The following is a 72,089-nucleotide window of genomic DNA, read 5'->3' on the forward strand; positions in this document are numbered from 1 at the left end:
CCTGTAATCCCAGCTACTCGGGAGGCTGAGGCAGGAGAATTGCTTGAGCCCCAGAGGCGGAGGTTGCAGTGAGCCAAGATCGTGCCACTGCACTCTAGTCTGGGCAACAGAGCAAGACTCTGTCAAAAAAAAGAAAGAACTACTTGAGATTGGGTAGTTTATAAAGAAAAGAGGTTTAATTGACTCACAGTTCCACAGGCTATGCATATGCAGGAGGCATGGCTGGGGAGGCCTCAGGAAACACAATCATAACAGAAGAGGAAGCAAGTACACCTGCACATGACAGCAGGAGAGAGAGAGAGAGAGTAAAGGGGGACGTGCTACATGCTTTCAAATAACCAGATAGCCTGAGGACTCATTCACTATCATGAGAACAGCAAGCAGGAAATCCACCCCCATGATCCAATCACCTCCCACCAGGTCCCTCCTCCAACACTGGGAATTACAATTCAACATGAAATTTGGGTGGGCATACAGAGCCAAACCATATCAAGATATCACATACAAACCCAAGTGAAACAGTCAAGAGGCAGTTGGATAGATGACTCTAGAGCCCAAGAAATAGGTCTATGCTGGAGACGTAGCTCTATTTACATATAAAAATATTTAGAAATATAGCTTTACCAACTTCATGTATTCATCTAAGTACTTCTGGTTATAATCAGAAATCCAACTCCAGCTAGTTTAAGGAACAGCAGGAAATTTATTGGACCACAGATCTGAACACCCAGATGCAATGGTTTCAGATATAGGCAGATCCTGGGGCTCAAACATTGTCAAATGTCTCTCTCCATCTCTCAATTCTGCTTTTCCTCGTTGTTGGCTCCATATGCAAACAAGCCCACCTGCTGTGATTGGAGACATAGCTACAAAAAGTACTAATACATTCTTTTTTACTGAGACAAAATTAGCATAACATAATCTAATCATTTTAAACTGTACCATTCAGTGGCATTTAGTACATTCACAGTGTTGTGCAACCATCACATCTATCTGGTCTCAAAACATTTTCATCACTTCAAAAAGGGAAACCATACCCACGAACCGATCCCTCCCTTTCCTCCCTTCCCTCAGTCCCTGTTTTCTGTGTCTGCAGATTTGCTTATTCTGCATATTGAATATAAGTGGGATCATATAATCTATGGCCTGCTGTCTCTAGATCAGTGCACTTAGCAGAATGTTTTCCAGGTTCATCCATGTCGTTGCCTGTATCAGTACTTCATTCCTTTTCATCATCGAATAATATTCTATTATATGGAGATATTACATTTTCTTCATCCATTCATCAGTTAATGGACATTTGAATTATTTCCCATTTGAGCTATTGTGAATTTCACTGCTATGAAATTCATTAACAAGTTTTGTTTGAATGCCTGTTTTCAATTACTTTTGGTATATACCTAGGAGTGAAATTGCTGGGTTATATGATAATTCTATGTTTAACTTTTTGAAGAACTATCTTATATGGTCCTAGCAACCACCAAAGGAATAGAGTTTCTCCCTCCACAAAGATCCAGCAAAGTACTTTTGAGTCTCATTAGCCTATCTTTGGTCACACGTCCATCCCTGAACCAATCATTGTGAACAGGAAGATGAAACACTCTTTGATGAAAATATGTCCACATCTACAGTGAAGAAAGCTCTCTACCCAAACCATATGAACTGAGGAAGTGGGATAGGTGGTCCATTCAAAGGAAGGTCAAAGTGGTGTTAGCAGAAGAGGAGAGAAGAGATAACTGGAAGACCAAAACAAGAGATGTTCACCTCACCAAGGAAGCGATAAATAACTGCTTTAGATCATCATGTGAGAATGTGTGATGGGCACTTAATACATGTCAAGCACCATAATACTCTGCAGAGAGTATTAGTATCCCCATTGCACAGATGAGAAAAATGAAGCTCAGAGAATTTAAGTAACTTGTCCAAGGTCACACTCTTAGAAAGTGATTGAGCTGGGACATGAACCCATGTCTGTCCAATGCCAAAGCTCCTATCCATGCTGGTGCTTTGCTGAGTGGAAGGCACTGGGCATGAAATAATCTGGATGACTGCTTGGTGAAGGGTCAATGTCCTAAATTCTCCATGCTAGGTACCAAAGTTTCCATTTCTTTTTTTTTTTTTTTTTTTTTTGAGACAAGGTCTCGCTCTGTCACCCAGGCTAGAGTACAGTTGTGCAATCATAGCTCACTGCAGCTTTGACCTCCTGGGCTCAAGCGATCCTCTCACCTTAGCCTCCTGAGTAGCTGGGACCATAGGCATGCTCCACTACTCCCAGCTAATTTTTAAATTTTAAGTAAAGACAGGGTCTCGCGATGTTGCCCAGGTTGGTCTCCAATTCCTAGGCACAAGTGATCCTCCCACCTCAGCATCCCAAAGTGCTGAGATTACAGGCATGAGCCTGAGTGCTTGGCCCAAAAATCTGCATATATTCATTCACAGATACACACACGTATTTCCTAGAGGCATGAACAGAATATACATAACCCTCTGTCTCCCATCACATGACACATAGAGCCAACGTAAAAGATATTCTTTTTTCTCTTTATTAAAATCATGACTAAATCCCTTACCAGTCAATGGATCTCCCAAAGTAGTCAGAACTCCAGAAGTCCACTTGGGCAGCTTCTCCCCTACACAATGAAATCTGTTGTCTCTTCAAAGAGTGTGAAAATCAAACGTCATTTGCAAGGCTTCTCAGGTCCATCAGAAGTGGAACTTCAGTTGTTAAGCCACATTATTTCTCTTGAATATCAAAACTTTTTTTCCTAAAGCATTTAATTTGATTCAACCCCAGAGGATTGTTTTTCAGAAATGCCAGGAATCTGCTGAGCTCTCTGTACTCTGGGCGAAATTTCAGTCCTGTTGTTAACGTGGTACCTTGTCTCCCTCCTCTGTCTGAGCTGGGAACGGGAAGAAACCTTACATCACCATAGTAATCTCATAATAAGATTGTACTTTTTTCTGCACATTACATCTCAAGGGATCATTGTCATTTGTTTCCCGCAAATGACAATCCAGCTTCTCCGGGCCCCCTAGTTGCTCGGTGAGAAATGTTACTGAACAGCTTGTCTCTGATGATGTTTTATAATTGTAGCAGAAATCCAACGTTAGTAGAGCTGTCTGACTGAAGAGGTGCATGAGCTCTTGTGTATCCACAACTCTACCCCAATGGCTCAAAAATATGCCTGATGTTTATTCATTCTGATATTTCGTATATGTACATAAAAATAAGTATCGATTTTGATGATGCATAAATATGAGACTATCACAGTCTCCATGGAAAAAGCTCATCCTGTTTATTCTCCAATAGACATTCTATAGCTCTATGCTGTCATAATTTTTAAGTACTCTTTCCTTTTTTTCTGAAATATCCCTCCCCTTGTCTCCACTTATCCAAATACACCCTTCAGTTGCCTTCTGAGACCACTCCAGCTTACAATGATTTCACCCTCCAATGGCATTTGACTTTACCTTCCATTTGGCAATCACTCATGAGCTTTCTTGTGACACTGCCTGTGTTCTTCAACGAAGCTGTTTAAACTGTTCACATTTTTTGTCAAGGTCCTAACCCTAGCTTTAACTTTATCCTGAGTTAGAGGAAAATGGACTCTTAGAGGAAAAAATCCAAATGATTAAGAGGGCTGAGAATTCTCCCTTCTTCCCCTCCACTCCCTTTATCCACCACTCATCCCCAACCACACTGTTGTATGTTATTTATCTCTGTGGAAGCCCCAAACAATGGCTTACATTAACTACAGAGTTCTTAAGGGTATTGAAAAATATTCCATGAATTATCAGGGGCTAAGCAAAGCAGGAAAGGGATGGTGGTCAATTAATGACAAAGATAGTGAGTAGAAGACATTAACCTGTTTCACGATCATAGCTTTACCTGACTTAGATAAACCATAAAAATAACTCCCTGTGTGACTGTCCATGGTTCCTGAAAGCTCTGCCGCCATAGACAATTTATCACCTGATTGACTTGGCCTTTAACTCTCTAACTGCAGCTACCATTGATTCTATTCATGTGGTTTGACCCCTAATTTAGCTTGACTTCAACTAAAATGTCTTCTGAACAATCTGTTTCCCAGATCAGCAGTCTTGGGAAGCAACAGTGAATAAAAGTATGGACTGTGGATCAGACTGCCTGGGTTGGAAGCCCAGCTTTACCATACGAAGAAAGCTACTTAATGCCATCTGTCATCTGGGAATAGTAGTACTATGTACTTCATGGGGTTGTTTAAGGAATTAAATAAGAAAGTCTATATAAAGAGCTTAGCGCAGTCCCCGACACATAGTTAAGTTCCCAATAAATTTAGCTTTTTATCATAATGATGGTATCTTGGATCCTTAACTACATGGAAGGTATTTAAAGAACGATACTGAATCTTATTCTTCATTACCCTCTATATGCATACAGAATATAAGGATGGGTGAAAGCTTTGAAGTAATTCAGAATGGATCCAAATTTTGGCTTCACAGCATAGTAGCTGTGTGATATTAAGCTATTTACTTAACCCTCCTGAACCTCCCTTTCCCAATTTATAAAGTGGATTAAATTATATCCATTTGTTAGAGCTTTAAATATTCTAGAAGATACATGTAGACACCTGGATTAAAATAGGTGTGCAATAAATAGTGATCATTGTGTTTATGGCTATGAATTTGAAATGAATGCAAAAAGTTATTATTTCTGATCACCTATCACAATCTGTGAGAGTCAGGAGTGCATATTAAGGATGAGCAGTGCAGATTCGATGCTTCCTTTTGGGAGGTCCATTTCTCTGGAAGAGCTTGATGACATTGCTTTGTATGGTGGATCAATTGTTTAAGTCTGCTAGGGCCTTATTTATCAACTCAATTTCTTTACAGAGAATAATAATTTCATGTGGAGGAATTGTGATCATACCTCTGCACACATTAATATGGCTGTGTAACCTGGGTAACAGGTCAAAATGGGACTCAGTAATGACTATACATTATTCTGCATGGGAAAAAAATATTTCTAATTGTGAATCTGGTGCTATCATTCAATGTATTCAGTGTATACAATGCCCAGATTGTTGAATGTAAGTACTTGAGTCAGATTCCTGTTAACTGACATAGTTTTAGAGAAATGTGGAGACTGTCAAAAATGCATTCGTAGATTATATCTCTGGAAATCATTCCCATACTAATAATTCCCTTCTGAGGCACCTCCACTAGCAGACAGTTCTTTGGAGGTTAAAGGAAGAATTGTCCATTACACTTCATTGTTCCAACTGTGTGTTAATTAGGACCAGATGGGAAATGGCAAAATAAATGAGGACAGCAAGACATGTCTTCTAGGTACACTATATGCCAAGTAAAAATCCTCTTAAAAATGCCTCCTTTAGCATGCAGTGTTATTTTCCCATCTAGGGCACACCCCTCCATTTATCAAGCATGATCTAAAGGATAGACTTCACATGTGTCTTCAAAGGAGGAAAGCCTCAGACAGAGTCCCTGCTAGTCACTCTGCTCCCATGAAAATAATTAATCTGTGGGAAACATGGCACAACTCTATGCTCTGCTTCTAGGATCCTTACCCAAGCATGAGTAGGACTTGCAAACCTAAGGTTCCAAATGCCTAAGATACAGAGAGTTAAAAGTGACCATATTGAAAAGTTGTTCCCCCCCAACCCAAATACCTTCTTCTGCTTCCACCACCCTGAGAGTATCTGTAAAGGTCTCAGACATGTTCTCAGAAGAAAATGCTGGCCAGGTACAATGGCTCACGCCTATAGTCCCAGCACTTTGGGAGGCCAAGGCAGGCAGATCACTTGAGCCAGGAGTCCAAGACTAGCCTGAGTGACATGATGAAATCTCGTCTCTATAAAAAATTTAAAAATTAGCCAGGTCTAGTAGTGTACACCAGTTGCAGCTACTTGGGAGGCTGAAGTGAAGGGAGTGCTTGAACTTGGGAGGCAGAGGTTGCAGTGAGCTATGATCACACCGCTCCACTGTATCCTGGGCCACACAGTAAGATGAAGACGAAGTAGAAGGCGAAGACAGAGAAGGAGAAGGAGAAGGAGAGGGAGAGGGAGAGGAGGAAGAGGAAGAGGGAGAGGAAGAAGAAGAGGAAGAACAAGAGGAAGAGGAAGAGGAGGAAGAGGAAGAGGAGGAAGAAGAGGAAGGAGAGGAAGGAGAGGGAGGAGGAGGAAAAGGAGAAGAAGGAGGAGGAGGAGAAGGAAGAGGAGGAGGAGGAGGAGGAAGAGGACAAGAACAAGAGGAAGGACAAGGAGGAGGAGGAGGAAATATTGGGCATGCAATCAACCAATATGTCACCAAATACCAAAATTTATTTCTAAGTTCCATGGTGGTTTGAGGAGATGCAGGAATTAAAGAAAATAGAAAGGATCACAGGAATATGGTTAAGAGCATTAACCTGCATTTAGACAAATGTAGGTTTATATCCTATCACCACCACAACCTGTCCATGTTGAGTTACTTATTTCTCTATAGCTCAGCCTCTTCCTCTGTAAAGTGGGGATGATAATAATAGCACCTATGTTATAGAGTTGTAATGGACATTCAACTATACAATCCATATCAGGCACCTGGCTCAGAACCAGTAGATGTTAAGTAGTCAATAAGTTGTTTATATAAGCATTTTTTCAGTACATAATATTCATGATCTCATTTCATATCACAACACTATGAAGTAGGTATTATCTCTGTCATCTATTTTGATGGCAAGAAAACTGAGGTAAAAAGAAAAGGATTTTTTGGGTTTAACAGCTAGGATGTGGCCACGATTCAAGCCTAGGTCAGTCTGACTCAGACAACTTTAACTAATTTAATCAACCTTTAATGCAAAAAGCTAAAGCCCTTGGTATTCCCTGACCCCAGTTACACAACCCTCACTGATGGATATATTTGGCCACACCAACAAGCCAAGGGGAACACTGCTCTGCCCTCCAAGTTGCAAAATGGAACAATTATTAAAAATTTTTAAATTATACCCTATACAACTATATCACCTTAGGGCACAAGTACAAAATTCAACCTATTTAACAGAAACACTTTCAGGTTCCTAAGATTGCAAATGTAAAATTTTCTCTTTTCATAAAGTCAAGCTCCTAAAGGATACAGTTTGTGGACTGGAAACTTTGCAACCCCTTCACTGTACAGCTCTGAAAAGGGGGAAAAAGGGAGTTGCACTGACTGGGCATTTACTGTCAGGTGATGTGCCAAGTGCTTTATAAACCTTACCACTTCATCCATCAACTAATACTAAGGGATAAAGATGATAGTCGTGCACCGCAAAATGACATTTCCATCAACAACAGATTGCATAAATGACAGTGGTCCTATAAGATTACAAAACCACATTTTATTATTATTATTATTATTATTATTATACTTTAAGTTCTGGGATACATGTGCACAACGTGCAGGTTTGTTACATATGTATACATGTTCCATGTTGGTGTGCTGCACCCATTAACTCGTCATTTACATTAGGTATATCTCCTAATGCTATCCCTCCCCCCTCCCCCCACCCCACGACAGTCCCCGGGGTGTGATGTTCCCTGCCCTGTGTCCAAGTGTTCTCATTGTTCAATTCCCACCTATGAGTGAAAACATGCTGTGTTTGGTTTTCTGTCCTTGTGACAGCAAAACCACATTTTTACTGTACCTTTTCTATGTTTAGATACAAACATACTTACCATTGTGCTACAATTGCCTAGAATATTGAGTACAGTAACATGCTGTACACCTTTGTAGCCCAGGAGCCATAGGCTATGGCGTACAGCCTAGGTGTGTAGAAGGCTACACCATCTAGGTTTGTGTAAGTGCACTCTAGGATGTTCCCACAACAAAATCACCTAGGGACACATTTCTTAGAATGTATCCCCATTCTTAGATGACACATGACTGTATTTGCCTGTTTCACTGGGAGTAAACTGGGAGGATCAGAGAGTTTAGGTAGCTTGCCAAAGGTCACTCAGAGGAAAATGGGCATTAAAATGCAGGTTTTTCTAAACCCAGTAGCACCTCAGGGCACCATTCATATAGCCTGTGATGAGATTTGTGCCGCTGGAGATGTCCCAAAAGCTTTTTTCAATATACCATGCTCAACACTCCCGGAGCTCGCATGCCTTAAAAAAAATTAAATTAACGAATCAATGGCATTGGTGCCAGCATGGAGACTTGGGTGTGCATGAAGTCCCAGAAAAAGAAATTCCTTCTCAGAAACACTGTCTTTCCTCCATGTCTCCTGCTCTCGTTAACAATTCTGGGTAAAGGAGAAGTTTCTTTCTTCTCTTACTAAGCAATCTACTCTTCTCTGTAACTCCTATGTCCTCACCCTTCCTGAGCCTTGATAGAGTGCAAAATTCTCTTCCCCTGTGATCTTTATGTCCTAAGGTTGAATTATTGAAAAAAGGTGTGCTGTGTGAAAAGTTATACTTAAGGCTTTGCCAATGCAAAGGGCCAACAGAGCCCACCTGGTAGGACGATATCTTTTGCTAGAGCTATGGACCTGTGGCAAAATTGCCATCAAACAAATTACACCATACCATAGAAAGATATATCAGCACTTTTTGAATAAAACTACTTTCTTGTAGCTTGGTAACTTAGCTCTAAAAATTTGTTCTGGAATACAACCTGACTTGCAAATACTGTTTTTAAATTATACATCCTTTAAGAGCACTAATCTGTCTTTCCTACCATTTGCCAAACTAAAACACTTTCCATTTTTAATTAAAGCAATTGTACTTTTTATATAATGCGGAGCTGACCTCTCCTATATTGGAAATTTGTAAGAACACTTTTAGGAAAAAAAAAAATTAAACTATCAGTTATATAGAGTTCCATTTCCACCTGGGAAGTAGAAAGCTGGAAAAAGCTTTACTCTACTCCCAACCTAACAAAAAAAAAAGGCAGATAAACTTCAAAATCATAACTTTCAAAAGTCGAGGTCACAGAGAAACCTCAACTCCTGAACTCCAAAGAAACTTCAAAGAAAGGCTCCTCCAAGGAAAGACAGATTTAGGCACTGGATCACATGTGCAAAGCACAGGAGGAAGAGACATTGGGCACCATGTAAGTGGACAAGAAGAAGTTAGTTAAAACTTTTAACAAATTGCTAACAGCCAAGTATGGGCTAGCATGAGCAAGGTCAAGTATGGGCTAGCATGAGCAAGTATGGACTAGCATGAAATTATAGAAATGTTATGATTAACAGACACAAGGAGAGCTTGCACATATACACAGCCTCTTCTCCACAGACCTCCCAAAGTGGGTGTTTGGGAGAAAGATCAGAAGCAGGGGAAGGTACTGGAGAGAGCATCCCTGGGTGGTGCAGTCCTAGAGCATTACTGGAGTCAGTGCAAGAACTCCCATCCAGAACCTTCTCCCCAACAGAACAAAAACCTTAAGACTATTAGAGTAGGGCAGCAAATTCAGGCCATGGGTGAAGATCCACTGAAGCTGGGGAAAGGAAAAAAAAAAAAAATACCCTCTACTCCTGGGTGAGGGGCATGAAACAGTTACATAACAATAAAGGGGGCCGGGCGCGGTGGCTCACGCCTGTAATTGCAGCACTTTGGGAGGTGGGCAGATCACGAGATCAGGAGTTCGAGACCAGCCTGACTAACATGGTGAAACCTCGTCTCTACTAAAACTACAAAAATTAGCTGGGCGTGGTGGCATGTGCCGGTATTCCCAGCTACTCAGGAGGCTGAGGCAGGAGAATCGTTTCAACCCAGGAGGCAGAGCTTGCAGTGAGCCGGGATCACACCACTGCACTCCAGCCTGGGCGACAGAGCGAGACTCCATCTCAAAAGTAAAAAATAAAAAAAGAAAGAAATTATAGTCATGAGTTGAAACTGACCCTGTCAGGCTCTAAAGCCACACTCTTTATTACAATGAATAATAGCACAGTGGTAATGTACCCAGCCTCTGAGGTCAAACTGTCTTCAAACCTCAGCTATGCCACTTATTGGCTGTGCAACTCTATTAGTTTATTAGGGTTTCTGCAACCAAGTACTGTAAACTGGGTGACTTTAAACAACAGAAATTTCTTACCACACAGTTCTGGAAGCCAGAAGTCCAAAATCAATGTGCGATGGCAGGGTTGGTTCCTTCTGAGAGCTACGAGACAGAATCTGTTCCATGCATCTTGCCTGGTTTCTGGTGGTTTGCTGGCCACCTTTGGCATTCCTTGGCTTAATGAAGCATCTCTGCCTTCACCTTCACATAGAGTTCTCCCCGCATGCATCTCTGTGACCAAATTTCCATTTCCATTGTATTTTATTTATTTTTATTTTTTGAGATAGAGCCTCTGTCTGTCACCCAGGCTGGAGGTTGCAGTGGCATGATCTCGACTCACTGCAATCTCCGCCTCCTGAGTTCGAGCGATTCTCCTGCCTCAACCCCCCGAATAGCTGGGACTACAGGAGTGTGCCACCATGCCCAGCTAATTTTTGTATTTTCAGTAGATATGGGGTTTCACTATGGTGGCCAGGCTAGTCTCGAACTCCTGACCTGAGGTGATCCGCCCACCTCAGCCTCCCACTGTGCCTGGCCAAATTTTCATCTTTTTTAATAAGGACACAAGTCGTACTGAATTAGGGCCAACCCTAATGACCTCATCATAACTAGTTATAGCTGCAATTGATATAGGGGTTAAGAAAAAATTATTCAGACAGATAGTGAGGGCATAGGAGTCCTCAGTAAGGTTTTCGTTTTAATGAAAAGCAGCCCCCAAATCACTTTCTTTTCCAACAAAAGCAGCCTTTAAAATCGAGCTGCAGACATAGACAAGTGAGCTAGTAGCTTGCACGGGTGAATGCTGGAAGTTCTGCCAATAAGAAAAGGCTACCTGCGACTAGGCATGTTCAAAATGTCAGCTTCATGCTCCCTTCTCTTTGCCAGCCACGTGCATAGTAAGGAGCAGACAACATGGCGCCGCCCAAGTGGAAAGTCCATTTGCATAATAAGATTACGGTGGGGTGGCCAGCCTTCCCCAAGCGCTATGTAAATTTCACACCTGATCCAACCATCTGTGGGCCCTACGTAAATCAGACACCACTTCCTCAAGCGTGTCTATAAAATCCAGTGAACACCACAGCGGTTTTCTCTTTCCAGCACCCCTCTCTCTCGCGAGAGAGAGAGCTGTTCTCCTTTCCGTTTCTTTTGCCTATCAACCTTCCACTCCTAAACTCACTCCTTGTGTGTGTGTCTGTATGTTTAATTTTGGCGTGAGAAGACTAACCTTGGGTATTACCCCAGACAGTGATGCTGCTTCACAATGATCCTGTTTCCAAATCGAGTCTCATTTGAAGGTATTGGAGGTCAGGACTTCAACATACGAATTCATTGCAGGGTTTTGGAGGAAAGGGGCACATAATTCAATCTATACTAGTGAGCAATTACTTTTTCTCCCTATGTCTCATCGTATTCATCTGTCAAGTAGGACTGTAATAGGATTGTGAGGGTTAAAGGAATTAACATGCATAAAGCGCCTAGAACACGGGCTCAACAAACTTAACACCCAAGGGCCAAATACAACCTGCCACCTCTTTTTGTACAGCAAGCAAGTGCTTTTATAAGTGGTTTCTATATTTTTAAAGGGTTAAGGAAAAAATAAAAAGAATAATATTTCATGACACATGAAAAACGAGATTTAAATTTCAATGTCCATAAAGTCTTATTAGCACTCAGCCACGCCCACTCATTTACATACTGCCTGCGGCTGCTTTTACACTATAATGGCAGAGTTGAGGAGCTGCAGCCTCTACAGAGACTGCATGGGCCACAGATCCTAAATTATCTACTGTCTGACTCTTTATGGAAAATGTTTGCCCACCATTGACCTAGGAGGTTACCCAGCCTGTAGTAAGCACTGTCTTAATATTGCTTATGACTCTATTTTTCCCTTTTCTTTCACCATAAGAGGAATTACCTGCCTCTGCATTTCCTTCTGTAGCAAAGATAATTTTCAACTCCTATGATGGGGGACAGAGGATGTTCCTATCCAGAGCCAGTCCCCATGTGTCCTGAGGGGGGGGGGGCGGTCCCCGGGGGGGGGGGCGGTCCCCGGGGGGGGGGGCGGTCCCCGGGGGGGGGGCGGTCCCCAGCCCTCCCAAACTCCTCCCCTGAATTGGCTGGTTTCCCCCACCACGCTCAACAGCTGTTCCCCTAGCTGTGTCAGGTCCAGGCCAGTGAGCTTGCTACTCTCTGGCTTGTCTCAGCAATTTTGTTTCCCCCCACTGCACAAGTTCCTAACAGCTCCAACGAGTCCAAAGGTGAGCACTTCCAAACCTTTAATTATTTACATCTGAGAAATTCTAAGGGCTTTTTCTCCCCGTCAGTCACGTCAGCAGTTGGCGTCCCAAGCACAACAATCCTCCCTCCTGTCGGAAGCTTCTGCCTCCTTCCTACAAATTGTAACAAATTTGCATTTTTTGTTCCATTTTTCACTGGCCAAAAAAAGACGTGAAGCGCCATGTTAGTTGGATGGTTCATCTGGGCTACTCAGGAGGAAGGGAGCAGAGGAAGGTGGCGTGGACAAGACAGCAGTGTGCGGGGGTGTTTGCAGAGAGGGAAAAAGAATATTTCCATGCGGAGTCAGCAAAACTGGCAAACATGGAGAAAAAAAATTCACAGTTCAGATGGGGAGAAGAAACACTTGTTCTTGCAATGATTTGAAGCGTGGAGGGTTTAATTACCAGAGACCACAATTGTTTGGCTCCACATGTTCATGGCTGTGTATTGGATGGTATGTGGTGTCCTCTCAATGATTTTTTTTCTTTCAGAATTATAGGATCTAGGAATAAAACCAAGTTATAGTCAGATTAAAGTCCTTAACTCTTAATGAAAGGTTTTTATTCAGCCATATGCATTCAGCCTCAGAATTTCTCATCCAGACCTCCCAGTTGCCATTGAGGAGGAATGAGAGCTTCTAAAAATAAGTCAGCTACGTGCAGAGTCCCTCTGAGGTCAGACCATTGTCCCCAAGGAGGACACAGCTGTTGTTATTGCTGTTTTTATGCCAATGTGGCTCGAGTCACACTAGGATGGGGATGCCTCTGTGATGGGAACACGGAGGAAGAAAACTCTCCCCAAAAAGAACCCCAGCATGGTTCCCAAACGACCCCATGTTCTAGAAAAGTCTCTTCCTATGCAAATCTTTCTTTCCCCTAGTCTTGCACCCTTCAGTTTTTCTCACTTCACTCAATGGCAACCCCAGATTCAATTAACTGAAACCAAAAATCTTGGCGTTGTCTTTGATACCTCCCTTTCTCCTACACCCCACATCCAATCTGCTGACAGATCCTGCTAGTTCTATCCAGGACTGGTTACATAACTGGTGTAGCCAAGCTCAAAATAAAAATGCAGAGCCACCGTCCACAGGTCACATGCCCATAAAGTCAGCCCTGGTTCTACCTACAAAAACACATCTGAAATCTGACCACTTGTAACCTTCTCCCCTGCCAACAACCTGGTCTGAGCTGCCACCTGGGAACCTTCAGAGTCTCGTAACCAGCCTCCCGTCTTCTATGTTGAGGCCTTCTGTCTTTTTGCAGCACAGCAGCCAGAGTAATTCACATGACATCTCTCTTCTGCTCAAAACCCTCTGCTGGCTCTTCATGTCACCCAGAGTAAAAGCCAAAGTCCTCACAATGGCCTGGAAGCCTGTTCCCATCCCCAGGACCTCTCTACCCTCACTTTTGACTCTCCCCCTTGCACACTTTGTTTCAATCACAACAGGATCCATGACTGTCCTCAAACCAGCCGGGCATGCTCCTTCCTTCTGTCATTTCACCTTGTTCCTTCTGCCTGGAAGCTCATACGACACCTGTGCACACTATATATGTATCCTCTCCCTCACATTCTTTTATTCATTCAACAAATATTTATTGAAGTGTTATTCATTCAACAAATATTTATTGAGCACCAGTGGTGTGCCAGACACTATTATCCTTGGCACAGACGGTTGAATCCAGCATCTCTCTAATCACTGATGAGGTACAGCATCATTTCCTAGATGTGTTGGCCATTTTATAGTTATTTTTTCTGTAAATTGTCGATTTGCCTTATGTAACACTTACATAGTACTTCCTCTGTGCCAGACACCACTCTAACAACTTCATAAAGAGGCACTGTTGTTATCCCAATTTTACAAATGGGGAACCTGGTTAAGCTACTTACCTGAGATCATACACCTGTTTTTCCACTGGGTAGTTAATTTTTATCATACTGATTTGTAGGAACTCTTTATATATAATGGCTATTATCCATTTGAGTGTTATGATGAATTCTACTGGCTGCATAATAGGGGAAAGACCATGTTGCCTCCAACTATCCTTGTACCATGTTTTTCATCCACCAAGCTGTACATGCTAACCAGTGAGAACATTTCATTTTACCTTGTATATTAGTTATCTATTGCCGTGTAACAAATTATCTCCCCCCTCCAAAAAAAAAAAAGCAGTTCAAAATCACAAATATTTATTTTGTTACACATATTTCAAAGGACAGGGATGTAAGAATAGCTTAGCTGGATGGTTCTATCAAGCACTGTCAAATGGTTCTGGTGGTTTGCAGTCAAGCTCTCAGCCAGGGTTGCAGCCATCTCAAGATTCAACTGGGGTAGAACTTCATGTGTTTTCTGGCAGACCTCAGTTTTTCTTTGGCTTTTGACGAGAGGCCTCATTTCCTCCACCACGGGCCTCTCCACACAGCTTCTCACAATATTGCAGCCAGCTTGCCCTCAAGGGAGAGGAGGAGTGAGAGAGTGGAAGCCTCAGCCTTTTATAACCTATCATTAGAAGTGACATTCCATCATTTCTTCCACTTCCTATTCGTCACACAGACCAACCCTCGTACAACGTGGGAGGAGGTCATCTTTGAGTGTGAATACCAGGAGGCCAGGGTCACTGGTTCCATCTTCGAGAATGGCTACCACATGTTGGGTCCATTATTATTCTCTAGTACTCACTTGTTTTGGAAACACACACATGCTGAGTGACACTTTTGAAAAGGAGAAACTCAGAGTCCTATACCTCAGAGATGGATTCCCAAAACTAAGGGGCTGCTGTGACAAAACACCATAGACTGAGTGGCTTATAAACAACAGAAATTTATTTCTCACAGTTCTGGAGCCTGGAAGTCCAAGATCAGGATGCCACCATGATGAAGTTCCAGTGAAGACCCTCTTCTCCAGGTTCCAAATGGCAGACTTCTCATTATGTTTCCACGTGGCAGGGAGCAGAGGGAAAAGAAGCAAACTCATTTTTTGATTTTGGTTTTTTTTTTAACTTGCTATGTTGCCCAGGCTGGTCTTAAAACCTTGATCTCAAGCAATCCTCTCATACCTTAGCCTCTCAAAATGCTGGGATGACAGGCATGAGCCACCATGCCCAGACTCTCTCATGTCTTTTTATAAGGGCACTAATCTCATTCAGAGGGCTCCATCCTCATGACCTAATTACCTCCCAAAGGCCTTGCTTCCTAATGCCATCCTACTGGGAGTTAAACACATAATCAGTCCATAGCAAGATTTATACCTTCCACTATCCCCTAAGCCCAAGACTCCTACTGCAACCAACGAAAGCCCTCTGCTTATTTTAAGCAGGAAGAAGGGTTATTTAAAGGATGTTGGATAATTTACAGAATTTACAGAAGGGCTGGAAGATTACAGATTTGAAGGCTACACAACCAGGCACAAGGTGGAAAATTCATCCTTGGAGTAAATCCAGTGAAGACATCATAGCTTGCACGCCCGACACTACCAACAGTGGACACCCATGTTGCTACTACAATCTAGAGCTGCAACTAGCTTGAGGAAGTGACTGCTTCTGTTTGTCAGAAATGACTTTGCATGGTTCTCCTTCTTTGCAAGGTTTTGATTGAAAGACTTGACCAGGGCCATTTGACTGGCAGCACCCTTTGATGAGTCATTTAATGGGCCTGTGCCCTAGCTGCAAAGGATGCTGAGAAAGCAGTTGTCCATCCTTTTCAGCTTATATGCAAGGAGGCAGACCATCCTTATATTCTATGCTTCATCATTTGGAAGATTCCTTCAAACATAAAAACTTCAGATGCTGAGCGGACAACAATAACAAAAAAAACTGGAAATAAATATCTACTACACCTACAAAATTTGGTCAGAGAACAGAGAACATTTATCTAACTTGGAAAAGATCTTAAACACAGAACATCTAGGAAGTTCAATGCCCTCACTTTACTAATGAGGAAATTGGGGCCCTGAAAAGTGAAAGGAATTGCCTAATGTAACATAGGAAGTAAATGACAAGAGGCAAGACTTTTCCTCTTGGATCCAGACTCCAGGAGGAGGGAGTTCTTAATCTCTATCATGGTATAGATCTCTGTTTAATAATTTGGTGAAGACTGTGGATTCTTTCTCAGTATAACATTTAAAAAAAAAAATTAAAAGAATACATTAGAAACAAATTAGAAAGAATACAAAGGAAACAAATTACATTGAAATGTAATTATAGAAATATTAAAACAAAGTTGTGATACAGCAATATATGCAATACATATTTTTCTTTATTAATATATTAAGAACAAAATCTAGTAGCAGATCTAACAACCACTATAATTTCAAAGAAATGATATTCATTAAGGATATTTGAAGATTCCATAACAATTGTAATGAGATATTAAAATAACTATGACTTCCAATGATGACAAACTCACAAGAATTGTAGATTCCACCATGGTTTTATTGCCTACATTCATAATAGAAAAAAATGCTAAAAGTCAGAGGTCAGTGGAAAAAGTTTTTTTCTATCCAAGTTGACTAATTCTTTATATCTTATCTTCAGAACTGCAGGGACTAGGGGTGGTCATTCCGGGATAAGAACTGCCCGGCCTGTTGATTATAGGATGGAAAAGCAGGGCACACAAATAGGCCAATAAAATCAGTTGAAATTGATCATGAATGAAGGGTTTGCAAAGTATTCCTTTCTTATGGGTATTGTGGGAGGCGAGGGTGTGCACGTGGGGTACATACATGTCATGCATGTGTGTATGTGTATTTTCCTATTACAAGAGAGTCCTATATTTACAGACATGGAAAGACAGCAGGGTAAACTATTAATATTAAATGAAAAACACATTACAGAACATGTAACAACAATAGATAATATTTACTGAGCACTTGCTAGAGCACTTACAGATGTCACCTCATTGAATCCTCTAACCAACACTTTGACATAGCTTTTAAAATTTTATTTTATTCATTTATTTATTGAGATGGAGTTTTGCTCTGTTACCCAGGCTGGAGTGCAGTGGCTCAATCTCAGCTCACTGCAACCTCCTTCCGGGTTCAAGCGATTCTGCTGCCTCAGCCTCCCGAGTAGCTGGGACTGCAGGCACCTGCCACCACACTCGTCTTATTTTTGCATTTTTAATAGAGATAGGGTCTCACCATGTTGGCCAGGCTGGTCTCGAACTCCTGGCCTCAGGTGATCCTCCTGCCTTGGCCTCCCAAAGTGCTGGAATTACAAGCGTGAGCCACCATACCCAGCCATCATAGCTATTTTTTATTATCTCATTTTGTAGGTGAGTAAACCAAAATGTGGAGAGAGAAAGTAAGTTGCCCAAAATTGCAGAGCTGCTAAGTGAGGGAGCAGCCATTCAGGGCCAGACTATCTGACTCTAGGGCTTGAGCTCATGTCTGTTCTGCTTATCCACTTGTTATAATTAAATGTTTAACATTCTGCACGTATGTGTGTACATATGGATACATACATGCATTTTTAAAAGCTGGCACATTACATATGCCAAACCACTAACTGTGTTTACCTCTGGTGAGAGTGATTGGGGAAAGGGCAGAGATGGGATAAATCATCTCCTTTTTAAAAACCCAAAGAGGCTCAAGTGTTTTTAAATAAGTGAGCAAGAGCCCCATGTATCAACCTGAGTGAATCTCACAAGTAAGGTTGAGCAAAAAATATATGGCCAATATAATACGGTGCCTTAATATGTAAGACAAAATTACGTATGAGGTAGGGTCACAAACATAGATAGTAAAAATATAATGATATGCATGGACTCAATAAATATCAAACTTGGGGGAGGTAAAATGGGTGAGGAAAAGAAACAGATGAGGCGTCAATCATATTGATTATGTTTTACTTCTTTTTCTTTTCTTTTCTTTTCTTTTTTTTTTTTTGAGACAGAGTCTGGCTCTGTCGCCCAGGCTGGAGTACAATGGCGCGATCTTGGCTCACTGCAAGCTCCGCCTCCCGGGTTCACGCCATTCTCCTGCCTCAGCCTCCCAAGTAGCTGGGACTACAGGCGCCCGCCACCACGCCTGGCTGATTTTTTGCATTTTTAGTAGAGATGGGGTTTCACCATGTTAGCCAGGATGGTCTCGATATCCTGAGCTAGTGATCCGCCCACCTCGGCCTCCCAAAGTGCTGGGATTACAGGCGTGAGCCACCGCGCCCGGCCAATTATGTTTTACTTCTTAAGCAGCCTGGTGGGCAGTAGCCGCCTCTTATATTATCATATACACTATTATTTTTTATTTGTTTCATAATAAATTTAACAGAGAGAGAAATTACTAATGAGAAATACCCACACACGGTCAATCCTTCATTTTAGCTTTGATATTGTTTGAATTCTCACTTGGGAAATGTATAAAAGAAAAAGGGGGATGTAACAGGGCGGGTTAGTGGTTACCTTTGGGAAGGAGGGAAGGAGTAGTTACTGGGAGTCCACACGGGGGGCTTCTGGAGACCAACAATGTTCTGTTTCATGAGCTGGAGTGACAGTTTCACACGTGTTTGCTTTGTGATATTTGATTGATCTGTATGTATAGGATTACGTTCACTTTTCTGAATATATGTTATATATCAAAATGTTAAAATGTAGAGAATCTTACCTGAAGAATATACAAAAAAAGAGGAAGACATCTAAGGCACTTACAAAAGAACTTTAACCCCCTAGTTTTCAGCTGGTTCTATGCCATCCCAGACTCAAGGCCACTCAGCAGGTTACACTCCCCTCCATAGGCTGCAGGCACGAGGCGAAGCTGTAGTGCTCGTTCAAGACCTTTCAAAACAGATCTCTGGGCACACCCCAGCCTCCAGCATCTTCAGTGGGGTGGCTTTTGTCAAAAGGCTGTCTACATCACAGAAGTCCAGAAAAATAGTGTCATGTGGCCAGGCTCTTAAGTGGGGAAGCCTGGCACACTGAGAAAGAAAACATGAGATTCCAAATGCCAGTTGAGACGCCATCCATTATTTGTTGTGTTGGTAAGTTTTTGTTTTGTTTTGTTTTGTTTTGTTTTGTTTTGTGACGGAGTTTCCCTCTTTCACCCAGGCTGGAATGCAATGGCACGATCTCAGCTCACTGCAGCCTCCGCCTACCGGGGTCAAGCAATTCTCCTACCTCAGCCTCCTGAGTAGCTGAGATTACAGGTGCACGCCACCATGCCCTGCTAATTTTTGTATTTTTAGTAGAGACGGGGTTTCACCATGCTGGCCAGGCTGGTTTAAACTCCTGACCTCATGATCTGCCCACCTCGGCCTCCCAAAGTGCTGGGATTATAGGCATGAGCCACCGCACCCGGCCCTGTTGCTAAGTTTTTTAAGGAGCCACAGCAAGATTGTTTTCTGGCTTCTTTAGTGATAAATCCACCAGTCTCTTCTCAGGAATGGAGAGGACTTCCAAAGATCAAAACAATGCTCTTACAAGTAGAAAAGAGAGAGGTAACTGAAATGCAGAGGGAAGAACCATGATCTGGAAATCAGATCTGTTGCATCAGCTAGCTCATGCTGCATAACAAACCACTCCAAAATTCAATAGCTTGAAACAACAAGCATTTATTATTTATTAGTCAGCTAGGTGGATGAAGCTCATCTGGTCTTGGCTGGGCTTGCTCAAGTGTTACCCATAAGTTTGGCTGGGTTTGGCTTTGACCTAACTCGTGTGTCATGACTGACTGGCTGTGAGCTAACAGCTAGGGGTGACTAGGCAGTGTGTTGCTCATCATCCAGCATGGTAGCCCAGGCTTGTTAGTATAATGCTTAGGTGGGTTTCCAAGACAGAAAGGAAGTGTGCAAGGCATCTTGAGCTGTTGACTTAGAACTATCACATCATCATTTCTGCCAAACTCTATTGGCTAAAGCAAGTCACCAGGCAAGCTCAGATTCAAGAACTGGGAAAAGAGACCCTACTTCTTGGTGGAAGCCACTGCAAAGCCACATTGCGAGATAATTGGGTGTGGGGGTGGGGGTGAAGAATTGGTGACATTTTTACAGTTAGTCCACCCTACTTGGTTCTAGTCCAGACTTTGCTTATAACTCACAATACGGTTTGCGGAAAGGTACCTCTCCTTTCTGAATCTCAGTTTCCATATCTGTAAAATTAGAGGCTTGAACTAGATCAAGGGCTGACAAACTATGACCTGCTGCCTGTTTTACTCAATAAAGTTTTATTGAAACACAGCCATGCCTATTTGTTTCTGCCTGGTCTTTGGCTGCTTTTGTGCTAGAACAGCAGAAGTGAGTAGTTGCAATAGAGACCCTGTGACCTGCAAAACTAAAAATATTTACTATATCGCCCTTTACAGACAAAGTTTCAGACCTGGGAAGTAAATGAGCTTTCAATTTCCTTTGATTCTAATATTGTCTGTTTCCAAGCCTCCTCCACAGAGCTTAGTAATCATAAGAGCACTACCACTTGTTGCACACCTACTGAGTGCAGTAGGCACTGTGCTAAGAGAGGCACCAAAAAAAAAATATTATCCAGCCTCCATACATTTAGAAACCTAAAAACACCATCTGGGCTTGGTGGCTCATGCCTGTAATCCCAGCACTTTGGGAGGCTGAGGCGAGTGTATCACCTGAGGTCAGGAGTTTGAGACCAGCCTGGCCAACATAGCAAAACCCCGCTTCTACTAAGAATACAAAAAAAAAAAAATAGCCAGGCATGGTGGTGCACTGCTGTAGTCCCAACTACTCAGGAGGCTGAGGAAGGAGAGTTGCTTAAACTCAGAGATGGAGGTTGCAATGAGCCAAATTGTGCCTCTGCACTCCAGCCTGGACAACAGAGAAGACGCCATCTCAAAAGAAAAAAAAAAGAGAAAAGCACTATTGCAGGGTGGTCTTGAGAGTGGATCCTGGATCCAGGATGCCTGGTTTGAATACCAGCTCCATCACTATTGTGAGTTTTGACAAGTTGTACCTCATTTCCTCATCTGTGAAATGCGAATAATGTCACAACCTCATAGAGTTGTCATAAAAATTCTTGAGTTAATAGATGTTAAAGCTTTGGAGAGTTCTGCCTAAACATTCCATAAATGCTAAATATTATTCTTTACTTGTCTTGTTTCAGAAGAATTCTCAGATCATCCTTTAGAATAAGGAAACAGAGACTCAGAAAAGTGAAAGGGCCTGCTGAAAGTCCCACAGCTACCAAGTAGCAGAGCTGAGATTTGAAGTCAGGTCACAGAGACTTCCTCCCTGTCCAGTCTGACCACACTCTGGCATCCTCCTAACACCCAGCCAGCAGGATGCTGTGCGCAGGGCTGTTCTTACATCTTTACATTACAGTAGCCGCCCTCATCCATGGAGGATGCATTGAAAATCCCCCCAATGGGTGCCTGAAACCATGGATAGCACTAACTCCTGTATACACTGTGTTTCTTCCTGTACATACAGATCTATGATAAAGTTTAACTTATAAATTGAGCACAGTAAGAGATTAGTAACAATAACTAATAATGAAATAGAACAATTATAACAGAATACTATTCAGAATGTGACAGATACAAGATTTGTTTTTACTGTAGATCTTAGCAACATCAGTGTATTAGTCTTTTCTTGCACTGCTTATAAAGACATACCCAACACTGGGTAATTTATAAAGAAAAAGAGGTTTAATTGACTCACAGTTCCATGAGGCTGGGAAGGCTTCACAGTCATGGGAAGGTAAAAGGCACATCTTACACGGTGGCAGGCAAGAGAGAACTTGTACAGGGAAACTCCTCTTTATAAAACCATCAGATCTCATGAGACTTACTCACTATCATGAGAACATAATGGGAAAGACCTACCCCCATTATTCAATTACCTCTCACCAGGTCCCTCCCATGACACCTGGGAATTGTGAGAGCTATAATTCAAGATGAGATTTGGGTGCAAACACCGCCAAACCGTATCACTCAGCAGACATTTTTCTTTTCTCATTAAGTCAAGAACTTTCACCTTTTTCATTTAAAATAAGCACTTTTTAGCTTCTCTTTGGAGTATCCAAATTGCCAGCATCACTACTTTTGCACTTTGGGGCCATTATTAAGTAAAATAAAGATTACTTGAACATCACATAAGATTCCATCATGCTACTTAGAATGGTGGGCAATTTAAAACTTATGAATTGTTTATTTCTAGAATTTTCCATTTCATATTTTCAGACTGCTGTTGCCCATGGGTGACTGAAACCACAGAAAGTGAAATTGCAGATAAAGGAGGAACTACTGTGTACCTAAAGGTCATATCACCACCTGGAGAAAATGAGACGCTGTCTAGCCACTCCTCTCTGAAATGCTGTTTGATCAAATGCTACTCTCCCAATTGCTCTGCCCATGGGAGAGTTGTAATTATTCAACTTGATGCTTGACTGGTTTTATCTCGGGGAGAGACAATGACCCGAGGGATTTTATTTCAGTAAAGGCAAGCAACTTAGAAAACTCTCATGCTTGAAATAGACATACTTCTGAATAACTTAGCAAACGAGTCTTCTGAGGGGGCAGGACACACACACACACACACACACACACACACACACACACCCCAAGGTCATCAAATCTGTGCCCTTGGCTCTGGTAGGAACCCAATCAAGGCATCACAGATAGGCACTGCTCCTATATGCAGAATCCTACTGTATGAGTTTCCTATTGCCAATATAACAAATTACCACAAACTTAGTGGTTTAAATCAACACAAATTTATTATCTTACAATTCTGGAGGTCAGAAGTCTAACATGTGTGTCACTGGGATAAAATCAAGGTGCTGTGCTCCTTTCTATGGTTACTTGAGGAGAAGCCATCTTGTCTTTTCCAGTTTTTAGAGGTCACCTGTACCCCTGGCTCTCAGTTCCCTTCTATCTTCAAAGCCAGTAGTGACTGGTCGAATACATCTCACAGGACCATTTCTCTGACCCTCATGCTTCTTCCTTCCTCTTCCACAGTTAAGTGCCCTGTGCTCCCTTTGGGTTCAACTGGGTAACCCTCTCACTACCCTAAGTCTTCTGATTAGCCACCTTAATTCCATCTGCTACCTTAATTCCTCTTTGCTATGTAACATCATGTAATCACAGGTTCTGGTAATGAGGACACCCCGTGTTTCCCCATTGGTCCCAGCAATGCTAATTGTTTTAGGTGGGACACAAGCAAAGCGCTAAAACACAGATACACAAAATGGGAAAATCCTCTCCCTTTCAATTGTCTGCAATCTTTCTCATTATGTAAAACGAAGTCTCAAATTGGTGTTACTCAGTCTTTGACACTCTCACTACCTCACATTATGTATTTGCACATTCTTAGAGTCATCTGATTAGCCACCTTAATTCTATCTGCTACCTTAGTTCCTCTTTGCTATGTAACATCATGTAATCACAGGTTCTGTTGATGAGGACATGGACATCTTGGGGAGTCTTTCTTCTGCCCTCACACTAATGATTTTTGCTGTCTGTCTCCCCTTCAGTTTGCCTCACTGCTCATTCCCTGGCATCTAGAGCAATAATGTTCTCAAAGTCAGTGCCCAAAAAACATTTTTTTGATATTTTGAACATCTGCATATCCATTCATCTTCTAGTCTAAAAGCAATTAAACTCCAGAATTATTTTCCTATAGCATACAATCACTTGTGTTTTGTTGTTGTTGTTGTTATTGTTGTTGTTGTTGTTGTTGTTGAGATGGAGTCTGGCTGTTGTCACCAAGCTGGAGTGCAATGGCATGATCTTGGCTCACTGCAACCTCCGCCTCCTGGGGTCCAGCAATTCTCCTGCCTCAGCCTCCCGAGTAGCTGAGATTACAGGCACCTGCCACCACGCCCAGTTAATTTTTGTACTTTTAGTAGAGACAGAGTTTCACCATGTTGGCCAGGCTGGTCTCGAACTCCTGACCTCAGGTAATGCACTCGCCTGGGCCTCCCAAAGTGCTGGGGTTACAGGCATGAGCCACCGCATCCAGCCAATTGCTTGTATTTTAATGCACAGGGACTTAGGATCAGATAGAAGTCAGAGGCACAAGAGTCACCAGGAGGGCGACCCAGAAATCTCACGTGGAAACATCAGCGCCTTTCAGCAACCACTTCTCAAGTTCGTTTGGCGTTCATGGTCCATCACTGACCTGGAAAGGACACAATGATAAGCAAGATAAGGAGGATTTAAATGACTTGGAAGAAATACAGAGCAAAGACATTAAATAAATACAGACCTTTAGAACTTAAAAAGGTGTCCGAGGGTCTCCATCCCCACGTTTCCCCTTTGGTCCCAATGTTGCTAATCGTTTTAGGTGGGACACAAACAAAGCACTAAAACACAGATTCACAAAATGGGAAAGTCCTCTCCCTTTCAATTGTCTGCAATCTTTCTCATTCTGTACAACGAAGTCTCAGGTTGGTGTCACTCAGTCTTTGACACCTGTCTAACACTGGCTCACCTCCTTTTTAACAAAGAGAGAGCAAGTCTCCAGCTACAGCCTGAATCAGGCTTCATCTCCCTGGGGTAGTGTCCCAGCAGTGCAGGTGGCAAAAAACAGCTGGTTTGAGAGGCACTAGGGCCAACTCCCCCCCTTCACTATTAAGAAAACGGTGGCCCAGAGAGGAGAGATAACTTTCTCAATGTCACAGAGCTGGTCTCCTGCACCCCGTCTCCTCCATTCTGATCCAATGTCTGCCTCCTGTGTGTGAAAGTACATAAGAAACAACAGGAAAGGAAACAAGCCATCTATACCTAAAGGAATGAAAGAAGAGAATGGGAAGGGTTGGAAGATTAATGCTTCCCTCTCTGGCCAGGCTGCTGAGTGCCAGGACTTGGAGAGAAGACGGGAGAATGCCGAGGAGCAGAATGAAAAATGAAGCAGTCAAACTCCCTGCTGTCAGGGAAGCCTGCTCCCTTCTGGCTGCAGCCACTGTCAGAAGGAATACTCAGGGTTTGCAGAGGGAGAAGGAAGGATGATGCCAAGAAGCAGCTGGGAGTTGGGCCAGAAGCTGGGGTTCAGGACTCCCCACGACCTATGAGGGTGGACTTCAGATGGAAGGTTCTGAGGTGATCTTGTGAGCCAGGCAGACCACCCAAAAGCTCTACCCTGCACCACTTAACCCCCCAGACCTCAAGGAAGCCAGCCCCTGCCCCTCCTCCAGCCAAGCCAGCCTCTTGGCAGACACACAGATGGCTCTGAATTAACAAGAGCCAAAATTAACTTTCCAGGAAAATGCTTCCACCTTCCGAAAAGGACACTGAGAAAATATTGCATATAGCAAAGGGTTTCAAACTTTTTTAAAGCAGGTGATTCTGTCACTGAACAAACATGCTCATCATTTAATGATTTGGCAATCAGAGTTTCAAAAAAAGTATTTGACTAGAGCATAGTGAGTGCACAAAGATGCATTTTTAGATTAATGTATATGTAAAAAAATAAAGTCCTGCTGCTCATGAAAATTGGAGAGAGAATAGGTTTTGGGGCTCCAGCTCCTTGCCCCAACTCCATCACCTCTTGTGAGCAGCTAATTATAGATTGAAAAGCACTGAGAATCCTCCCTGCCCCCTTCTTTGCCATGCTAAAGGAAGCATGGGTCTGAGTTTTCATTGGGTTTAAAGCCACCCATGTTTGAAAACCAGTGACAACATGAGTCTAAAATTAAAATGACCCTTATTCAGCAAAAGTTGACTAGATATTGGAGCTGCAAAATCAAAACTTTTACAATTAAGCCTTGGATTCTCCTGGCTGTTTTGGCTGGTTGGGCTTTACCTCTCATCCCTGCATAGTTCAAGTATCTGTAATGTGTTGCTGCGTAACAAATCACTCCAAAACTTCAGGTTGGTTCAAAACTATCATCATTTATTTCCATCACCATTCTGATCCACAGGGGTCAGCAATTTGGATTGGGTTCTCAAGGAGATTCTTCTGGCCTGGGATGGATTTGCTGGTCTCGAATGAGGTTTATGCATGTGTCTGAGATCAACGGTCAATTAGCCATCAGATTGATGGTCACTGGTCAATTGATGGTCAGTTAGGGCAGTCTGGGGATGGTTTTCCTCCTGGGGTTGGCTGATGGTTGGCTGGCTGCAGCAGGGGCAGTGGCGGGGGGTCTCTGACCATATGTCTCCCATCATCCATTATGCTAGGCTGGGCTTGTTCACATAGTGGTGGAGGATTCCAAAAATATCAAGGGAGAACCCTGCAAGGACTGGGCTCAGAACTGGTACTTATACTTCTACTACCAATAGCATCTCTTTCTGAATGAGAGGCACATGATAGCGAGTTTTGCAATGTACTGCAAATAGACACAGAGGTACTTGCCCAGAAGTGACGGGAAGGGAATAGTTTATTTTGGAAGCCCCATTTGCCTAGTGGTTAAATGATTCACTTATAATCCATTGACTTGTACCCATAAGGAATGATGGGAAATTGGATTCCCAAATGTCTCTTACTTCCCAACACACCCCATAATGAAGCACAGCATAAACCCTAACCCATCTGCTGCCCTCAAGAATCAAAGGCAAACCCACTCTTTCATCAAAGGCCAGACTCCTGAGTCTCCATGTCTTCTCTCTATCTCCTCCACTCACAACACATGCCACCCATTCAACCCCACATTCTGCTTCTTTGGCAGTGCCCCTCATCTCCATGTCAGCCCAACACACACACTGCTGGATATGCAAGGAAAACTGACCACAATGGGATTCATAATGCAGATTGTCACAAAGAATAGCAGTAATGCTCCCCACACCTGCATTCAAATCCCCAGCTCCACCACTTCCCACCTGAATGACCTTGGGCAAGCTACTCCACCTCTCTGAACCTCAGTTTCTTTATCTGTCACATGAAGCTGCCTTACTCAACTGTATCCATAATATAAACATGCTGAGAATATGTACTGTGTGCCAGGAACTGTCCTAAGACCTGTGCATATATAAACCTATTTTATCATTATAACAACTCTATCAGGTAAGGTACTATTTTTATTCTTATTTTGTGTAGGAGAGAATTGAGGTTCCTAGAGGTCAGCGACTTGGCCATGGCCACATAGCTACTAAGTGTCAAAGACAGGATTCAAACCTAGACAGTCTGGCTCCCAAATGCTGGCTTTAGCCACTATACTTAAGTCTCTTGTGGCAGATAGATTTTCATTGCAAAAGGCAATTCCATTTACCCTATGGTAGAGATCAGAAGGGCTATATTAGGGTAAATCATGAGGCTGAATCCTTGCTCAGTGGAGTATATGTGCTGTAATTGATTGGCAAGTTCTGCCATAGACACGGGACTGAGGAGCAGTGGTATGGTCCAGCACATAGTTTGCATCTCTGACTTATCCTCACCATACTGCTTCCAGACATTGCCTGACTCTAAAGAGTCCCCTCTGGGTTGGATAAAACACAGGACTTTACAGAATTTCTGTCCAATAACTGATATTATGTATTTGCACACTGAAGGCACTCCTCCACTCCCTCCAATCCTCTTGACTTCCATACCTGATACCTCTGGACCCCTTAGTCTGGTCTCAAGGTGGATTTACAATCCACAGTAGCCTTTGGGATGGGCACACACACACTCCACTGGTTTTTGGAAGGTGGTACCATGAAGTGCCCATGACATTTGCTAATCACAAAGAACAAATGCTCAGAGGCTATGGGGAAAGGATTGTGAAACAAACAAGGAATTTCTCTGACATCCCCAAGTTTTTCTTAAAAGCTCATGTGAAGTTTTTCTTAAAAACTCACGTGACTTCTACATTCGATTTCATATCACACCTATAGAAGTTAATTTTGTATTACCTTTCATCATAAATAATTGATGCTCTAGGAAGATGTGTCTCATTTATCTCTTTGCTTGCCATAATGCCCAGGAGCTGGCCCCACCTCTTCTACTCCAGACAAACCTTAACAGGCAAATCAAAATGTAGTGGAAAGATCACAAGATTGATGAGCCATACAGACCCGGGCTTGAATCCTAGCTCTCCTGCTTACTAGCTGGATGACATTGGACAAATCCCCTTATCCTTTTAAGCCTTGAAGTTTCCTCATATCCAAAATGGGGGTCTTCAGTAATCCCATTACTGGGTATGTATCCAAAAGAAAATAAATCATTCTACCAAAAAGACACATGCACTTTCATGTTCATTGTAACACTATTTACAAGAGCAAAGACATGGAATCAACCTAGGTGCCCATCAATGGTGGATAGGATAAAGAAAATGTGGTACCTATATGCCATAGAATAATATGCAGCCATAAAAAAAGAACAATATCATGTCCTTTGCAGCAACATGGATGCACCTGGAGGCCATTATCTTAAGTGAATTAATGCTGGAACAGAAAACCAAATACCGCATGTTTTCAGTTATTAGTGGGAGCTAAACACTGGGTAATCATGGACATAAAGATGGCAACAAGAGACACTGGGGACTACCTGGAGGGTATGGATGGAGCGGTGAAAGGATTGAAAAACTATTGGGGTGACTGGGTGTGGTGGCTCTTGCCTGTAATCCCAGCACTTTGGGAGGACAAGGTGGGCAGATCATTGAGGTCAGGGGTTCGAGACCAGCCTGGCCAACATGGTGAAGCCCCATCTCTACTAAATATTCAAAAACTAGCCAGGTGTGGTAGAGCACGCGCCTGTAATCCCAGCCTCTCAGGAGACTGAGGCAGGAGAATCACTTGAACCAGGGAGGCAGAGGTTGCAGTGAGCAAAGAACGAGCCACTGCACTCCAGCGTGGGAGACAGAGCAAGACTCTGTCAAAAAAAAAAAAGAAAGAAAAAGAAAGAGAGAGAGAAGGAAGGAAGGAAGGGGAAAAAGAAAGAAAAACAAAGAAAGAAAGAGAGAGAAAGAAAGAAAGAAAAAAGAGAAAGAAAGAGAGAGAAAGAGGAAAGAAAGGAATGAGGGAAGGAAGGAAGGAGAAAGAAAGGAAGGAAGAAGAAAGAAAAAAGAAAGAGAAAAAGGAAAGAGAAGGAAGGAAGGAAAGAGAGAGACACTATTGGGTACTATGCTCACTACCTGGGTGGTAGGATCAATTGTACCTCACACCTCAGCATCACACAATATACCGATGTAGCAAAGCTATGCATGTACCCTCTGAATCTAAAGTAAAAGTTGAAATTATTTTTAAAAAACAAAAGGAGGTCTCGTAAGAATGAAGAAAACCACCTTTGTGAAAAGTTCCTGAAACCAAAAATTACTTCAGAAATGCTGCTTCCTTTTCCCTGTTTTTCTGCCCTCCAGGTTTTTTCAAGCTTTCTCAGCAAGCCTTGGTGTACATCACCAGAAAGTGCTTGGGTGCTGAATTAATGAGACAAAAGGATCAGAAGCCTCTCCCCGCCCCCTCATGGACTTCCCTCCCCTTCATTTTGATTCGGCCCAAAATAACTGAACTTGGATTAAAGTTGGGTTCTCTCTTTATGTCTGGCAGCTTAGAAAGAAGATTACAACCTTAAACCCTACAGCTGCAGTTTAGTAAAAACCAGATTCTACCTGGTTAATTGATTTTAACTTTCAACCCCAGGTGCCATGTGTCTGCATATGGCTGGCTTTTTTTGTATTATCTTGAAAATACATATTTTAATCCAATGATTTCTAATCTGAAAATTTTTTAAGTAATTCATGCAAATAATTTTTTAAATCAAATGGAATGAATGGATTTCAAATAAAGAGTAATTTTCCTTCTGTGTCTAATTCCCTAACCTCCACCCAGTTCTTCTCCATAAAGGCAGCAAAGAGTACCAGATTCTGATAAATCTTGACAAAAATATTCTATTTATTAAAAATAAACACAATAGCTATAAACATGGTTTTAGACGTGTATAGGTATAGATGTAGGTATATGTATAGACACAGATACAGATATAAATATAGATACAGATGTAAATATAGATATATAGCTATAGGCTCATTTATATACTAATGGAAGCATACTATACACAGAATTCTTCATAATATATCTTAAAGATTGTTTCATTTCAGTATGCATAGATCTGTTTCATCCTTTTAATAGCTGTTTTGTTATTACTCTATGTTTTATTATTCCATTATTTGGATGAACCATCATTTTTTCACCAGTTTTCTACTAATGGACAAGTAGGTTGTATTTAATATTTTCCCATTACAAAAAATTTTATATCAATATGCTTGCACGTGGTCTTTGTGTAAAGATGATTTTACAGTTTGTAGTTAGAGTGTAGGATAATTTAATATTAAATACAAGTGGGTTGTATCTAATATTTTCCCACTACAACCAATTTTATATCAATATGCTTGCACATAGGTCTTTGTGTAAAGATGTTTTTAGAGTTTGTAGTCAGAATGTAGGATAATTTGTCAGTGTCCCATGCATTAATATGTTCAGTAAGCATTTAGTAGAGCGAAACAACATACTAGACACTTATGCGTCCCACTTCAAATCTGTCATCCTTATCCAAACAGAAAAACAAGATAGTTTATTCCAGAAGTTTGGTGAATTCGGATGCAACCTATAGAAATATCTCTAGCAGGCCAGGCACAGAGGCTCAGGCCTGTAATCCCAGCACTTTGGGGAACCAAGGTGGGCAGATCACTTGAGGTCACAAGTTCGAAACCAGCCTGGCCAACATGGTGAAACCCCATCTCTAGTAAAACTACAAAATTAGCCAAGCATGGCAATGTGTGCCTGTAATCCCAGCTACTTGGGAGGCTGAGGCAGGAGAATTGCTTGAACCTGGGAGATGGAGGCTACACTGAGCCAAGATTGTGCTTCTGCACTCCAGCCTTGGAGACAAAGCAAAACTCCGTCTAAAAAACAAACAAACAAGAAAACAAAAACAACAACAACAAAAACTCTATCAATTATCAATGGTAGATGAAAATAAAGTTTGTTTCCCATTCTTCTTCCCATTACCCTACGAAGGAAACAAGCTTTATTTTCACAGCCTCAACAGGCCTATTGCTATTTATGACAAGCCAAAAATCTTGCTTGTGCTTTCTGGGAGCTTGAAGGCTCTTCAATTTTTGAGGTTCTATAGCTATCAGATACCCTAAGAGTTGAAGAATCTCTTTGCTCCTCAATTCTCTCCCCGCCAAAAAAAATGAGTATACAAATGATTTGGGATTTTAAGTTCACACACATTACTCCTCGGACATGAAAAAACATATAGTTTATTTTATTACAGATCTGGTCTTTCCCCTGAGCCCCCACCTACTAGGTAGCAAGAAAAAAAATTAAATTAAGTCCAATTCCATGCAACAATTCAAACTATTCCTTTGGGTAATATTCAGCATCTCTGATTACTCATCTTAACCTCAAAGACCCCTGTGAGTCTCTATCTGAGCAGCCAATATCCTACTTCCATTTAGGGATTATCTTAACCCTAGACATGACCAGTAGGGTTAAGTGGACATAGCCTTGGCTATATAGCACTGGTCCTGAGTCATGGGCAACCCATCAGATGGTGTCACCAGGTATTTCAAACAAAAGCCTTCTATTGAAAGGACTTTAGAGGCAATAAAGTCTAGTCTCTTCTTAATGAGTATGGAGGCAACTGCAGAATCATAGAATGAGCTTATACCAGACCTAATTGATGCATCTCCCCAAATCTGCTCAGCCCCTCCTGGCTCCTGGTCCTTGGTTGCTTGTTATATGGTGGATTAAGGCATATAGCAAAAATCACCCACATTCTTGGCTCTTTCCTGTGTCCTAGGCCTGTGCTATATAACTTTGTAATGTCCTACTCCTAAAGGTGGAGCGTTTGCACCATCGCACGGCTCTGAGCTCAACCATGTGACTTGCTTTGCTGAAGGGATGTTAGCCAATGTGATAGCAGCAGAAGCTTGATAAACACTGGCTCAGCTGAGCTTCCTCTTTCTCATGCCCCTCACCAATTGACTTGAGAACACGCCTAGGCTCATCTCATGGGTGATAAGAGACATCTGAAGAACATACGTCTGATGGGCTACCCATGACTCAGGACCAGTGCTATATAAGGTGCTCTGGTTGCCCAAACCAAGACAAGCCTAGATCTTCCAATCAAGACCAGCCTACATCTTCCAACCAAGTCCAGCCTAGATCTTTCAATCAAGACCAGCCTACATCTTCCAACCAAGACCAGCCTAGATCTTCCAACCAAGACCAGCCTAGGTCTTCAACAGTCAGTCTACTAACCACCTGCAATGATGCCTGGGATAGAGGCAATGCATGGACCCAACAGCCTGTGTTCCTCTCCCCAAGGCTAATTAGATACTACTACTGCTCAGTGGCCAATCTTGCGTCAGTAGAGACTGATTGATTCTCTGAGGCTTCAGGTTGGCCCAATTATTTAAGCAGGCCATACAGCCACCTGGTAGAAAGTTTGTTGCATCAAACCTCTAACATGCTGAAGAAGACAGGAATTCATTCTTAACAGAATTAACACACACCCATGATATGAGTGTGCTTTCCTACTCTAAACAGGAATACAGACTCTGTTTTCCAAAGAACCTACACTAAAGACAGTCTCTGATGGCCTGTCTTAACTTCTCATGACTCTACCACTGTTTCGTTCCCTTGATCTGACTCTCAGCTCCTCATCTTTAGAAGGAGAACAATATCACCTCTCTGACAAGGCTATTGAGTTTTGAGAGCATGCTTTTCAGCTTGCAAATGCCCAATAAGAACAAAAATAAGAGCGAAAGAGCAGCAAGATTTTGTTGTGCTAACTGCTTTACATACACTTTCACACTAGCCCTATGCAGTAGGTATTATTGTAATCTCCGTTTTACACATGAGGAAACAATCTTATTGAGCAGTAGTTTTCCATAAGGGCTGATTCTTCTCCCTGCAGAGGACATTTGACAATGTCTAGAGACATTTTCGGTTGTTGTACTAGTGGGAGGGGGAGTGCTGCTGGCATCGAGTGGATGGAAACCAAAGATACCACTCAATATCCTACAATGTGCAGGACAACCCCAGCAAAGAGAATGATCCAGCCCCAAATGTCAATAGGGTCAAGTCTGAGAAACTGTTATAGAGGGAGGACAAGTGATTTCTTAAGATGATGAAACCAATAAATGGCAAAGCCAAAATTTAAACCTGAGAAATCTGATACCAGACACCTAACATCATGCATAGGCTTTGTTTAATTATTATTACAAGCCCCTTGAATCAAAGGAACAAATAAAGGAATAGAGAGAACTTGGCAGTTCCTAAGTAAGTCAAGGATCTTTGAAAATTTGCACTCTTCCTGAAACTTTGTCTGTCTGACAGCACCAGTTTCACCACCAGGGATCATTAACTAGTCAGTCACAATCAAGAAGGCACAAAATTTATCAAACATAAATCTCAGTAGTTGAGAATTCTAACTATTGAAATATGATCTCCCTTAAAAAGAGATAAGCATGTTCTGATGTAATTAACATTCATTACCTAGTCTCTATGGGAACCCACACTATTAGTAATTAAGCTCTGGTCCCTAGAGCTCTGGTTAATCTGCCAGCCAGGTGGTAGATCAAGGTGTATTTGCATGTATGCACAGATATAGTTATTGCAACATTATTTGTAAAAGCTACAAATGGCAAACAACCCAGATGTCCATCAGTAGGGGATGGCAAAACTAATTATGATCTATTCAATTAATGGAATTCCCTACATCTCATCAAAAGAATTGGGATCTCTACGGCATTGCACGGAGATGAAGCAGTCTTGAAGATGTTTATTGAAGTGCAAAAAGCAAGGTGTAGAACAACATGAATGATAAGTTACTACTTGTAATTTTAAGGACAGAGATTTAAATACATGGTTAAAGGAACACTAATCCATCACTTTCTCTGTTTACTTCCATGTTGAGGGAATTGTTTCATTTAACACTTCCGCCTCTCTCTCCCTACCCTTGTACCAACTTTGCAGCAGCACCAACAGCAGTAAACCTGTTGTTTTGATTCCCTGCAGCCACATGTCCTACCTCAGATGGTTCAGAGCTTGGAAGTGGCAAAGAAGACTGTCATATCTTCACTCTCATCAAACCCCCAACATCTATACATGCTTGCGAAGACACTGTGGTCTCTAGAGAGAGCCTCAAAAACCTGATTCCTGTGGCTGTCTCAGAATAACAAAGGACTCTAGAACTCAGAGGTAGAGGGATGCTTACTGCTTGAAATGTCTTAAATGTGCAGGCAATTGCTCGTAAAATGAATATTTTAATGGTCAGTTGAGGATTATTTTGAGTCAATATTATGATAAATCCATTTTGCAAACTTGGGTAGGAAATTTTGGGTTGCAGAAGCCCACCCCTTTCTAATCTTAATGATAAGTGATAAATAGGTAAGCGTTAAGAAAAAACATAACAAGTAAAATCTCTAGTCTGCTTTCCATGGGAAAGATCAGAATTGGAGAATTTTAATTCTCAATGAAGAAATTCATTGAGGGGGTGCGGTTCTTCTCAAACATTTTTAGGGCTGAGAAACTCACTTCCTGCAGCTGGAGATTCTTCCTTGTGTTGAAACTAAATCTGGGTCTTGTAACTTGGATTGTATCTATTGATTCCAATTCTTCCCTCTAAAACCACACAACAAGAGTCTTACCCTTTCCCCTTTCCAACACCTGAAGAGGCAATCAAGTCCCCCAAAACCTTCCTTCTCCTGGTCAAACATCCCCAATTTCTTTAACCATTCGTCATGACTCGTGGCTTTGAGGGTCTCCTCACCATCCTTTCTACCTCCCTGAAACACATTCCTGTTTATAAATAGGCTTCCAGAAAACATGTGACTCTCGGAACCAACCACAGTTCTCCAGGTGTGTTATTTTCTTAGACACACTTGGTTGGCGTGAGTCCTTTGAGCAGCACAATTGAGGCACGGTCATGTACAAGTTGCCCTGAAACCAGGAGCCCCTAGCTCTCCATCTCTCCCACCAATATATCTCGAAAGACATCATGCAAGGCTGCCCCTCGTGTTTCCTGAATGGCCAGTCTGGTCACCTTACGAAAAAGAAAAATACGTATTTTTTAATATTTTTCATTATTAAAAAATACATATTTTTAAATGTTTCATTATTTTTAAATATTTTTCATAATAATTTCAATATTATATTTCATATTATTATATTATTATATTTTAATATTTTTCATTATATTTTAATATTTTTCATTATTTTCATAATTTTTAAATGAGTTACCTGCCCCCACTTTTCTTCTAACCTCATCTTCAAATGCCTCCATGTTCACTGTACTCCAATCCTATCAGCCAACCCAGGCAGTCTTCTCCTCAGAGACTTGGCATTTGCCCTGCCCTCTGCCTGGCTCTTCCTTCAGATCCTTATCAACTGTCTGTTTTTCAGAATCCTTTCCTGATAACTCTTTTTAAAAATGAGATAAAATTCACATAGCATAAAGTTAGCTGTCTGAACATATACAGGGTACTGGCATTTAGTCCATGCAGAATGTGGTGCAGCCATCACCTTGGTCACATTCCAAAACATTTTCATTACCCCAAAAGGAAATCTCGTAACTAAGTAGTCACTTCCTAATTCCACCCTTCACGACAAATGAAAACATGTCCAGCTGTACACGAATGTATATAGCAGATTTATTTATCATTACCAAAACTGGAAACAATCCAAATGTCCATTACCTAGTGAATAGATAAGCAAATTGTGGTGCATGCATGCAATGGAATATTACTCAGCAATGTAAAGAACAAACCAGATACATGTAACATAAATGAGTCTCAAACGCAGTATGCCAAGTGAAAGAAACCAGAAGGCCGGGCGCGGTGGCTCACTCCTGTAATCCCAGCATAGGGATTGAGAGGCCGAGGCGGGCGGATCACGAGGTCAGGAGATTGAGACCAACCTGGCTTATACCGTGAAACCCCGTCTCTACTAAAAATACAAAAAAATTAGCCGAGTGTGGTGGCGGGCACCTGTAGTCCCAGCTACTCGGAAGGCCGAGGCAGGAGAAAGGCATGAACCCAGGAGGCAGTGCTTTCAGTGAGCCAAGAACACGCCACTGCACTCCAGCCTGGGCAACAGAGCAAGACTCCGTCTCAAAAAAAAAAAAAAAAAAAAACGAAACCAGAAACCAGACTTAAATGCTTATACTGTATGATTCTATTCCAAATAAGGCAAACGATAAAGTTAAAAATCACATTAGTCATTGTCAGGCTGGAAGTGAGGGAAAGACTATGAAAAGAAGTAAGGAAGAGTACTGGGGGGGTGCTGGAATATATATCTTGTTATTGTAGAGGTCTTTACATGACTATATGTGTTTGCCAAAATTCATCCGACTACATATAAAAAGGTAAATTGGGCCGGGCATGGTGGCTCACATCTGTAATCCCAGCACTTTGGGAAGCTAAGGCTGGTGGATCATGAGGTCAAGTGTTCGACACCAGCTTGACCAACATGGTGAAACCCCGTCTCTACTAAAAATACAAAAATTAGCTGGGTGTGGTGGTGCATGCCTGTAGTCCCAGCTACTCAGGAGGCTGAGGCAGGAGAATTGCTGGAACCCAGGAGGCGGTGGTTGCAGAGAGCTGAGATTGCACCAGTGCACTCCAGCCTGGGGAACAGAGAGAGACTCTGTCTCAAAAAAAAAAAAGAAAAAAAAAAAAAGAAAGAAAGGTTAATTGTACTGTAAGGAAATTAAACTTCAATAAACCTGACTTTTTAAAAAGTAAAATAATAAATAAAAATAAAAATAAAGAAATCACAGCAACCTTATTTCTTTCTCTGCTTTATTTTTCTCCATTTGACTTATTATCATATCACACTCTATATCATTTTACTTATTTATCTTTTCTGCTATCTGCTTCCCCCGACCCCCATGCCCTGTAGAAAGTAAACTACCATAAGAGAAGAAAATCAATTTTTAATTGTTTTAGTCATTGCTATATCCCCAGTGCCTAAAACAGTGCCTGGCACATACACATAAAATATTCTCAAAAAATACTTGTTAAATTAATTCATGAATGGCTTTTGCTTTCTGAATTCATGCTGATTCCTTATCACCACTTTTTTCCCATTTACTTGAAAGCCATCTGTTCCAGATTCAATCTGAAATGTGACTGGAAACTTACCAGTGAGTTCTGCAGTCACTAGTTCTAAGAATAAGCCTTTTTTTAACTTAAAAAATCAAGACCAGAGAATTCATTTCAAGCAGCATTGCTGAAGGCCTTTTCTTTAGTTAAAAAACTAAGCCTGTTTCAACCCACGGGCAAGCCTATAAGCAACACGGAGGGCCGTTCTACTGCATCCCATTCCCAAAAGCCTCCTCTATCTCCATCAGCATTGATTTCCTTGCTGCTGTCATATAGCCCTGTTTTGGTTTGCCTTGCTAACCTTTGGAACTACAGTACTGGGAAGACCCCACCACTCACCTGGTTGAGTCCTGTCAAGTTGTATATGTGAAAACAAAGCCCCACAGATAAGACATAGCATAGCCAAAACCAAGCAATCAATAACTGCAAATGCTAAGACTCAATTCCTCATGAAACAATAAGCTTTCGAAGAACAGACAATAGGATAGGTCTTATTCATCTTTGCACTCCCATTATCTAGGAGATTGCCTAGCAAGTAGGAGATGTTCAGCACCTTTTGCTAAGTTAATAAATGCCTCTGCAGCCTTATTTCTAGATAAGTAATCACACCACCTATGCATCAGGCACAGAGGCTTGCACTCTCTCTGGGATGAGCCTGCAGAATGACTTCACGGATGTCTTATATCAGCTGCTGGAAGCCAGTTGCATCCGAATCCGTCTATGCTCAGATAGGTCTGGGACTGTTTCTGGGGGAGTGACTAGGCTCTGGTTTTCAATAGCCATCCATCAATGACTTAGGAGGGCTTAGGGCTTTTCCAAAATTGAGCAGCAGCCTGTATACCATTCTCTGATCATGAAGGTTGCCATTCAACTCATCCCCAAGTTGGAGTTGCCCCCAAGTCCCTAATTAGGCTTTGGGTGTCCTTAGGTTGACCTGGCCCAGAGTGTCGTGCTTTCAGGCAACTCTGAATTAATAGCTTGCTATTCTAGAGAGAAGAAAAGTGTGGCTCAGAAGCAAATGGGACTTTGCCCAGAAAATCATTTAACATCTACACCTGTTATCCCCTCTGCCCTCATCCCCAAAGCTTTCCCTGGCTGGCCACTTCTCAGCACGAATGATATTCTTCATGGATCTCTTTCCTGGTTACACAGTTAATGTTGCTCTCCGCTGTGGGCCTCCTGTCACTATCACATCACTCTGCTTCGTTTTCTTTATCTAAAATTAACTGTTGATTTTGATTGCTTGCTGGTTCATTGTTCCTCTCTTACTAACTAGGTTATAAGTTCTGCATTACTTCCCCAGTGCCTAGAACATCAGCAGGCATATCATAGATACTCCACGATCATCTAAGAAAATAATAGTTAACCAGATGATTTCCAAAGTTGGCAGAGCTAGCTGGAAAACACCTCTGGCTAGTAAAAGGTCTTTATCTCAGCCCAGGATCTTGTAGAATGACCTATCAGTTAGTCTATACTTCCTATGTGCTGAGCGCATTTTCACAACTTTGTGTTCACCCCCTGTTTCTCAGGTAAGGAAACAGAATCAGAAAATAGCATGCCCCAAAGAGCTCAGCCTGGAAGAGGCAGAGCTGAGACGCAAACACAAGTCCATCCAAGGCCGAAGCTGATGCTCTTAAGTCCTCTGATGCTCCCACAGCCCAGCTGAGCCAAAAAACAACAACAGCAGCAAGAATAGTAATAGCTGACAATTACATGGTCCTTACCTTGTACCAGGCACTGCTTTAAGTGCTTTAAGAGGGGCAGACCCGGGGGTGGAAAATAAGGTCATTGCCAACAAAAAGAGTCTATCCCAGTCCAAAAATATGGTTACTCCTCCTACCAACAACTGTCGTTCAGTAAAATACATCAGAGCACCGGTGGACAGCACCAGGCACATCGTGGGGACTTCACCCCTCTCCCCTATCCTTCCTCATCTTCTTCCCTCCCGGTATGAAAGGGAGGTTCTCAGATTGAACATTCAGTAGCTTAAAGGGGACATGGTGCAGTATATTTGGTAAATAGCCACCATAGGCCTTTGAGGAGAACAGAGGAGGTGTTCAGGGTGGAGGGAGGAACTCCGTACAGTCATCGTCAAGAATAGCAAGAGCCCAGATGGACGCATATCAAATGTGCTTCACGCACATGATTCGTCCACCCTCTTTTCCACCAAGCCAAATATCCATAATTTAACAGTTGCAGAATATAAATGTTTCCTGCTGGCTTTGCATTCCCCAACTGGGGAGGAATAGTCATCACTTGCCTGGCAGACTTAGAGGCCATCTGAACACTGCTGGGCTTCTCGGCATCCTCGAAATTGCTTTTTAAAAAAATTTTAGATTCGGGGATATATGTACATGTTTGTTATATGGGTATCTTGTGTATTACCGGGGATTGGGCTTCCAGTGTATCCATTACCCAAACAGTGAACATTGTAACCAACAATGTAACCAACAAAGTAACATTGTAACCAACAAAGCAACATCGGTACTTTTTCAACCCTCGCCCCACCCAACCTACTTCCCCTCTTTTGGAGTCCCCAGTGTCTATTATTTCCATCTTTATGTCATGGGTACCCATTGTTTAGCTCCCAGGTATAAGTGAGAACCTGTGGCATTTGGTTTTCTCTTTGTCAGTTATAATAGTTCACTTAGGATAATGGTCTCCAGCTCCATCCATATTGCTGCAGAGGGCATGATTTTATTCTTTTTTGATGGCTACATGGTATCAGAACTGCTTTAGATGGCCATGTGCCCTCTGCCTTCCAACAACGAGCGATACATGCATGAGGTTCTGTAGGGGTGGCGGGTAGCAATAGAGACAGGATGTGAAGGGTCAACGGCAGTGTCGGGTGTCAGGCTGTGCAGGCCTAAATATCAAACTAGGGCAGGTCAAACACCCTCAAGGATGCATACAGGGATGTCGTGTGTGTGTGTGTGTGTGTGTGTGTGTGTGTGTGTGTGTTGGGGAAGGGAGTCTGGAATAGTATTGCTCTCCATGACCACAGAAATACAATATTCCTGATCACTTCCTCTCACAGCAAGTTATCAACTCTTTGTGGCAGTCATTCATCACAGCCCTTCTTGGCTCATTTTACGGTAACATATTCTCAAAATGTGGCCTATGCAAACAGCATTCCAGGAATGCCCCAGCAACCAGAGCTAGGGAGAAATGTCATCCTTTAGTTTAAAAAGTTGTCCCACACACAAGCAACACAGTACTCGATGCTGAAATTCTACTGCGTTTTTAAATTAAATCTTCCTTTGGGATCCAAAAAGCACTTTGGGATTTTTCAAAACCTGGACCATGAACAGAAATCTGATTTTTTAATGTCAAGGGGCTGACTTAGGGCATATCGTTTTACTCTCTTGGAGACAAGAGTTGCTGCTTTTGAATGAGTCTCAAAGGAGGCTGGTTTCATTAGTCATTTTCCATGAAAATGGAATAAACTCATATCATAATATTTTTAAAATTCTAGTTATTTATTCTGTTAATTAAAAAGACATTTATACAACAATGACTAAAAGGAAATATGTCAAATTGTTAACTGGGGTTATCTTTTAGTCATAATTTTTACTGTCCTTTTTACATTTTTGTTCTTTAAGTATTTGTGCAATAAGCAGTTATTTACTGTTATAAACTTTCTATAAACATCAGGGGTTTTTTTGTTTTAAATTCCAGTTCTTTGAACTTTCTGTATCAGATTTATTTATTCAACATATATTTTTGAAGCACCTACTATGTGCTGTATCCAAGGTAGCAAACAACTGTCTAAAAGCCATGACTGCTTTGTATAAATAAAGTTTTATTGGAACACAGCCATATCACTTTATGTATTATCTGTGACTGGTTTTGCACTACCAAGGGCAGAGTTGAGTAGCTGCAACAGAGACCAAAAGGCCCATAAAACCAGAAATATTTACTCTTTGGCCATTTCTGGAAAACATTTGGTGGCCCCTGTGCTATGTGAAAGGCTTTAACTTAGGTAATAGAAATCAACTGTGAATAAAAACAAAAAAGGTATCTCTCTAGGGTCATGGAGCTTATAGTTTTTGCCTAAACATTGGGGTTTCCAGTATCCTTAAAAACAGCTGTTCTGAGGGCCAGGTGTGGTGACTCATGCCTGTATCCCAGCATTTTGGGAGGCCGAGGCAGGTGGATCACAAGGTCAGGAGTTTGAGACTAGCCTGACCAATATGGTGAAACCCCATCTCTACTAAAAATACAAAATTAGCTGGGTGTGGTGACGCGCACCCATAATCCCAGCTACTGGGGAGGCTGAGGCAGGAGAGTCGCTTGAACCCAGGAGGCGGAGGTTGCAGTGAGCTGAGATCACACCATTGCACTCCAGCCTGGGCGACAAGAGCGAAACTCCGTCTCAAAAAGAAAAACAGCTGTTCTGTGGTTGCAGGAAATGTAAGCTGACATGTGGTGTTCACAGCTTTTTTCTGTGTGGTTAGAGCAGACTCTTGATGCTCCAGAGTTGGAAAAACCCCAAGTCTTGTTTTCTCTCTTAGCAATAGAAGCAATATTATCCTGTGCACCTCCCCCTACCCCTGACACAGTGCCTGGTGCTTGGTTAAGCACTCAGTGAACCTCAGCTATTATTACCAGCATTGCCCAGAGGGCTCCGAAGGGCATCACCATTCCTTGCATGGGACTCGAACTTAACCCGGATTTAAGAGGTCTCTTATGTCAAGCCAGCAGAACTGATAGGTCTAGAGAATTTAATGTACTTCTCTTTATTTATCTGAAATAGCTTATTTTAGGCCCATGAAGCTGAGAGTTTCAGCAACATGCTCATGGAAGGCAAATAATTCCTAAACTCAAGCATCACCCAGTTTGGGAACAGGAAATGAGTAATAAAGAAATGAGTCTCTAGGCTGGGTGTGGTGGCTCATGCCTCTAATCCCAGCATTTTAGAAGGCCGAGGTGGGAGGATCACTTGAGGACAGGAGTTCGAGACCAGACTGATCAACATGGTGAAACCCTGTCTTTATTAAAAATACAAAAAGATATTAGCCAGCCTGGTGGTGCATGCCTGTAGTCCCAGCTACTCGGGAGGCTGAGGCAGGAGAATTGCTTGAACCCAGGAGGCGGAGGTTGCGTTGAGCCAAGATCACACCCACAGCACTCCAGACTGGGTGACAGAGCCGAGACTGCATCTCAAAAAAAAAAAAAAGAAAGAAAGAAAGGAAAAAGAAAAAAGAAAATAAATAAAGAAAAAAGAAAGGAATTTCCCATCCCAGTTCAGTAAACAAGATTCCCTGTTCCCAGATGACACACACCAAACACCTTTGACTTCCACTGAACTCCATTTCCTTGGAAACATCATAATAGGATTAACAAAAGCCTGGAAGATTCTTAGAAGAGCTGCTGTTCCCTCCGCAACAGGAATGTGCTTAAGTATCCTATTAAAGAAGTGCACATTGGGTTGGCTGCAATGTTAACCTGCTAAGCATGTAGAAACACATCAGAAACAGGTGAGAGAGGAGCCAGGCTCAGAGCCTCCCCGGCAAAGGGAACTCTGTGGGTAAACGCTCTAATTAGGAGCTTGGATTCTGTTCAGTATTCAACAGGATCCATCCAAGTCTGTCTCCTTTATTCAATTAAGAAAATGATAGGAACCTTCAATTTTCCCTATCATTTAAAATAATGATAAATGATCACGTAGAGTTTGGACATGTTTTTAAGCTCATTTTTAAGAGAAACTTCTGCTGAATTTAATTATGCCTGCTTCTGGGAAACAGTCATCAAACAGACTACTGGCAATTCAAATTGGCTCCCCCACGCAAACACACCCTTTGTCAGCGGCAATATCTGTGGCAGAATGAGTCACTCAAAACTGGGAGGGATGCTCTGCGTTTCAAAGATAAACAAAACAACAATAATAATAAACCTAACTTAGTCCAGGAAAAGAGAATAGAAAGGATTCAGGTAAGTGTTCAAATTGGAAGGAGTAACAAAAGAAGAAAAAATGAAAAAGAAAAACATCTGCCCAGCAACACTATGGAAGATGTATTTAGTGAGAGCTGCTCCACCTACCTGTACAGAATTCACTGTACTTGGAGACCTCGTTTTTTTTGTGTTCTGAATCATTTTGTCTACTATGCCTGAATTTCTTTTTCCCATAGGACATACTCAACTTCCCAAGATTTTTGCTTTACCTTTTTAATTTTGGAGTTATTTATGAAATGTGGAATAAGGAAAAAGAGGTGAAATCCTGCTAGCTTTTGGGGCTAGCATGGAATAAAGTTCACTTAAGATTAAAGAGCATGGTTCTTTGGTTCATATAGTCTGAGTTTAAATCTGGCTCATCAGATAAATGACCTTAAGTGAGTTAACTACCTTCTGGAGGCTCAGCTTCCTCATTTGCTATGTAGTTAATAGTAACAGTTTATCCTCATTGGGTTATTGTGAGGATCCAATGAGATAGTGCATGTAACACTTATTATAGTGCCTGGAAAACAGTAAGTACACAGAACTGTTAGCTCTTGTTGTTGTTATTAACAACCAGCCCAATCCTAAAGTGAATGCTTAAATCCTCTTAATGACATAATATATAAGTGGTTGACCAGCCTTAATTTGAAAACCTCCAAAGGTTGAAAACTCCCTACCTATATCTCTATGCATATCTATATGTACATCTATGGTTCTTAGGAAGTTCATTTATTCAGCTGAAACTTCTCCCACTGTGGTTTCTGCCCCTTAGTCTTAGTTCTATCCCTTGGGAAGTTAAAAGAGCAGGGATAATCCCTCTTTTACATTGTACTAGTGAAGGCTTGGTTTTTATTGGAAGTAATGAAAACTAATTCTAGCAAGCTTTAGCATTAAAGGAAATTAACTAGAAATATCCTTGGGCATTTGATTAAATCAAGAAGAATAAGGAGGAGGAGGAAGAGGAGCAGGGCGATAAGGAAGGGGCAGAGGAATCATCATCAGCCTCCAGGAATGCAGGAACTTGGGCAGGCTTGGACCTACCTCATCAGAAGATGTCATCAAAACTTCTGTTTCTAGCATTACCACTAACAAATCTTATCTACAGCTCCAAAAATCTTATTGGCTCAGCCTAAGTCAGGTGTCTATCCCTGGGTCAATCAACCCTGACCAGGGGCAGAGACACCTACTGAAGATCACGGTGAAAGAGATGTATGAGGAGGAGGAAACCATCCCAAAGAAGGGTAAACTGTTGTGAATGGAGCAGCCTCCCAGCCAGGCTGTGGGAAATCCCAAGCCATGTGATTAAACCATGGCACAATCTTCTAGATTCTTGAAGAAGCTGTTCTCTAGGGTAAATATCCTCAGTCCTTTCCACCACTAAGATTGAATTAATGAAACGTACTTGTGTGATTATTTAGTGTTTTCACTAGAAAGTTGAGCTTTTTGAAGACAGAGGACCATGTCTATCTCATTCACCAACATATCCCAGCACTTAGCCAGAGGTTTGGCCACTACAGGTACTCAAATAACTGCTGAATTCATTAATTGACTGATTAACACGTTATGTGTTATTTTTGAGAACTTTCTGGTTACTCACTTCCAAATATGGCTCTATCTGTCTCAGTCAGTCTCTATTCATGGTGAGAAGCTCCACTGTCAGTGTCCTATTTTATCTGCATAACATAGGAAGGAAGGTAAAATAACTCACAAGTCTTATTTTCAGTCACATAAAGATTTTATTTGCCCATCTGTTTTAGTTATCTATTCCTACATAACACACCCCAAAACATAGTGGCTTAAGACGACAATAGTCATTGACTTAACTCATGAATCTACAAATTGGGCAGGGCATGATGGGATGGCTCATCTCTGTTCCACATGGCATCAACTGGAGTAGTCTGGCTGGGGACAGGAGAATCCATTTTCAAGATGGCTGGTAAGTTGATGCTGACTGTCAGCTGGGAGCTCAGCTGAGGATGTAGGCCACAACCTCAGATCCTCCCCACAGGTACCTCTCCATAGGCTGGTTGGACCTAGTCACAGCATGGTGACTGGGTTCCAAGAAAGAGTGTCTGAAGAAAGCAAGGCAGAGAAGTACACGACATTTTTATAATGCAACCTCAGAACTCACATAGCAACACTTCTACCACATGCTAGTGGTCAAGGAAGGGGAAGGGACATCTACCTCACCATGCTATGGAAGAAGTGGCAAGGTCACACTGAAGAACGAGCATGTGGAATAGGAGATATTATTGAGGCAATCTTTGTAACATACAATCTGCCACACCATCTCTTCTCTTGCAGCCCAGGCCATTAAGTTGACTTTCATCATTGCCAAAATTAAACTCTGTTCACTTGTCCTCCATTCAATCATCAGTTTTTGAGTCATCTATACCTGGCATAGGATTAAACCCTGGAGGTACACAGATAAATAAGAAAACTCCCTTCCACTGGGAGTTCACAGATGGGTAGAGAAGACGGATAATGAAACTCCAATGGGATGAGTGATTCAGCCAAGGTCAGCACAAGGCAGTATTGGCAGAGAAAGAAATGATGAATTCTGTCTAGAATGGAAGCTAAATCCTAGTTTATCTAAACACTTTTCTTTAGTGGACCTGGTTTCTATCCTTCTGCTAGGTTACCATTTTCAGAGTTAATATGTATTCCCTTAGACAAGCCTGTGGACAGCCAGGTTGCCCCTGTTGTACTTTGTGGGAGCCAAACCAACCACAACCAAAAAGGATGGGACTGCCTCACTAACAAAGGGAGTAGCAACTGGGAATGATGTCTTGAGTCTTCCATAGGAGAGAGAACCTCACAAAGCAAGTAATAATAATAATAATAATAATAGTAAATTTTTCTAATACTCTTTAGTTATCAGCACAGTTTTAGCTTTACAGAAAATTTGAGAAGACAGAAGAAAGAATTCCCATATTCCTTCTTGTTCCCACTTTCTCCTATTCATAACATTTTACACTGGTTTGGACCATTTATGATAATGAAGGAACTGATATTGATACATTATTATTCACTGAAGTCCACTGTTTATTCAGAATTCTTTCATTTTTACCTACTTCCCTTTTTCTGTTCCAGGATTCCATCCAGAACACCATATCCCACTAAGTTGATGAGCCCGTTTTGACTATAAGCAGTTTCTCAGACTTTCCCTGTTTTTGATAACCTTGACAGTATTAAGGACTACTGGTCATGTATATTGCAGGATTCCTCTCTATTGGGATTTGCCTGATGTTTTTCTTATGATTAGACTGGGGCTATGGGTTTTTGGGAGGAAGAGGACAGGGAGAAACTGCCTTTCTCATTGCATCATATCAAGGGCACTTAGGATCCGCATGATTTATCACTGTTGATTTTAACCTTGATCTCCTGGCTGAGATGGTGTTTGTCAGATTTTTCCCACTATACAGTTACTGTTATTTTCTCTCCCTCTTCATACTGTACTCTTTGGAAGGAAGTCAATATATGCAGCTCACACTGCAAGCGTAGGCAGCTTTGCTTCTCCTCCTCGAGGGCAGAGTGTCTATATAAATTATTTGGAATTCTTCTGCATAAGAGATTTGTCTCTTCTCCATTTATTTATGTGTTCAATTATTTATTTATACCAGTAGGACTCATGGATATTTATTTTATACTTTAGGCTCTAATCCAGTCCCACACTATTTTGTTGCTCAAAGTATTCCAGATTCAGCCATGGAGAGCTCTTTCCATTGGCCTCCCTGTCGCTTTGACATACTCCCGTTGTTGAGAGTAACAACGACTTTTTTGCATATGTTTGGCTAGCACTCGAATAGGAAGGCCATATTCTTACGTATTGATATGGTTTAGATTTGTGTCCCCACCCAAATCTCATGTTGGATTATAATTGCCAATGCTGGAGGTGGAGTCAGTAGGAAGTGATTGGGTCTTGGGGGTGGATTTCTCATGAATGGTTGAGTACTATCCTCTTGCTACTGCCCTCATGATAGTGAGTGACTTCTTGCAAGAGCTGGTCATTTGAAAGTGTGTGGCACTGCTTCCACTCTCTGTCTCTTGCTCCTGCTCTCATTATGTGATGTGCCTACTCCCCTGTCACCTTCCACCATGATTGTAAGCTTCCTGAGGCCTCCCGAGAAGCCAAGCAGATGTTGTGGCCATGCTTCCTGTACAGCCTGCAGAACCATGAGCCAATTAAACCTCTTTTCTTGTAAATTACCCACTCTTGGGTATTTCTTCATAGCAATGCAAGAACGACCGAATACACATGTATTTCTAATTTAATTATTCAAATAAGCCTATGGTATAAGTGCCCCCATTGGCAAATAAGGAAAGAAAGATGCAGAGGGGTTCAGTAAGTTGTTGGTAGGTAAAAGGGACACCAGAGCTACCTGGAAGGGGGTTCCAATGGCCAAAGGCAGTGGCAGCTATATCATCTAGCTTCTGTTCTCCACCCCACCACCCAGTATGTACAGTCAAGAGGAAAAGCTGTCCAGAGAAAACCACCCACATGGAGGTGTTACAGACTTGTGTGCTGCCTCCTCACAGGAAGTTGTGGAAAGATGTGATGGACACGTAGGGATGGATGCTAAAGCTGACATTTCTGAAATCCAAAGGGGGAATATTTTGGAGCTTGAGTGGGTCTTCTTGGAGTCCCTCAGATTAGATTGTGTGAGCTCACTCCACCCACTGAGGAGCAAACCCTCCACACAACACACTCCCTTCCAAACCTTGGAACTCAACCCCCTCCATGTTCCCCTGCTACCCTGCAAGATGCCAAAACAGCTTCAAGGAAGTCTGCTAAGAATTGCTCATCATTTTTACACTTGGTTGGATAAAGCCCAGAGCAGAAAACAAAACAGAGACCCAAATCCCCTTTTGAAAGCCCCACAGTAACCAGAGATCAGGTCCAAAGACAGAATCCAGCCTTTCTGTGCTGCTGTATGCCCAGGAAGCTCGGGTGGGCTGTTTTCGGCCATCCATCAAGCACAGACTGGAATTATAATGTAGAGTGTTGGCTCCTTCTCCCCCAGGTTGAGCAGCAAAGGTCTTTCCTCCCACAAATTATGCCCCTTTCTTCCAATGCTATCTGCCTGCTTCCTATTGGTTAGAAGGCAACAGCATCTTGCACAATAAAATTCAATTTTAGCAATTTCTCCACTGCCTCCCAGAAAGGGACGAAAATTCTCAGTATGAGGGCAGCTTTTCTTTATCGGCTCCTGCTTTGGAAGATGACAACACCATCCTTTAGATTTCTTAAGGAAACAGAGCAGAGCCAAAGTAGGCTGTGGCATCCAGCTGGGGTTTAAGACCTTGTTCATAATGCCTAAAGAACTTTAAAAAGTTACAAGGACAATACCTACTGTAATATGCTCGTTGACATCCAAAGGAGTCCAAGAAAAGCAGGTCGTGGGTATAATGAGAGGCGAAAACACTGATAAATGGAGGGGGAGACACATCAGTGTGTCCCTGGGAGCTTTTGCTTTCTACTTTAAGAATAAAATTGGACGGGAGCAGTGGCTTTCAGAAGACGTCAAAGCTGCCTCAAAACTCTGGCAGGAGCTAACTTTGTTTTCTAAATTTAAAGACATTGCAGCTTCTATAATTTGTCTCCAATAAAGCTATGTCATTTTTTTTAAGTCCTGGCTTTCTTGCTAACTCATTGTGTGGACACAGTTATTCTCTTTGAGAATATTCAGTTTACTCATCTGTAAAACGGAGACACCACACATCCTTACCTGAAAGGTTCCCTCATCAGGCACTTTGACAAGGTACATATATATGTAAGATGCCCAGGGCCCTCCAAGACAAAGCAGAGGTCCACGCCTGTAATCCCAGCACTTTGGAAGGCTGAGGCGGGTGGATGACCTGAGGTCAGGAGTTCAAGACCAGCCTGGCCAATATGGTGAAACCCCATCTCTACTAAAAATACAAAAATTAGCCGGCGTGGTGACAGGCACCTGTAATCCCAGCTACTCGGGAGGCTGAGGCAGGAGAATCAATGGAACTTGGGAGGTGGAGGTTGCAGTGAGTCGAGATCGCACCATTGCACTCCAGCCTGGGCAACAAGAGTGAAACTCCAGCTCAAAAAAAAAAAAAAAAAAAGACAAAACATTGGTCATTCTGAAACTTAAGACGTAACAGAGAAAGTGATGTTCATATGAACACATAATAAAAAAATAGTCTGGAATACACACATGAACACAAACACACAAAAGCATAAGCACCAGAGCTATTGGCAACTCACAAACTTTGCATTTCTTCCTGACCAACATACTCCCCAGAAAATAGCAGTTAAATCACTTTAAAGGGAAAAGGTGGTTATTTTCAGGCAAGGACACTTCCCTCTGGATTATGTCAAGGCCATCGGCCAAAGCTAAAAAGTATCTTGACCTTTTGCTGTGCTCTTCTCTGTAAACTTTTACCTTTGGACTATGGCCCGTTTGCATGACTTTGACCCAGGGAAGGAGAGGGGAAATAAATCAAAGTGAGTTATTTCTAGTGGAAGTAGCTATATTTAAAGATCTAATTGAGCGCTCAGTCATTCAACAAACATTTACTGAACAGTACTAGATGGTCAAGTACTATACTATGTACTGAGAATACAATAGTGAGCTAAATACTTACAGCCTGGAGGAAGAGATCAAATATTTTTAAATGAACTTATGGCACAGTACTACAAGCTCTGGGATAGGGTAAACACAAGACACCGTGGGAGCCCAGATAATGCACCTCCTCTCCCATGAAGCAGTCAGGGAAGACTTCCTGGAAGAGGTGACATAAAGTAGTAGTTGGCTGGGTGAGGGAATGTGATGAGTGGGTTCAGGGAAGGGGAATATCAAGTGCAAAGGCATAAAGGTGGGAGTGGACCTATTACGTTACATTTCACCATGCCCAGCTAATTTTTGTATTTTTAGTAGAGATGGGGTTTCACCATATTGGCCAGGCTGGTCTCGAACTCCTGACCTCAGGTCATCCACCCGCCTCAGCCTTCCAAAGTGCTGGGATTACAGGCGTGGACCGCTACATTACATTACACAGCTGGGGAAGAGGCAGGGCTGAAACATGAAATTGCAAAGATCAGTTTGGGTATATTATGGAAGTCAACGAATGACCAGAAGTAGATGTTAAGGAGAGAAGTGGCAGGATCAAATTTGCATTTTACGAAGAGTTCTGTGGCTGGCAACAGCACAGAATATTAGGTAGGGAAATAAAATTTGAGGATGCCCTAGAGATCTCAATCAGCAGTGAAGGCGACCGCCATTTGTAGGAAGTGTTCTACTACATATATTCCCACATACACCTTTCATACTTAGAAAAACCAAGTGCAACTATCCCTGTTTTACAGATAAAGAGATCGAAGCTCCAGAACAGAGTTTCTCAACCTCAGCCTCATTGACATTTTGGTCCAGGTAACTCTGTGCTGTGTGGGAGCTGTTCTGCGCATTGTAGGAAATTCAGCAGCATCCTTGAGCTCTACCCACGAAATGTCAGCAGAAACTTCCCACCAAATGTGACAACCAAAAACACCCCCAGATGTTGCCAAAAGTCCCCTAGGAGGACACAATGACTCCCTGGCTGATAACCACTATTCTAAAAGATCAAACCCCCAGTTCACCCAAGCGAGGATGCTAACTGGGTCCTCTGTCTCTATCAGACACACTCCCTGTCCATGCCAGCCTCATCCTTCATGGCCTTGGCCAAGACATCACATGCATCCATTTGCCTCTAAATGACTGAAATTTTCACTGGGAAAAGTTTTAAGAACAGATGTCACTTTCCCTAGTCATTTTGATTTTTTCATACATTAAAGCAAGGATGACTTTTTTTTTTCCTATCAGCTAAAAATTGTTACCACACTGGAGGCAAAAGAGTTTTCTCTCATTATATGTGCAATTCTATACATTTTTCTTCAAGCCAGCAGAGCCCTGGCACCAAATATGAGGATGATTCATGTGGCATCATGGTCCATTCCTGCCCAATTCCAGGGGTATTTGCCAGTCTTGGGCACTGCCATCCATTTGATGATTTGAAGTTTCCTCCTATAAGTGTGCAATTAAAAAAAAAACAACAAATCATTCCCCTTATGGATCTGCATCAGAAAGTTTGCTTTGTGGTGAAATCTGCAAATGCAAAAAACAAAAAAACAAAAAAACCAACGGCAATTTCACAGAACAGGTACATGCAGCAAGAAAGTGGTTGAGCCAATTTCCTCTGTTCCTTCTTTATGTGAAAGTGCAGCGGATGTGAAGACTGTCTTCCCCCTCTCAAATTACCCTGCCAGACAAAGAGAGAGTTTTTTAGAAGAGTCCCAAGCATGTAATTTTATTACTTTAGCATCGATTGTAATATAATTCATGTAATTTCTTTTGCGGGAGAAAAGTCATTTTCCTAAATACTTGGCAAAATGAGAGCTGATGGATTTTTGACTTCCACCAACTCTCTCTGTAGAATTTTCCACTAAAAAAGGAAACATGGAGAACAGCTCAGTGCAAATGGCCTCACCTGGAAGTAGAAAGGGTTTGTAGGCCCTTTCAAGCTTGGTGATTTCTTTCCTTTTTTTTATTTTATTTTATTATTATTATTTTTTTTTTGAGATGGAGTCTCCCTCTGTTGCCCAGGCTGCAGTGCAGTGGCACAGTCTTGGCTCACTGCAACCTCCACCTCCCAGTTTCAAGAGATTGTCCTGCCTCAGCCTCCTGAGTAGCTGGGATTACAGACACCTACCACCACGTCCGGCTAATTTTTGTATTTTTAGTAGAGACAGGGTTTCACCATGTTGGCCAGGCTGGTCTCAAACTCCTGACCTCAAGTGATTCACCCACCTCAGCCTCCCAAACTGCTGAGATTACAGGCATGAGCCACCGTGCTTGGCCACTTTTCCTTTTTTTTTTTAGACAGAGTTTTATTCTCAAATTTTTTACTCATGCCTAATACATATGGCCTCACCTGGAAGCAGAAAGGGTTTATAGGCCCTTTCAAGCTTGGTGATTTCTTTCCTTCTATTTATTTATTTATTTTTTGAGATGGAGTCTCCCTCTGTTGCCCAGGCTGGAGTGCAGTGGCGCAATCTCAGCTCACTGCAAACTCTGCCTCCCAGGCTCAAGCTATTCTTGTGCCTCAGACTCCCAAGTAGCTGGGATTACAGACAAGTGCCCCCATGCCTGGCTAATTTTGGTATTTTTAGTAGAGACGGGGTCTGACTATGTTGCCCAGCCTGGTCTCGAACTCCTGTCCTCAAGTGATCCACCTGCCTTGGTCTCCCAAAGTGCTGGGATTATAGGCATGAGTGCCCCGCCAGCTTGGTGATTTCTAATGGCTGTATATCCCAGTAGAGACTATCTCAAAACTGCCATCTTATAAAGATCAAACCAAGGTCAAATTTCGTGAGGGTTTCTCAACCTCCACGTTATTGACATTTGGGATCGGATAACTCTTGTTGTGGGGGCTGACCTGTATTTTGTCAGATGTTTAGCAGCATCCTTCTCCGCTCATTTGATGACGGTTGCACATCACTCCAGTTGTGACAACTGAAAACGTCTCCATTTATTGTCAAATATGAGAACCAGTGAATTTTGCCTCTTTGTTCCAGGAGCTCCTGGTCCTTTTCCTGGGACCCGTGTAAGTATTGGAGGGGAGGACTCTGCATTCGGCACTCAAAACGAATTCATGGACAACCAAGAGATGCTAATGAGAATTAAAAAGATAAACCTACCAGGGGTCTCACACAACTACATCCTGTAATTCCTCTCCAGTACCTAAAGGTCCATCTGCATAGCAAGAAGCCAGACTCCAGCGTTATTTTCCTTTCTATTATTTCTTCAACAAAAGCAGTTTTTTTTTTCATTTTTCATTCTTTTATTTTTAATTTTCGTGGGTACATAATAGGTGTATATATCTGTGGGGTACCTGGCATGTTTTGGTACAGACATGCAAAGCGTGACAATCACATCACGGAGAATGGGGTGTCTATCCCCTCAAGCATTGATCCTTTGTGTTACAAACAATTCAGTTATACTCTTTTAGTTATTTTTTAATGTACAGTTAAGTTATTATTGGCTATAGTCAACGTGTTGTGTGATCAAATAGTAGGTCTTATGCATTCTTTCTAACTACATTTTTTTGTACTCATTAACCATCTTCATCTCCCACCCCCAAACACTCCAATACCCTTCCCAGCCTCTGGTAACCATCCTTCTACTCTCTATGTCCATGGGTTCAATTGTTTTGATTGTTAGATCCCACAAATAAGAGAGAACACGTAATGTTAGTCTTTCGTGCCTGGCTTATTTAAATAAATGTTTATATAGTTTACTATATACCAGGTACTGTTCCAAGTGCTTTAAAGCAGGAACTCATTGGATCTTTGTAATAATCCTGTGGGATAGGTACTATTGTCACCCCATTTCACAGATTAGAAAACCACACCTCAGAGATATTAAGTAAGAGCTAGTGATGAGCAAACTGGAATTCAGACTAAGGCATTGGATTCCATAGTCTGCACTTTTTTTTTAATCTTTTTTTTTTTTTTTTTTTGAGACACAGTCTGGCTCTGTCACCCAGGCTGGAGTGCAGAGGCGCAATCTGAACTCACTGCAAGCTCCTTCTCCTGGGTACAAGCGATTCTCCAGCCTCAGCCTCCCAAGTAGCTGGGACCACAGGCATGTGCCACCACGCCTGGTTAATTTTTTGTATTTTTAGAAGAGACGGGGTTTTAACATGTTAGCCAGGATGGTCTCGATCTCCCGACCTAGTGATCTGCCCACCTTGGCCTCTCAAAGTGCTGGGATTACAGGCGTGAGCCACCTCGCCCGACCCTATAGTCTGCACTCTTACTCAGTAGGCGATGGTGAGTGTGTTGGGTACTGGGGAAAGGGAAATAAATTTTCACCTGGTCTCACCTCCTGACTCTGTCATTTACCAGCAGGTGAACTTGGGCAAGTTGCCCAATGTCTCTGAGCTTCAGCCTATTATGCACAAAATGAGGACAACGAATCCTACCTCAAACGATTGCAGCAAGGACTAAACTACCACTGAGTTTGATGCCTCAGAAATATTCAGTGGATGTCAGTTACCTCTCTCATCTACTGTTTCAGAAGTGAGTCCCCATGAAACATAACAGCAGTGGTAGAAGGGACAAGTATCAACCATGAGGACTGGATCCTGCATCCAAGCCACCACCAAATCTCACCAGGGTAACCATAGTAGCATCCTGAATGGTCTTCCTGCTTCTCCTTCTACCCCTTGCAGTAGATGCTCTGTGAGGAGGTCTGTAATTATTCCCATCCCTGCATGTACACACCTTGCCATGTGACTTTGCAGTTTCTCCCATCAGGGGTTAGAGTCTGTTTACCCACGCTTTGAATCTGGTCTGGTCTTTGGAGTTGCATTGGCCAAAGGAGAGGGGTGGAAGTGACACTGACCATGCCAGCTCTGAGCCCAGTCCTCAAGAGATTTTCTGCACCTCCACTCTCTCTTGGGATGCCGCCGAGCCACTGTGTGACTTGCCCAGACCAGCCTGCTGGATGATGTGAGACCACATGGACCAGATCTCAGTTGTCCCAGCCAAGGTCCCAGATAAGTGAGAGAACCCAGCCAAGAGGAGCAAAGATGACAGTGAGCCCAACCAGGAGCAGAAGAAATAACTGCCCAGCTGGGCTCGACCTAAATCACTGCGCATGAAGCATGAGCAAAATGATTCTTTTTACCCCAACTGTACCAAAACTGCTGAGTTACAAACTGGTTTGTTATTCAGCAGTGACTGACACAACTCTCAAAATCCTTATCCCAATGGTAACCAGCAGCATCACTTTTGATATGGTTTGGCTGTGTCCCCACCCAAATCTCATCTTGCATTGTAGTGCCCATAAGGCCCATGTGTCATGGGAGGGATCCAGTGGGAGGTAATTGAATCACGGGGCAGTTACCCCCATGCTGCTGTTCTCATGGTAGTGAGTGAGTTCTCCCGAGATCTGGTGCTTTTATAAGAGGCTTTCCCCCTTTTGCTCAGCATTTCTCCTTGCTGCCACCATGTGAAGAAGGATATGTTTGTCTCCCATTCCACCATGATTATAAGTTTCCTGTGGCCTCCCCAGCCATGCTGAACTGTGAGTCAATTAAACCTCTTTCCTTTACAAATTACCCAGTCTCGGGTATGTCTTTATTGGCAGCGTGAGAACGGACTAATGGAACTTTAAAACCTAAATTGGAATATTTCAATTCCCCGTTTATGACTCTGTAAAGGGGACTCATCAAATTTAGAATAGAATTCAGATCCCAAGCCACAATCTACTGCTTTCCGCATGATCTAGCCCCTGCCTATCCTCCAAATCTATTATCCACCACTGTCCTCGTAATTTGCCCAAATTTACAAAGCAACTAGGTAGATACATCTGGAATTGGAACCCAGGTCTGATTCCAAAGCTCTTGTTTTTCCATGTGGATATTAATCTCTGAGTACCTATGAAGGGCAAGTCTCTGCAAATTGTTTTACCACGTTTCACTTAGAGTACTCTGGCCACACTGGTGTTTATTCTGGCTCCAGCACACACCAATGGTGTTCCTGCCTGAAGTACTTTACACTTATGGTCCTCTCTGCCTGGAAGACTCTTTTCCCCTCGTGATCGAATAACTGGCTCCCTCTTGCCATCGTGGTCTCAACTCTGATGTCAACTCTTCAGACGGGATCTCCAGGTCACCCAAAAGTCACCCTCATTCACCATCACCTTCTGTGCTCCATCTGTTTTGTTTTCTTAAAAACACTTATCAGTGTCTAAAATGATGCCTGCTCCTCCAAATAGTGCAACAGCTCTCTGAAGGCAGGAATCATGCCTATGGAATCCACCATCACATTCCCAAACCCTTGCACCCGCCACCAAGCCCAGCACATTGTAGGAGTATATTAAATAACAGTCATGTGAGTAAGGACTCCAAAAAAGCCCTTTGGTTCAAGCACTCTATTCCTTCTCTCCACTATCTCTGTTTAGCCCTCCCCCAAGGCTAAGTGGCACATGAAAAATATGGGGAGAATAATGTCCTACAATCACCAGATGTGCAGCTCAAGAACAAAGTAGAATTAGACTTGCAACTTCCATCACAGGCAAACTCATGCTGTGAGGCCTTATTAAAACCAAAGAAAGCTGGTTACTGTTGTCTTGCCTCCCCATCACTAGGTCATGAAAGAAAAGAGAAAATCAAACCCCTACCTTTCTTGTGGGTCATAACAGCAGTGGGGAAGGAACGTTGACTCTCCTCATTACTCCATAAATTGCTTAAATCTTTGTGTCCTATATATTACTTTTTTAATTAAGAAGAAATGCACAAGAGGAAAAACTCAAATCGTGTCTGTCCTGAGAGGCTCAGACACCTGCTTTGATGAACCTCTTTATGATCAGGTTTCCCCAGTAGCTTCTCTGCTGAACCTCACACCCAATAGAGAAAGAAATGAATTTTCCTCTCCTTCACCCAACTGCAGCGCTCACCCTAGCAGCCCTGCAAATGAGAACACAGGGTTGTCCTATGCACGTTATGTATGTCAGAGGTCACCAACCACCGGCTCCCAGGTCCACACAAAGCCCATGGCTGTGTCTTTTTTGACCTCCAGTAGTATTTTCATTTCAATTAGTTGCCAACATTTAAAAGTAATATGCTTTTATATAATCTATAGTTCTAACTTTTCTTGGAAAATCAGTCCATCTGATTTCGGACCCACATTCTCGTATTCCCAAAACTGGCTGCCCACTCTTGAAGGGGCAAGAAGTTCCCAGTTTATCAGGGTAGCCACCCAACCCACTTCACTCATTGATATTTCCTGTCCAGATCTGGAAAGTATTAAGTCTGCAACCCCTGTTACACACACAAGCACACCTGTAGTAGTGAATTTAATTAATGGACTCAGAACTGTTTGGCTGATCAATAACATTGCATGCCTTGAATAGAGATATTTTGCAAGACAATTCTCTTGAATCAAATGGAAAGGGCCAAAATTATATAAACTTACCCTGTATTACATCTCTGCAGCCTCTTCCCCGGAAGTCAAAAAGAAGAGGCATTAAACCAGCTGGGCATGGTGGTTCACGCCTGTAATCCCAGCACTTTGGGAGGCTGAGGCCGGTAGATCGCTTGAGCCCAGGAGTTTGACACCAGCCTGGGCAATATGATGAAAGCCCATCTCTACCAAAACTACAAAAATTAGCCAGGTGTAGTGGCTCATGCTTGTGGTCCCAACTACTTGGGAGGCTGAGGTGGGAGGATCACTTGAGCCAGGAAATTGAGGCTGCAGTGAGCAATGATTGCACCACTGCACTCCAGCCTGGATGACAGAGCAAGATTCCTGTCTCAAAAAAAAAAAAAAGAGGCATGAATCCTAATCTGTCTCCTCCCTGCAGAAAGAGCATTTGCCATGATCAATAGGAAAAGATCATTCTCATAAGAATAGGGACACAGGGAGACGAAATGGCAAGATAATGATTTTAAAGATACTTAATGTAGCAGAGATTGCTAACTATTCACCAAAATCCATTTCTTCTTCCTGGGCACACAGCTGGCCAACTTCTCCTCTCCCCTCTTGTCTCTCATGAATGGATACAACCAAATACTAATAATGACAGGCCCTAGAGGGCAATGCATGGTACAAGACGAAAGGATCTTGGATCCCTGAATCACCACGTGGAGGTTTCGTTGAATGACCAGAAATACTCAACTTAGACTAGTATGAGAAGGAATAAACTTGTGTTGGAACCACTAGGCATTTTGAGGTCTATTTGTTGCGTCTGCTTTGTCTACCCCAAGACATTCTATAAGCTTCCAAGAAAAATGTAACTAAAAATAAAAACACACACAAGGCTGCTTTTAGTAGTTGCCAGTATTAAGTTCCAATTGTGTGCTAAGTGCTTTATTTATTATGCTTATTGCAGCAACGAGGAAACAGATATACAAGAACTAAGTAATTTGCCCAAAGTTACATAGCAACTAGGTGGATACATCTGGAATTGGAACCCAGGCTTGATTCCAAAGCCCTTGTTTTTCCATATGGATATTACTCCATAAAGAGTAATTACTCTCTGAGTAATATCCTATGATGGGCCAGTTTCTGTGCAAGTTGTTTTTATCACTTTTTATTTAATCCACCCCATGCACCAATAAGGGAGGCAGTATTATTGTCTCCATTTTATAGATGAAGAAATTGAGACACAGAGAGGAAAAGTGTCTTTCCTGAGGTCCCATTTGCAAGTGTAAAAATCGGACCTATAATTTCCTGACTCTTTCCACTGTCTCCTGTGGGATGGTGGGAAGATTTGGCAAGGCTGAGGAATGTTGATACATTTTGTTATTTTGAAAATGAATTACAGTGTTACTAGCTCATAAATTAGAAATTATAAGCTTTTGCTTTGTAAAAACTTTTTTACTTTTTAACTTTTATTTTAAATTCAAGGGGTACATGTACAAGTTCATTATATGGGTAAATTGCTTGTCCTGGGGATTTGGTGTACAGATTATTTTGTCACCCAGGTAATCAGCATAGTAACCAATAGATAGTTTTTCAATCCTCACCCTCCTCTCACCCTCCACCCACCCTCCACCCTCAAGAAGGCGCCAGTGTCTATTGTTCCCTCCCTATTGTGTTCATGTGAACTCAGTGTTTAGCTTCCACTTATAAGTGAAAACATGCAGTATTTGGTTTTCTGTTCCTGAGTAAATTCACTTAGGATAATGGCCTCCAGCTCCATCCATGTTGCTGCAAAAGACATGATTTCATTTTTTATGGCTGCATACTATTCCATGGTATATATGTTCCATATTATCCAGTTCACCACTGATGGGCATTTAGATTGATTCCATGTCTTTGCTACTGTGAATAGTGCCATGATAAACATGCAAGTGCATGTGTCTTTACAATAGAATGATTTATATTCCTTTGTGTATATACTCAGTAATGGAATTGCTGGGTCAAATGGTATAAAAAATTATATGATTCTGGGGCCGGGTGTGGTGGCTCATGCCTGTAATCCCAGCACTTTGGGAGGCTGAAGCAGGCAGATCATGAGGTCAGGAGATCGAGACCATCCTGACCAACATGGTGAAACCCCGTCTCTACTAAAAATACAAAAAATTAGCCAGGTGTGGTGGTGCACACCTGTAGTGCCAGCTACTCGGGAGGCTGAGGCAGGGGAATCGCTTGAACCTGGGAGGTGGAGATTGCAGTGAGCCAAGATTGCGCCCACTGCACTCCAGACTGGAGACAGAGTGAGGCTCCATCTCAAAAAAAAAAAAAAATTGTATGATTCTGTAATCATTATGGATTGTCACACGTTACTTGTAAAACAATATAATACTATATTGTATACTGATCAAATGTGATCTTTCAAGTATATAAATATGTAAGTTACGATTACCATTCAGTAATCATTTTCTATTGACAAAATGTATATTATGCAATACAAAATGATTACAGAATGATAATTGTAATTTATATATTTATATACTCAAAAGACCAAGTTTACCCAACATACAATACAGTGCATTATATTCTAGTGTCATATTAGACACACTACATTTTAATGTCATGTGAAAGAACCTCAATAAATGCTGAATGAATTAATGCAAAGAATAAATTCCTTAGACCCCCTACACATGTGCTATTTCATATTTCCATGACTTTGCTCTTTCCATTTTTTTTTGGCAGGGATACCCCCTCACCCCCCACCATTGTTACCTGACTAGTTTCTGCACATCTCTGAAGACTCAGCTAAAGCATCTCTTCCTCCATGAAGGCTTCCATGAACACCTTGGCAAGGCTAAGTGCCCCTCCACTGCATCTTACAGAGCTCTCTACCTACTTTTGTCCTTGTGTCTGCCATATTACATTGAAATCCTCTGTTTTTGTGTCTCCCCCCGCTACTCTGTAAACTCTTCAAGGGAAAAAAACTGAATATTTTTCATATTTTTAGATGGAAAATAGTAGCTCATGGTAGGGGCTCGATAATACAATTTCCTAATCTAAACAGAGGTAACACAAGCTGGAAGCATAAAGATTATCCAATGAAGTTTAAGCAAAACTTGGAGCAAGCGATCCCTGAAGAAACCAAGACCATATGATAGTAACTCCTTGCCCTGAAAACGAATCATCCTTCCTTCCCTTCCACTGGTACCCTTGCAGCATGCAGAATCATAAACTGCATGGAGTAAAATGGACCAGACACATGGCAGGTGCACAATAAAATATTTGTTGAATGAATTAAGGAACGGGTTAATGCGAGCCATTTACAGGAGTATTACCATGCATAGGATGATGAAATACCCCCAGTAACAACCAAAACTCTTCTCTATCTATGAACCATGGTACTGAATGTCTTGGAGCCCTCTCGAATACACCTTCAGCTGCCAGTGGGGGCTGCTGCAGTGCCCTTGGCCACCCCTACTTATGGATGCTCTGTTTGGAGAAGCTCACTTTCTGCGTGAGGGCTTTTCAGGGCTCCTGATGCCCTGGGAGCTGTTTATTTGGTGTTTCTTCATTTAGGGCGGATTGCTCTTTCGAAATTGCTTTGTGGTGGTGGCTGCCTCTCCTTCATCTGATTAGTCTTGCTTCTTGGAGACATTCAAGCCATTTTTTTTCCCTGTTGTACCATATGTTTTTCCTTTGAGTCTGTAGTATTTTGTGCTCAGATTCTGGAACTGTGATGTGGCATTTCTCTCCTGACGATTCCTAGCAGGTGGTTTATCTCGGCAGCTGGTAATGGCAGGGGATGGTGTGATGGGGAGAAATCGGGCAATGCCAATGCCTGTGTGTCTACAGATCCCTCTTTGACTTCCCCTCCCAGACTATTTCCTTCTTGTGTTTATTGTCCTTGCAGTTAATCTCCTCCATGTGTCAGTGTTGGCTGTTTCTTTGGCATCTATTCAAAAAATTCTGTAAGTTTCTGCCCATGACAGAGACAAAGGGGCTCTCTGTGGAGTAGAGTCTCTATTTAAAAATGACGTAATGACGATAGGCTGGGCACGGTGGCTCATGCCTGTAATCCCAGCACTCTGGGAGGCCGAGGCAGGTGGATCACTTGAGATCAGGAGTTCGAGACCAGCCTGACCAATATGGTGAAACCTCATCTCTACTAAAAATACAAAAATTAGCCGGGCCTAGTGACACGCATCTGTAGTCCCAGCTACTCAAGAGGCTGAGACAGGAGAATCGCTTGAACCTTGCCGGCAGAGGTTGCAGTGAGCCGAGATTGCGCCACTGCACTCCAGCCTGGGTGACAGAGAAAGACACCATCTCAAAAATTAAAATAAAATAAAGATGACTATAGAAACATTTATTGGGTCTTACCGTGTGCCAGCAATTATGCTAAGCATGTTCCATACATTAGCTTATTTATCCCCCCTCAAGAATCATTTCAGGTTTTCTCCCCCTTCCTATCCAAATGCCTTTGAGTGGGCATAATCCTTCCTAGAGGAAGCAATGGCAGGAAAACAGTCAAGGCACCAAGTCACTGTAAGAGATAACATATATTAGCCATGCCTTTTTTTAGTTTTTTATTTTTTTCTGCATTTTGAGCTTGGACATCTGGGTCTTGCTGGCCTGGAGGGACTTCCCCTCCCAGAGCTAGTCAATTCCTGGAGTTAGCAAACAGCTCTTCAGTGAGTGCACCTTTTGTATGCAAACCACCCAATCCAGAGCCCACATCCCCAACCTCCTTCTTTTTTTTTTTTTTGAGACGGAGGAGTCTCACTCTGTCGCCCAGGTTGGAGTGCAGTGGGGCAATCTCGGCTCACTGCAAGCGCCACCTCCTGGGTTCACACCATTCTCCTGCCTCAGCCTCCTGAGTAGCTGGGACTACAGACACCCGCCACCACACCCAGCTAATTTTTTGTATTTTTAGTAGAGACGGGGTTTCACCGTGTTAGCCAGGATGGTCTGATCTCCTGACCTCGTGATCCACCCGCCTCGGCCTCCCAAAGTGCTGGGATTACAGGCGTCCTCCTTCTTTATCTCCTGGCCCTAACCAACCTAGAGCCAGATACCAGACAGTTAGAGACATCCCCTCCACCTCAGAGCCCACTGAAATTTCCAACTAGCCAATTCTAAACCTGCTCACAATGCCTTGCCCATTCTTTCCCATGGAAACTACAATCAAAGCTTCTGCACACATTTTCCCCGTTCCCTCTGCCTCTTGACCAACCCTGGTGCTTCTCCATGTGCCTCCAGTAGCATGGCATGACCCCTTCTCCTGGGATCTGTGAGTACAACAAGCTATCTTTTCAAGGGCAGTCATCTGATCTGCTGGCCTTACCATACCTAAGTAATAATAACATCTCTATTTTATTTATTTCTTTATTTTTGAGATGGAGTCTCTCTCTGTTGCCCAGGCTGGAGTGCAGTGGCGCAATCTTGGCTCACTGCACCCTCCACCTCCAGGGTTGAAGCAATTCCCCTTCGTCAGCCTCCCAAGTACCTGGGCTTACAGGTGTGCACCACCACACCTGGCTAATTTTTGTATTTTTAGTACAGACGGGGTTTTGACATGTTGGCCAGGCTGGTCTCGAACTCCCGACCTCAAGTGATCCTCCCGCCTTGGCCTCCCCAAACTGCTGGGATTATAGGCATAAGCCACTGCACCTGGCCAAAATCTGTATTTTAAAATAGAGTCTAAGCCCTTTCCCAAAAGCCACCAATCAAAGAGATCTTGAGTCTCCTGGTCACAGAGTTTCCTTCCATTCAAGAGTAGCTACCAAGTAAAACCAGCTGAGACAAGGTAGGTTGGTAAAATACTTAGCTCACTGACACTGACAATGACCTTGGGGAATTCCCTTCTCCTTACAACCCAAGTGCATCCTCTAGAGATCTTTGTCTCCTCTGAGCAAGAGTCCTTTGAGGAGGTGATATCTGAGTAAAGATGTAAAATGAAATGAGGGAGTCAGCTATGTGTACATCTGAGGAAAAAGCATTCCAGGCTAAGAGGATAGCAGCTGCAAAGGCCCTGCAATTAGAACAGGCATAAATTGGTCTCCTTGTAAAAGAAGCCACCTAGTTTAATGCTTTCAAGGTTTGCTAGGCCAAGTGAAAGAAGCCAGCGCAAAAAGTCACATTGTATGATTCTGTTTATATGAAGCATCCAGGATAGATACATCCATAGAGACAAAAAGTACATTGGTGGCTCTCAGGGAATGGGAGAGAGGGAAGTGGGGGTTCCTTAATGGGCTTGTGGCTTCCTTTTGGGGTGACAAAAACATCTTGGAACTAGATAGAGGTGGTGGCTGCACAATCTTGTGAATATACTGAATGCCACTGAATCGTTTACTTAAGTGGTTAAGAGTTAATTTTTTGTAATACAAATTTGACTCAATTTTTTTAAAAAGGCGCCAAGTCTGTAGTTTCTCATGTCTTTTTTTTTTCTTTTTTTTTTTTTCTTTTTTGAGATGGAGTCTCACTCTTTCACCCAGGCTGGAGTGCAGTGGCACAACCTCTGCTCACTGCAACCCCCACCTCCCAGGTTCAAGCGATTCTCCTGCCTCAGCCTCCCGAGTAGCTGGGATTACAGACATGCGCCACCATGCCCAGCTAATTTTTTATATTTTTGGTAGAAACAGGGTTTCACCATGTTGGCCAGGATGGTCTCAAATGCCTGACCTCAAGTGATCCGCCCACCTCAGCCTCCCAAAGTGTTGGAATTACAGGCGTGAGCCATCGCGCCCAGCCTATCCTTCTGTTTTAATTAGATTCTCCATCCCTTTGAGGATTCTGTCTTTTCCTCCCTCCCCTTGTTACTATTTTTTTTAATTTGCTTTCTCATTCCATTATCTCTCTTGGATCCACATTCAAGTGTGAATAACTTTCTTAAGTACCAATTCACCCAAAAGACAAAGCCAAAAGACTTAGTTGCCAGGCCCTCCTCAAAGAAGAACCAGTATTCAAAGAGAAACACAGGTTCCAACAGAGACAGTGTGGGGGCCAGGGAACAGATATCTTGAAAAATGCAGCAGCCCTAACTAAAAATACAACACACACATTATTTCATCCATTTCCTGCCTCCTTTTCTCCCTTCTGCCCCCTGAGGAAAAAGATCATTATTAAGAGACTTAGACCACTTCATGCCCAGTTTTCTGTTTCTTCCAAGACTTGTCTAATCCCAGCTTCTTATGTGGACCTGAAACTGCCTTTGAAAAATTAGGACAGAGACAGTGAAAGAGATCTAACGTAACTGACTCCATCTTCCTTCTAAACACCAAGCTGTCCTTGTTCATTCCTAGGTGTAGGCTGAACTAACTTTGGGAGGAACTTAGTTTATGATTAATAAATAGTTTAAAACAAAGACATTAATAGCCTTTTCCCAAAACAAACCTCCTTCTTGACTGAGGACTAGACTGCGTTTGTAGGACTTATAAATTAGCCACAAGATTAGAAATTATGGCTTAGGAGTCATGCAGCTGGAGGCTACAAGATTCTGACCCTCCCTAAAGTGCTCCTAAGATCAGTGCTTGAGATATTTTACAGACCCTGCAGTTGAAGAATCAGCTGGCATCACTAAACTGGCTCATCTGATCTTGTGGCCCCCACCCAGGAACTGACTCAGCACAAGAGGACTGCTTCAACATCCCATGATTTCATCTCCTACCTAACCAATCAGCACTCTTGGCTCACTGGCTTCCCCCAGCCCACCAAGTTGTCCTTAAAAACCCTGATCCCCGAATGCTCAGGAAGACTGATTTGAGTAATCATAAAACTCCAGTCTCCTGCTCAGCCAGCTTTGTGTGAATTACTCTTTCTTTATTGTAATTCCCCTATCTTGAGAAATTGTCTCTGTCTAGGCAGTGGGCAAGGTGAACCCATTGAGCAGTTACAGAGCTTTGATTGGAACCCTCTCCTTCCAGCTTCCTACTCTTCTCCACTTAGCTCCTTCGTGCTCAGGTCATGCTTGGGTTAGAAGAAGTTCTAACAGAGCATTTGCCATGTTAAATCTCTGCTTTCAAACATCAGATGACTGCCCACCACTAATAAAATTAAGTTCAAATTCAAACAGGAGATGCCGTTGCAAGATGACACCAACCCATCTTTCTGGCTCTAGCCCCATTTCTAATGGACTAAGCACTGTCTTCCACATTCTTTCAAGTTTTTATTTTATGGCTTGTCTCACCATTGCCAGTAATACCTGTCTTCTCTTCCCTTTCCTGACTGTCAAAATCCATCTCATCCTTCCTGGCCCACTCTTGTCACCAATTTGGGGACATCGTTGCTGAATCTCATGTCCAGAGTTAACCTCCCGCTTTTATTTTCAGTAGCATTAGTCAGACTGAGGAGTTCACGGTAAGGGGTAAGAACATCTCAGGCAGACTGGGAATGACTTGAAGTTGGTGACCTTACCTTGGTTAGCTCTGTGTCCCCAGCTAACACAATGATCGGCCCCTGTGCACCAAGACATTGATTTGTTGAAATAAATTGGATTGAAAGTTCTCAAGGACACCAACAGGATTTTTAGCAATGTGTCCTGGACTTCCTAAGCCTCATCACTTCCATAAAAATGAGATCTGCAGCAGAGACCTTGGGAACTCATTAAGTATTAGGACATTCCTATGCTCAGACACAGGCATCTATGCCCTTCGTTAAGACTCTCACAGAATGGCACCATCAGCCCATGTTCTCCTCTCTTAACTCATTAATATTTGACTTTCAGATGTCTTGAATATTTTAATTACGGAATCTTATTACATGCTCAGGGATTTTAAAAGAAACAGACACAATTTTCATAAAAGTTTTATGAATCTGACTCAATGTGTGAATATATTTCAATCTAACAAGTATTAGCAGTAATTAAAATTTATGACACATTACTTGGTGCCAAGCATTATCTCATTTAATCCTGACTACTGTCTTAATGAGGTTCAGAGAAGTTAAGTATTTGCCCAAGGTAGCATGAAGTCTGACTCAACCAACACACTTTGCCAATTTCCAAAGTTGACAGTCGTCTTAATTTTTTACTCATACCTAATACTTACGGAATGCTTACTACATACAAGGCAATATGCTTGTTTTCAGAAATGCCAGAAAATCAATGCTACACTCTTTCTCCAAAGGAGCCTGCAATCAATGACTGATGGGTGTAATGGATATATACCCGGCTCCCACATCCCTGGGGTGGAATAACTCAAAGGCTGTGTTATACACTGATTACCAAAGTTGCCAAACGGAATTAAGCTCCAGTGAGGCACCTGGACTACATACCCTTTAAGCTAAGTTTCCTTCCCCAAATTACACCCTCACTCTCCACTGGTGTTCAATGGGCTCAACTCCCAAATAAAGTGCTTGTTTTGAATACAATTCTTGTCTCAAAATTTGTCCCTGGGGAAACTGGAACCAAAATAATAATTTCCATCCATGTCAGCAAACTTTTTCTATAAGGACCAGATAGTAAATATTTTTGGCTTTGTGGTCCAGACCATCTCTCTTGCAACCACTCCACTCCACCATTGCAGCACAAAAGCAGCCATAGACAATATGTAAAGGAACGAGTGTGGCTGTGTTCCTATAAAAGTTTATTTCTGGATGCTGAAATTTGAATTTCATATAATTTTCACATGTCGTGAAATATCGTTTTTCTTTTGATTTTTCTCAACCATTTAAAAATATAAAAGCCATTTTTAGCATTGGGCAATAATTTGCCGACAGCTGCTTTACAATACTTTCTTGTAATCTTCCCATTAACCAAGAAACAACATGGTTTCCATTTTCCAGGTGAGGGAAACTGAAGTTGAGAAAGACAAAGTGGCTTTAAGATAACACACACCCGAGTCTCAACCAATAACGCTGGTCGACAAGGGACCCCTGGGAGTGGTCTCCAGAACGCCCTTCTCAATATCTCATCACTTTGGAGAAGAAAAGGATGACTTTAGTTCCCAAGTTGGTACCTTCCTCTCTGCACATCTCAGCTCAGCCTGCTGACAGAGCAGCACGGTGACTCAACGCTCGGTAGTGGCAGCAGCTACACACAGATGCCAGCCGAAAACGGCTCGCTGGTGCACACCTTGGTAACAGCTGCTCCTCCATTTTTTGCTGAGAAACCACACAGCATCACAGCAGGATAGGAGAGCTTGAGAAGATCCCAGGGATGGCTGAGCAGCACCTTGTAGCCAGGATAGCTGGAGCAAGCTTCAATTCACCTACCATCTGTTGGCAAGAGACCAGCCGCATTTTTCTACGGTGTTTTTGTATATATTTAGATACACCTGTAAGTGTGATTAAGAAGACAGTACATTGCACACCCAGGAATAAACAGAATGTGGTTTGGGCAAACTCAAAGCTTGAAACATGTGAGCCAAGTCCCATGCTTAGTCAATATAGCACAACTGAAGTTCTGCCTCCTGTCATCTAGTCTGTATAACAACCCAGTGGAGTGATGCCAGCTACAATTTACATACTTTTTACCATGTGCCAGGTACTGGTCTAAGACTTACAACAGCTTATTTAATTCTCACAGCAATGCTACGTGGTAGGTCCTATTGGAAACACCATTTGATAGACAAGGAATAAGAGTGGCCAAGTAATTTGCCCAAGGTCACACAGCCAGTGAGTGGTAGAGCTGGAATCTGACCCAAGTAGAGTGACTCTGGAGTCTATGGCTCTAAACATTCTCAGGCCGACTGGGAATGACTTGAAGTTGATGACCTTGCGTTGGTTAGCTCTGTGTTCCAAGCTAACACAATGATAGGCCCCTGTGCACCAAGACATTGGTAAACATTTTCGGTAAAGGGCAGAGATTAAATCTTTTAGGCTTTGCAGGCTACAAATGGGTCTAAAACACTTAGTTTAAAACACAAAAACAGGCCGGGCGTGGTGGCTCACACCTGTAGTCCCAGCACTTTGGGAGGCTGAGGCAGGCGGATCACGAGGTCAGGAGATCGAGACCATCCTGGCTAACACGGTGAAACTCCGTCTCTACTAAAAATACAAAATATCAGCTGGGCGTGGTGGCACTCACCTGTAGTCTCACTTACTCGGGAAGCTGAGGCAGGAGAATCACTTGAACCCAGGAGGCGGAGGTTGCATTGAGCTGAGATGGCACCACTGCATTCCAGCCTGAGTGACAGAGCGAGACTCCATCTCAAAAAAAAAAAAAAACCCACCCAAAAAAACAGTGTATAGTTGTACAAAAATATTTTCTTTGTATCCTTATTCTGTAAGCTTTTTTTTAAATAAAAGTTCTTTTTTCTTTTACTTTTTAAACTTTTTTGTTAAAAACTAAGACCCAAACACAAATCTGGGCCTAGGCCTACACACGGTCAGGATCATCAATATCACTGTCTTCCACATTCACATCTTGTCCCACTGGAAGGTCTTCAGTGGCAATAACACACACAAAGCTGTCATCTCTAGTGGTAACAATGCCTTCTGGACACCTCCTAAAGGACCTGCCTTAGAAGAACCCCCCTAAAATAACAATAAAAAGTACAGTATAGTAAATACCAGGAGGTAGGAATTTTCCAGCTCCAGAATCATAATCTTATGGGACCCTCATCACATATGCAGTCCATTGTTGACCGAAATGTCGTTATACGGTGCATGATTGTATTTGTAAAATGCTTTGAACAATACCTATCATAGAGTAAGGAGCTTCCTCTCTGTAGGGGAACAAATACGCACCGGGAAATATGTATAAGAACTCACTAAAGGCTATAAGTATATATAAAGCATGTCAATACAACTAAAGAAGGAAAACACCGAAAAACCGACTAGCATCAGAAAATAATGGTGGAATCATTCACAGCAAGGCCAGAGGACAGGAAGTTAGAGCATTAATCAGGAATAAAAATGATCAGCTGCCTTAAAAGTTAATATTCTGGCCGGGCGCGGTGGCTCACACCTGTAATCCCAGCACTTTGGGAGGCCGAGGCAGGCGGATCACAAGGTCAGGAGATTGAGACCATCCTGGCTAACACAGTGAAACCCCGTCTCTACTAAAAAATACAAAAAATTAGCCAGGCGTGGTGCTGGGCTCCTGTAGTCCCAGCTACTCGGGAGGCTGAGGCAGGAGAATGGCATGAACCCAGGAGGCGGAGCTTGCAGTGAGCCGAGATCGCGCCACTACACTCCAGCCTGGGTGACAGAGTGAGACTCCGTCTCAAAAAAAAAAGAAAAAGAATATGACAGCATCCGATGCCACCTCATGTGAGAAGGAGCTTCAGGGAGGAGTCTCCCACCTCAGTAACTGGTAAGAAGGGTCTGCACAGTGATAGATTTTTGCTGAGAAATCTTCAAGGTGACTCTAGGAAGGAACTTCAGTTCTCAGGGAGGGAGCATGACCATTCCACTAAGGTGTGCGTGAGAAAGGAGAGGGAGTCCTTCACTTTTTGCCAGTGGTGAAAAAACCCAGAGCCAACCCTAAAATTAGAAAATTAAAACTAAATAAGGGAATTCAAGCAGAACCATTTCCATCACACGCGGCAAGCATATGGACCATGCTGTCAAGTGAAGACCATCAAACTGAAAAGTGTAAATGAATCTGGGATATTAGACGGATAACTGGGGAACGGAGGGAAGTGTCTTTTGAAAGCCCAGATCATGGATCTGATTTGTCACAGACAGAAGGGCTGCCCTTCACTTCCGTCTAGACCTTTGAGACAAACACCTACCTTAGGACGTTTCGTATTGCCCCGGGAAACTTTCTATAAAGAAAAAAAAATACACCCTCTAGGATATTACTCAGTAGAAAGCTCTTTTTGAAAGTGTCTGTAACAGTCTGTTGTGTGTTTTAATGAGTTGAAATGTGTGCCTGCCTTGGCTGGGATTTTAAAGAGATCCTTTCTGCCTGCTCCCTCTGGCTTCTACTAGCTCCTATTTGATTCTGCATATTCATAAAATGCTCTGCAAGGACACATCACGGTTCAAACAGGCTTTCAGCTTTGACGACTTCAATAAGCCTGTTCTTCTCGACTCAGCAGTTAATTCACTGCGCTCATGAGACACTCCTACTGGGCATTTTGAGCTGCGAGTTGGCAGAGCAAGGTGCTGATTTTAAAGGGTGCTAAGGAACGGCCTTTTGTTGGGGGACCAGAGGAGAGGGGTTTGGTAGATGGATTGTGCCCACTTCTGATGAGCATGGAGACTATAAGCCTTCCCCCATCCCAGTCTGCAAAATAGTTTATGTTTTAATGTTCTTCTTCTCCTTTTAGAAGTTCTATTAAGCAAGATGGCAGCTGTCAGTGCAAAAAAAAAAAAAAAAGAATGAATTACTTGCCAGTAATCTACTAAGACAAAACTTCCCTCCTGGCTCTCAATATCATTTGCTTCTCTCCATCCCACTGTCACCATCTTACAAGGTCACTTTGACTTTTCAGTTGGTTTCTGGAGTTGGCCTCCTCTCTGGTCTCCTGGCCACCACTGTGGTCCAGCTCTCTCCCTGCCATATGGCCAGAACAACATTTCTAGAGCATAGAACTTTCATTTATGTTCTCTCATTTAGTCAATAAATAACATGTTGGGCATCCACTGAGTGCCAGGCCAGGTGCTGGGCTCCAGGGAGATAAAGGTAAGCAAGGCAGACAAAGCACTTGGCCTCATGGAGCTCCTAGTCTAACGGAGGAGATCAGTTTGATGATACCACCGCAGGAATAAACGTTCTACCAGTAGGGGGAGATACTGCTGTTGCCCCCATTTCACAAGAGAGGAAACTGAGGCTTGGTGTGGATAAGTGACAAGACAAAAATCACAGAGTAGGCAGTGGAACTGATTCAAACCCCAGTGGCCTGACATGAGAACCTTAACTAACGTGTTACACTGCTTCCCTCGATGTAGTGCAAGTTGGGAAGAGGAGATGGGTGAGGGCTTAGGAAGGGCATCATGTCAGGTTCATTTATTGGTGGTGGCTGTCACATCCAGGCTTGCAGAAAAGCCCATTTTGATTGATTAGTTGTGTCTTCTATGAGGGCAGGACAGAAAAGGGACAGTACACATGCTAGTTATGCTGTGTATGCATATGCTGGAGCAGCTGAGTATATACTACTCTGCATTCCTCCTTCAGCTCAGCTCTGGGAAGCAGAAGTGTGGGCTTCTCCACGGACTTTCCTGGGCCTTCTCTGGCTGCTCCAGGACTTCTGTGTTTACAGCTCATGTTCCAGAGTTCCCACTCCATTGTAGATGTGATTAGAGAGAACAAAATAGATGCTTATTTATCAACTGACACCCTACAGTTAAAGAAACCAAGTTACCCACTATCACAGGTTCAGGGCCGGGCTGGCATGGCAAATATCTAAGTTCCTATGGCTGAACTCACTAACAATATGAGCTGTCAACCCCACTTACAACCCAGACCACTACAACTCTGATTGGACAGAGGATGAGCCTTACAAACATTCTTCTCTGATAAGATATTGCAGATGTCAAGCCAGTTTCAGCAACTTATAGAGGCTATGCAGAAGTTGTCTCTGTGCCCTATAGCTCGCCTTTTGACGTAAAGAGCCAAATTCCATCTCATTTTAATTCTAAAACTCAACCCCAAAGCGAGCATGGGATGTATGTTGCATAGATGTTTACGAGTTATACCTGTGCACGGCTCCCTCACGAATAGGCATAGCTTTCACCCCATCTGCTGAATATGTATGATACAGGCCCAGTGAGGCATAAAACCCAACCTCTCCTTCCCCTCTTCAAAGAGAGAGCACCTTCGGTCCATGCTGAAAACCCTCTCTTCCCAGCTTGCAAACTGATATCACCAATAAAGCTCTCCTTTCTACAATGTAGCCATCCTGGTGGTCTTTTCGACAACTTAGATAAAGTCAGAGATGCAGCTGAAACCCAGGTCAGCCAACTTCCCACACATTCCTTTCACCAGGCTTTTCCATTAGCCGGTTGGCTTCACCCTCATTTCCACCAACAAAACTTCAACACAGGATCAGGAACTCAATGATCTCAGACCCCATGACAAGCTTCGCACACGTGGAGGCTCCCCATTTTCAGAGACCCTTGC

At 42.5% G+C, this 72,089-nt stretch overlaps 1 long non-coding RNA gene across 1 annotated transcript; it reads right to left on the reverse strand.

The window, feature by feature from the left end:
- Positions 1 to 22,940: 22,940 nt before the first annotated feature.
- Positions 22,941 to 39,229, reverse strand: LOC129137478 (uncharacterized). The gene is made up of 2 exons (XR_008540076.1): positions 38,937 to 39,229; positions 22,941 to 24,362 (listed from the first exon to the last, which is right to left on the reverse strand). It is a non-coding gene; the product is annotated as an uncharacterized LOC129137478 (long non-coding RNA).
- Between the last annotated feature and the right edge of the window lie 32,860 nt (positions 39,230 to 72,089).

Source organism: Pan troglodytes, chromosome 18 (assembly GCF_028858775.2).
Source record: "Pan troglodytes isolate AG18354 chromosome 18, NHGRI_mPanTro3-v2.0_pri, whole genome shotgun sequence".
Classification (NCBI taxonomy): domain Eukaryota; kingdom Metazoa; phylum Chordata; class Mammalia; order Primates; family Hominidae; genus Pan; species Pan troglodytes.